The following is a 53,547-nucleotide window of genomic DNA, read 5'->3' as shown; positions in this document are numbered from 1 at the left end:
GCTGCGTCCACACCGAGCTCGGGCCCGTCCCGGCCTTCCTCTTGCCAAGGAAGCCTGGGCCCTGAGTCACCCCGGGCCGTGTGCTGGGGGTGGGGAGGGGGAAACAGGGGCCCTGAGTCACCCTGGGCCGAGGGGCGGTGTGGACAGAGGCCCTAGGTGACCCTGGGCCACGTGCTGGAGTGGGAGGGCCAGGAGGGGCCCAGGCCCAGGTGCTGGGCGGCCATGTGCAGGGGGCTGGAGCAGGGGCCCCGAGACGTTCCACCCGGGGGCAGGGGGAAGTGGGGAGAGGGTGCCAGGGGTTTGAGTTATCCAGGCCCGGCCCGGGTGCTGGGGTGGGGGGCGTGGAGGGGTGCCGGGGGCCCTGGGCCGCCCAGTCGGGTGCAGGGGCAGGAGCAGAGCTCGGAGAGGCACTGAGCCAGCCGAGAAGCCCTGTGGAAGGGACTTGCTCCCCTGCCGCCCGGAGGTGAGGGGCCTCCTGAGAAGTGGGGGTGGCCTCAGGGAGCAGACCTGGGCAGACTTGGGGTGGGGTGGCAGAGTCACCTCTCAGGACGACGGGCAGGAGGCTTCTTTCTGCAGGGGCCATTCCTGGCCTCTCGGGGAGGGGCCGGAGCTAGAGAGCTGGGCGGCGACGTGGGGGCGCAGGAGGGGCTGTGCGGCCCCCAGACCCGGCCTTGGCGCCCGCGGCCATGGGGAGCAGGGACGGGACCGACACAGAGCCCCCCTCCCCGCTGAGCACGGCGGCCCCCCCCTGACCCCCCCCTTGTCTCGCAGCGTCATGTGAGGCCGGCGGGACGGGACGCAGGCCGCCGAGACCCCCGCCATGGCCGCGCCCGCGCCGCTGCTCTGCCTGCTGGGGCTGCTGCTGGGGCTGCTGCTGGCGCCGCCGCCGGCCGCCGGGCCGGGCCCCCCGAGCGCCGCCTTCCGCGCCGAGACGCGCGAGCGGACCTTCAACCACCTGGCGGTGCACCGCGGCACGGGCGCCGTGTACGTGGGCGCCGTGAACCGCGTGTACAAGCTGGCGGGCGACCTGACGCTGCAGGTGGCGCACACCACGGGCCCCGCGGAGGACAACAAGGCCTGCTACCCGCCGCTGACCGTGCAGCCGTGCGCCGAGGCCCTGGCCCTGACCGACAACGTCAACAAGCTGCTGCTCATCGACTACGCGGCCGAGCGGCTGCTGGCCTGCGGCAGCCTGTTCCAGGGCGTGTGCAAGCTGCTGCGCCTGGCCGACCTGTTCACGCTGGGCGAGCCCTCGCACAAGAAGGAGCACTACCTGTCCAGCGACCCGCGCGCCGGCACCATGGCGGGCGTCATCGTGGGCGCCACGCTCTTCGTGGGCACGGCCGTGGACGGCAAGCAGGACTACTTCCCCACGCTGTCCAGCCGCAAGCTGCCGCGGGACCCCGAGTCGGCGGCCATGCTGGACTACGAGCTGCACAGCGACTTCGTGTCGTCGCTCATCAAGATCCCGTCCGACACGCTGGCGCTGGCGGCGCACTTCGACATCGCCTACGTGTACGGCTTCGCCAGCGGCGGCTTCGTGTACTTCCTCACCGTGCAGCCCGAGACGCCCGCGGCCGGCGGCCCGGGGCCCGCGCCCGCCGAGCTGCCCCTGACGTCGCGGGTGGTGCGGCTGTGCCGCGACGACCCCAAGTTCCACTCGTACGTGTCGCTGCCCCTGGGCTGCTCGCGCCACGGCGTGGCCTACCGCCTGCTGCAGGCCGCCTTCCTGGCCCGGCCGGGCCCCGCGCTGGCCCGCGCCCTCAACGGCAGCGCGGCGGACGATGTGCTGTTCGCCGTGTTCGCGCGCGGCCAGAAGCAGTACCTGCAGCCGCCCGACGACTCGGCCCTCTGCGTGTTCCCGCTGCGCGCCCTCAACCGGCAGATCAAGGCCCGGCTGCGCGCCTGCTACCAGGGCGAGGGCCACCTGGAGCTCAGCTGGCTGCTGGGCAAGGACGTGCAGTGTACCAAGGCCGTGAGTGCCCGGCGGGGCTGGGGGGCTGGCGGGGACTGTTGGTGCTGGGGGGCTGGCGGGGGCTGGCGGGGGACTGGGGGTGCTGAGCGGCTGGGGTGCTGGCGGGGGCTGGGGGGGCTGGGGGTGCTGAGGGGCTGGGGGGCTGGCGGGGGCTGGGGGGCTGGGGGTGCTGATGGGCTGGGGTGCTGGGGGGCTGGGGGGGCTGGCAGGGGCTGGGGGTGCTGGCAGGGGCTAGGGGTGCTGAGGGGCTGGGGTGCTGGCAGGGGCTGTTGGTGCTGGGGGCCTGGGGGGCTGGCAGGGGCTGGGGGGCTGGGGGTGCTGATGGGCTGGGGTGCTGGCGGGGGCTGTTGGTGCTGGGGGGCTGGCGGGGGCTGGCTGGGGGCTGGGGTGCTGGGGGGGTTGGTGGGGGCTGGGGGGGCTGGGGGTGCTGGCGGGGTCTGAGGAGCTGGGGGTGCTGGGAGAGGGCTGGGGAGCAGGCTGCTGGTCAGGGTCGTGCAGTGCACCAAGGCCGTGAGTGCCAAGCTGGGAACTTGGGGGATTGGGGAACCCCTGAGGACTGGAGAACCTGTGGGTTCCTGGGGGGCTCTAGGATCCGGTAGGACTTCGGGACCTGTAGCTTAAGGGCCCCGAGATAGTGGGGGTTCCAAGGGGGCTGGGAGCTGTCTTCTGGGAGGGGACCATGGGTGCCTGGGGGCGCTAGGAAGCTGCGTAGGGGGGCTCCCAGGGCCTGGTGGAGCTCGAGAGGACTGTGGAAGGGACTTGGGGAGGCGGAGGGGCCCCCGGGGCTTTGGAGGTGACTTGGTGGCCTGGGAGATTCCAGGGTGCTGAGGAGAGGGCTCGCACCCAGGTTGGTGGCTGTTCCCACAGGGTGGCCCAGCTTAATCCCCGACATAACCCCCTTAGGACTCTCTCCATCTGAAAGTAAAGTGATTTCAAGGAAAGCAAATAACTGATGGGGTACAGGCCGCCCCCAAAGCAGCTCCTGCCTGGGCGGGGACCACTGGGTGGCTCTGGAAGGTTCCGGAGTGGGGGGGAGAGCGGGTGCAGCTCCACGAGGCTGTGGAAGGAGTGAGGAGGGACCTGCAAGGAGAGAGCCCCTGGGGCCGGGCAGGGAGCCTGGGAGGGGCAGCAGTGGGGGAGTGGACGAGGCCGGAGGGGGGAGCCCAGGCCCCAGGGGCAGCCTCTGAGCACCCCAACCTGGAGAGCTGGGTCACCTGCCCGAGGCCTCACTCTGTCCCCCAGGGGTGAGTGAGTTCCGGGCCTCCATCCCCACAGCTCTGTGGAGGAAGCCACAGATTCCTGTGGCCAAGCGGCGGGAAGGGGAAGCCGCCGCCTTCCTCCCTGAAGGGCTGCCAGAGACGAGCCCGGGCCGACAGTGGCCGCAGGCAGGGAGGAGAGGGCAGGCCAGGGGCCTGCTCAGAGGCCAGTGTCCCTCCCCAGCCTCGCGTCCTTGAGCGGGGGCTGCCCAGGAGACGGAAAGTCAGGGTCCCGGGAGGACTTGGCCCACGGCAGGGCTTGGGTCTCCAGGGGCGCTGGGTGCCATGGCTGGGGGTCTCTGGAGGGACCGCCACTTCTGCACGTGGTCCTGAGGGCCACCCCCACACACACCTTGCTGACGCCCCAAAGCACAACTGGGGTCCTCATGGGGTCGGGGCTGCACCCACAGTGCGAGGGCCAGAGGGGCCCAGGGGCCAGAGTGAGGACACCAGGACTGGAGAGAGACAGTGGCTGAGAGACCGCAGGGCCTCAGCTGGGGACACGTGACGTGTGGGGACAGTGGGGAGCAGCACTGTGACTGCCCTGCGAGCAGGCCAACCCACCCTCCAGGCCCCAGGGCCCCCTGCCCTTCCCCTGGGGTCCCCGTGCTCCTGGCCCAGCCCGTCTTCAGTTTTGGGGACCAGAGGCCACAGAGGCTGATTCTGTGTGCAGTGTAGGGAGAGGGGCTGGGGGCATGGAGTGGGGCGTACAGGGTGGGGGGCATGAAGAGGGGTGGGGCTGGGCCATGGGGCGGGGTGAGGGACAAGGGTGGGCGTCATGGAGCAGGATGGGGGTGGGGAACTGGGGTGAGAAGCAGGGGAGGGGCGGGGTGAGGGAACGGGGGACAGGGTAGGGGACAGGGGAGTAGGGTGTGTGTGGGGGGGGGACCCTACTCCTGGGCTCCATCTGGACAGTCCTTCTGGGTCCTTCAAAGCCAGGACGTGAGCCCTGCCCCTGGGCTCTGGGGCTCCCTGTTGGTGACACGCTCAGGAGAGCCACCCCTGCCAGCAGGCTCCCGTGTGACCCCGGGCCACACCCCATGGCCGGGTGACCAAAAGGAAGGTGGGCCTGGGCCACGTGGCCAGAAGGTCCTGTGGCCCCAACAGGAGCCCGAGCCCCTTCCCCGGGGCCCCTCGGTACCCCCTCTAGACGGGGGGGGGGGGGGACACTGGCCTGCACAGACTCACGGCCCCCTCCCCCGCAGCCCGTCCCCATCGAGGACGATTTCTGCGGCCTGGACATCAACCAGCCTCTGGGCGGCTCCACGCCGGTGGAGGGGCTGCCGCTGTACGCCACCAGCCGCGACCGGCTGACCGCTGTGGCCGCCTACGTGTACGACGGACATAGCGTGGTCTTCCTGGGCACCAGGAGTGGTAAGCTGCAGAAGGTGAGAGGACAGCTTCCAGAAGCTTCCTCCTGGGAGCCACGCCGGGGCTCCCGGGTCCCCTAACCCCAGCTGCTGGCCCTGCTAACCATAGGGCCTGGCTGTGACCGGAGGGTCGGGGGAGGCTCTGGAGGGACATTAGGGGGTCTGGGGGCTCTGGAGGGACCCGGGGGTCTCCAGAGAAGGTCTGGGGGCTCTGAGGGGCCTGTGGAGGTCCAGGGGTGGTGCAGGGGGCCGTGTGGCCCCTGCCTGGCCTGTGGGAGAAAGGAACGCAGGATCAGACACCTACAACCCAGGACCTGTGTCTGCCACCTGGTGTAGCCACCTCTAGGTGAGGGGTCGTGCGGGGTCAGCGGTGCCAGCCCTCCAGTCCCTTCCTGAGCCCCCCACCCCACCCTGTCCCACCACCTCCCTGTCGGAGACCCCCAGTCTGTGCGAACCTGAGGGGAGAGGCCGAGGGGACGTCTAGTCTCATGTCCTGAGTCAGCACCAACGGAGGTGGGAGCGTCCATTCCTGTGGGGAGGGCCTTCCAAAAGCTTCTGTCCTGCTTGCACCCAAGCCCAGTGGACTTTCCCTGGACTTTGGGAGGCCCATGCCCTCAAGTGCCAGTCCTCCTGTCCATGTCTGTCACCTGTCTCGGTCCCTCCGTGTCCCGGTCTCCCTATGGCTCTCAGGCCTGCTTGGGGGTCTGCCTGTGGAGACGCCCTGGGAGAGTGAGACTGGACTAGCCAGCGCCCCCCACCCCAGCCTCTGCAGGTAGTGTGGCCTGATGGTTGGGTCAGGTCAAGGTGCCGCCCCTGGGTGCTGAAGTCCCAGGAGCCACCCTTGCCACCCTTCTGCCGGGGTGCACGTCCTCCCCCAAGAGGCTTTCCAGGCTGGGCCGAGCCAAGCTGAGCTGGCCTCCTCGCCATCTCTCCCTGGAGACTCAGAAGGTTCTGGTAAAGGTGGGCCCTTTACCAACTCCTCCAGCCCCTCCTTCCAAGTGCTCACACCTGGCTCAGAGAGGGTCACCCAGGACTGGGGCGAGAGGAACAGCCCACCCAGACCGGGAGCAGAAGGGACAGGTGACCACCCAGACCCCCGAGGAGACAGAAGGGCCAGTGCTCTCAGCCCTGTGGGCACCTGTACCCGCATCGTGGGTACCTCTACCCCACATCGTGCTCCGGGGCCCAGGGCGTTCCCCAGGTCAGAGGGTCGTGGTCAGGTGCCCCTCTGCTGGCCTCCTGGACGTTCCGGCCAGGCCCCTGGCACAGTTCCGGCCACCCCAGAGGAATGCTGGGAATGTCCCCAGGAAGCCTCTCAGGGCAGGAAGGAAAATGAAGATAAAGCACTTTAAGGGATGGCGTGCGTCAGCAGCCCCAGGGCCCCGTGGACTGAGCCCCCCGGGCTCCTAGAATAGGACGTCCCCCCATGGACAGGATGGCAGGAGAGGGAGGGACACGCACAGCAGAAGCCCCTGAGCTCAGTGCTGAGTCACCGACCCACCAACGAGTGGAGGTGGGAGGAGTGGAGGCGGGGGCTCCTAGAGCCCTGGGGACAGGGCCCTGGGGGGTTGCTGGGGACAATGGGCAGGGACACCGGTTTGCTGGCACCAGCCCACTGTGACAGACAGGGGAGAGCGCCTCAGGTCGGGGAGGCTTCCCCAGCATGCTCCAGGAGAGAGTGCCAGGCCCGCCCCCAGTGTCCCTGATCAGGGGGCAGCCCGGCCAGGGGTCCCCCAGCCCCCAGATTCGTACAGGCAGGCGACCTGTGGACACAGCACCACTTGTGTCTGCCCAGGGCCGTGTCCAGATGCTGGCCAAGAGCACGTGTGTGCTGTGCCCGTGTGTTTGCCGTGCCTCCTGATACATGTGTCCACCCGGGTGTCTGCAGTGTGGGGCTGCCCACTCACTCCGGGACACCGAGAGGCCGGGCAGGGTGGGGGCAGGGAGGTGGTCTGGGTCTGCCCCCTCTAGGCCTGGCCTCCAGATGTGGGAGTGCTCCTCCAGGCCTGACCTCTGCCCTGGCCCCCGTCAGTGACCCCTGCCTGGCAGTGTGGCAGGGCCTCCCCAGAGAGGGCGGGGGTCAGGGGTCTGTTCACGGTGTGTTTAGGCTCTGGAGCCTCGGGGGCAGCCCCTTTCCCGTGCTGACAGGCCATCCGTCTTCTGGGCTGGTGATCCCTCCGCACTCAGGGAGGCTGCGGGGAGTGGGAACCCTGCCCCAGGTGACTGGGACAGCCCCTCACATCCCCAGACTGTGCCCACGCCGGGGCCGCGTGGTGAGGTCTGACTCAAAGCCCCTACGTGGGGCTCACTGTGTGTCCGTGTGTCTGTCCACGCAGTGCTGGAGCCCAACTCTCCAGTGCCTGCCACCACCCCTACCAACTCCTCTAGACACTGGTGAGCCCAAGAACACCCCACAGTGCCACCCTGGCCTCCTGGGGTGGGAGCCCCAAACTGTCCAGGTGGGATAAGCCACTCAAGCCCCCAGGACGAGCCAGCCTGGGGCCCCGAGGGCCAGAGCAGAACAAGTAGGGAAGACTCGGGCTGGATGAGCGCACGTTACAAGTAGGAAAGACTCTAGGGCAGCGCAGGCCCGGCCAACCCCTGCCCAACCCCGGGCAAGACCTTCTCACGTTCCTCTGTCCCGAAGCTTGACAGCGGTGTGGACAGGCAGAAGCCCTGGGGGCAGCTTTAAACGGGGGTGTGGTCACTCCTCCTATAGCGGGCTTCCTTTGTCCTTCGACCACGATGCCTCACTCAGAGGGCATCCGGGTCCTGGCCGCCCACAGGAGACCCCAGGACAGCTGTCAGAGCTGACCCAGGCCCTGCTCACTGACCCCGCCGTCAGAGCTGACCTTACCCTGAGGCCCCGCGTGGGGGTGGGCTGTCCATTCATGCAGCTATGGGGAGTGGCCACCTTGGAGGAGCCCAGACCAGGAGGTGGCCAGCCACTTGGGGCCTGTGGCCTTAGCCTGGGGTGTCCGAGGGTTCCAGCCCCTGTGGGGCCTGCCGGCTGGGGACTACAGCCTGTACCCAGGGGTCCCCTCTGGCTTTGAGGCTGATGGCTCTGGAAGCTGCCCAGACAGGCCCTGCTAGTGAGTGTCACCCAGGGCAGGGCTGGCCTGGGGGCACGGGAGGCCGCAGAAGCTTCTGGAAGCTTCAGAGTCAGTCACCTCAGGACCAGAGGGGCCAGTGGGTCCCTGGAGGATGGCCCGGTGGTGCTCAGATGGTGGGGACACTCCACAGCCGTCCTGGCCTCATCCACAAGCCCCTGCCCACTCTCATCACAGCCCGAACCCGGCCTAGCCCGAGGGCGCCCAGTGTGAGGGCTGGGTGCTGACCAGGGCACTGAGGGTGGCCCCAGAACCCTGCAGGCACCCTCAAGTCCCAGGGTGCACAGAGCACGGGGAGTGGGGGGTGAGGGGAGGCCTGTGGGGATCCAAAGCCACAGCCCCAGGCCCTCGGGGGTCCCCTCTGGCAGCCTCCCCTTCCCCTGCCACCACAGGCTCCCGCACCCCCACCCCGGAAGCATAGCCCCCCGTCCCCAAGCCCGGGCTTTTGAGCAGTGGCCGGCCCTGGGTTCGCGTGCTGGGTTCGCACATGTGTGCGTGCGTGTGCGTGTGTGTGTTTGTGTGGCGGGCGGAGGAGCAGCCCTGAGCTGAATCCAGAGAACTCGGGTCTATAAATAGCCAGTCGTGCAGCTCTGCAGAAATAGACCAGCCCGCGCAGGAAGGGCAGGCGGCAGCCGTCCGGGGGCTCCTCCCGGGTGCAGGGTCCCCAGAGGGCACACTGGAGCCCAAGGGCGGGCACGGCACACCTGTGCACACGTAGTCACGTGCACTCACCACGCACACTCACACAGAGCCCTGCAGCGGGGCCCCTGCTCCCCGAAACCAAGGGGGTCAGTGGGCGGACACTGATGGGGGGGTGGGAAATGAGTCCCCTGAGCTTGGGCACCGCACCGCCCACAGCACCCATCTACAGGGGCCCACCCCAGTCTCCACCTCCAGGCAGCCCTCCTGGTCCAGGGTCTGGGTGGGACGAGCTCCCAGGAGCCCCAGGTCTGTGGGAGCAGCCCCCCAGCCTCCACCTCCAGATAGCCCTCCTGGTCCAGGATGCCCAGGTCTGGCGCCCGAGCTGAGCAGGTGTCCCCGCAGGTCCGAGCGGACGGGCCGCCCCACGGCGGGGTGCACTACGAGACGGTGTCGGTGCTCAGGGACGGCAGCCCCATCCTGAGAGACATGGCCTTCTCCATCGACCAGCGCTACCTCTACGTGCTGTCTGAGAGGCAGGTAGGTGCTGCCCCGGGTCCCCCTCCCCCCCCGCAGGCAGCCCACCCCACCCCACCCCCGGGACCCCAGTCTCAGCAGAGCAGCTGGGAGCAGGGCTGACTCCCTGGAAACAAGGGGTCCTGCTTGGGCAGTTGGGCCCTCAGGCAAACGACACCTCCCACCATCTGGGGCACCCCCACCCCGTGTCTGCTCTGAGTGATGGGGGGACGCCAAGACAGTAGGAGCAGAAGACAGAGCCCAGGCCAAGGAGGCTGGTGCCCTGTGGGCAGGTGGGCTCGGGCCTGGGCACTGCCTCAGCTACGGAAGGAAGAGGGAGAGTCTGCGAATGTCCTCAGACCTGCTGCAAACCCCCCCCCCCCCCGGCAGCTGAGTGAAGTGCCCCGCCAGGTGCCCGGGACCCTCTCCTGTCACCTCCTTTTCAGCCTCATTCCCGGGGCCCCGAGAGCAGGACCTCGGCTGCCAGCGCCCACAGGCATGGTGGGAGGCCGGGCGGCGTGAGGGGGCTGAGGTGTAGGCTGAGCGGTGCACCCCTCCCCAGCTCCTCCAGGCGGTGTGGATGGGGGAGGTGGGAGCCATCCCCCCTTTAGCTGTAATGAGTCTGAATTAGCACAGGGGACAGAGGCAAAAAGTGATCCAGCCATGGGTGAAATGGAGGGGGAGGCGGGAAGACTGGGCGCAGGGCTGTGCGGCGGGAGGGGGTGCAAGGTCCTTTGGGTGCATCTGAGTGGGGGCTGGGTAGGAGTGTATTGGGTGGGGATGGGTGGGGGTCTGTTGGGTGGCGTTGGGCTGAGCAAGAACACGTGGGGGTTGGGGGATGGGGGCGGGAGCTGCTCTTGTCCAGCCCTGGAGAGACACGGTGGGCTGGGCGGTGGGGGGACGGCCCTGTGCCGTGCTGGGTCAGGTCTGTCCTGGGGCCTTGGCTGTGATGGGCGGTGGGGACAGTAGCCTCCGGAGGGGGGGCAGCCACATAGCCGTCACCCTGTGTGGGGAGCCTCTCCCATCAGGCCACGGCCCCCGCGGGATTGGAGCTGCCGAGCCCTGGACAGGGAGGCCTAGACACGGGCAGTGATAGGCTGGCCAGCTGCCGCTTGGAGTGCAGCCTATGCCGCGGGATGCGGAGGGCCTGCGGTCACTGTGCCCGGTGGCCATCGTCCGGCTGTCTAGGGGTTGCTGCTGGCTGGACGGGCAGGTCAGGCCCAGGCCGCTGCCCCAGGCTCACGCAGCCCAGAGCTTGTGCCAGGCCGACACGTCCTGCTCTCACCACGTGCAGTGCCCAGAGCCCTCCCTCCACCTCTGTGGCCCCCGAGTGCCAGGGCCAGTTTCTGGAAGCTTCTGCAGTCCTGCAGCTGGACGCAGGGGCCTCTGTCAGGACCTGAGTGTCCTGGGCCGGCGCTGGCCTCCAGACAGGCTGGGCAGGGGTCACAGGACTGCCCTGTCACGGAGCTCACCGGACGTCCCCGGTCACAGGCCACCGAGGGCCCAGCCCCCAAGGCAGCTGCTCCAGATGGGGCTTCAGAGACCTCGAGGGCCAGGCTGGTGGGGGTGTCGGGCGGTTTGTTTTGACAGCTCAGCCTGCTGTTGTCTGTCTGTCCCACACTCAGGGCCCCGGGGGCTGGGAACTGCTGTGCTGTGTTTTGACAAGTGAGGAGGCTGGGGTCTCCATCCCAAGCTGGAGCAGAGCAGGGGAGCTTCAGGGCAGCTGCAGGGTCTGTGGCGAGAGAGGAGGGTGGCTCCTGCTGCCCACCGCCAGCGGCACTGGGGGGGTTGGGGGCGTGGAGGGTGGGACCACCAGCCTCATTTCTGGCTGCCATCCCATTTCTAGGGATGGGCCAGCAGACCTGGTCAGGCCATGTCCTCCCGGCCCTCCCGCCTCCCGCCCACACCCACACCCACAGCTGTTTCTGCTTCTCTCTCTCCTGCCCCCTTGACCTGAGTGTCTGCCCCCCACAGCCCGTCTGCACCAGCTGGGCGAGGTGACAGCCTGGTGGTGACAAGGTGACAAGCCGGCTAAGTGGGTGCTGACAGGAAGGCCTGGTGGCCTGGGCAGGCCCGGAGCAGATGGCTGACTGGACCGGCTGCAGGAGGGGGAGGTGTACAAGTGTGAAAGTTGGTGTATGTGAGTGTGTGTGTGTGTGTGTGTGTGTGTGTGTGTGTGTGTGTGACTGAGTGAGTGAGTGTGGGTGTGAGTGTGAGTGTGTCTGAGAGTGAGTGTGTGTCTGAGAGTGTGTGTGTGTGTGTGTGTGTGTGTGTGTGTGTGTGAGACTGTGTGTCTGAGTGTGTGTCTGAGTGTGAGTGTGTGACTGTGTGTGTGAGTTGTGCGACTGTGTGTCTGAGTGTGTGTGTGACTGTGTCTGAGTGTGTGTCTGAGTGTGAGTGTGTGACTGTGTGTCTGAGTGTGTGTGTGTGTGACTGTGTGTCTGAGTGTGTGTGTGTGACTGTGTGTCTGAGTGTGAGTGTGTGTGACTGAGTGTGTGTCTGTGTGTGTGACTGTGTGTGACTGAGTGTGTGAGTGTGTGTGTGTGACTGTGTGACTGTGTGTGTCTGAGTGTGTGTGTGACTGTGTGACTGAGTGTGTGTGTGACTGTGTGTGACTGAGTGTGTGTCTGAGTGGGCACCACGTGCCATGTTTCACACTCATGTTGGCTTCAGGCAGAGCTGAAAAGCTACCCCCTGACCAGCAGTGAAGCCCAGGTGACCACACAGGAGGTGACTGTGGTCCCAGCGAGTGCCCCTGACCCCAGAGGCCCCAGACATGTGCGGCATGCAGCGTGGGGACAGAGGCCGGCAGCCTAAGCAAACCGCCCGCCATGCTGGGTCCCGGAAACTGCTGAGCACACAGGCCCCACCTCTCATCACCTTGTGCCACCGCTGTGCCCTCCCCTGACAGTGTGGCTGGAGTCTGGGCTGTGGGCACAGCCTTGCTGCCTGGGCCCCAGAAGGCGGCCAGCCACACCAGGTGCCTCCCCCCCCCCCCCCCAGCTGCTAAGGAGCTGAAAATACCCAGCTGTGGGTGTGAGCTCTGCAGGTGTTTACAGAGCCCGCCTGCCAGGAGGCTCAGGTGGGGGCAGGGAGCTGAAGGTGGAGGCCGGCCGGCCCTGGCTTTGAAGGAGAAGAGGGTGCAGGGGTGACCAGGGAAGGCTGCCTGGAGGTGGTGGACCAAGGAGGCTGCATGGTACAGGAAGTAGCCTTGGGGAGGCTGCCTCTGCAGTGTGTGGTGGCTTCCTGGGTCCCTGTCAGAGCCCCTCAGACAAGTGACCTTCCTCCTGGCCTCTGCACGTCCGAGCACGGGGGACATGTGCCTTGCAGACAGCTCAGTGCGGCCACGGGAAGGGACCTGAATCCTGCCCAGCCCACAGCCCTGGGGCTTCCAGGAGCAGGGGTACCATGAATCCCAGCCCGGGGGCATCCTTCTCCCTGGGCCCCTCATGGGCCACGTTCTGGGTGGGGGCTGGTGTTCCAGAAGCTTCTCAGGCCCCACCCCAGGCCCCCTCCTCCCGCCCCACTACTATGCAGGCCCGTTGCCATGGAGACAAGACGGGGCCTCTCAGCTGCCAGGCTCTGAGCCCCCATGGTTCCCTGCTGGGTGGGGGCGGCCACTGGGGGGGCACTCTGCTGCTGGGCAAGCAGCAGAGGGGAGCAGACCCGCCCACACCCCATGATGAGCAGGGGTATAGCTGAGGTCAGCACCCACACCCAGAGCCCCCACACCCCAGAGCACCCACACCCCAGAGCAGCACCTTCAGCAGCAACCACACCCCAGAGCACCCACACCCCAGAATCCCCACACCCCAGAGCACCCACACCCCAGAGCACCCACACCTCAGAGCAGCACCCACACCCCAGAGGAGCACCTTCAGCAGCACCCACACCCCAGAGCACCCACACCCCAGAGCACCCACATCCCAGAGCACCCACACCCCAGAGCACCCACACCCCAGAGGAGCACCTTCAGCAGCACCCACACCCCAGAGCACCCACACCCCAGAGCAGCACCCACACCCCAGATCCCCCAGACCCCCCACACCCCAGAGCACCCACACCCCAGAGCACCCACACCCAGAGCACCCACATCCCAGAGGAGCACCTTCAGCAGCACCCACACCCCAGAGCAGCACCCACACCCCAGAGCAGCACCTTCAGCAGCACACACACCCCAGAGCAGCACCCGCACCCCAGACCCCCCACACCCCAGAGCACCCGTGGCCACCATGGCCACCCTCCCAGTAACCGTCCTGTGCTGAGGTGACCCTGGCCCTGGGGGCTGCAGTGGGGCCTGGGTGCTCACAGAGCTGGGCCACCAGTGTCACCTGCCAGGTCTCTCTGCAGGGCCCGAGCGTGCCCTGGGGCTCTGTCCCCTGGGTCCTCTGGCCTGAGCCAGCCTGTCCCCAGCCCACGTGCATCTGCCAAGCCCGGGGCAGCTCCTGAGGGTGACATCACCATCGGGGAGCAGTCCCAGACATGATCACCTGATCAGGGCAGTGCCTGGGAAGCCACGGGGACCCCTCCCAGCGAGACAGTGGCTCTCCTGGTCTGTCACCCAGAACCCCACCCCAGGGAGCCCAGGCCCTGGCAGAAGGCTGGCAGCCCCAAGCTCAGCAAACCTGGAGGGATGGTCCGCACAGGGAGGGGCTCTGGGGACCCAGCAGAGGCCACCCTGCTCCCATCGGCAGTCTGTCCCCCTTAAAGGAGATGGAGGCGGGGCAGCCGTGCTCTGCCCCAGACCTGCTCTGACCACCCCCTCCTGGGCCCCCATGATGGATAGCACACGGGTGACAGGTGTTGGGGCAGGCCCCCAGGCAGCAGGACTGGCCCCCAGACACCCAGCCTACCGAGCCCCCAGCCCTGCATCTGCTGTGGCCTCTGCCCCCAACCCCAGGTGCCCTGAGAAGAAGTGGCTAGGTTGCTCCCTGCCACCAGCTTGGTGAGGCCACCTGGGCCTCCTGCCACCAGCTTAGTGAGGCCACCTGGGCCTCCTGCCACCAGCTTAGTGAGGCTACCTGGGCCTCCTGCTCTCAAGCTTGGGCCTCAGAGCTCTGTCCCATCTCTGTCTTCCTGTCTTTCTTTCTGTCTGTCTCTGTCCCCGAGTCTCAGCCTGGACCCCTGCCCCATGGCTGTCACCCGGGGCTCTGGTCCCCCGGCCGCCGCCCCAGCTCTGAGCGGCAACGTGCAACCCGTGGGGTGGGGGTGGGGGCGCCACCCCAGAGCCCAGGGTCCCCTCCCCCAAGGTGCCCGTCTCCAGGTGCCGGGAGGAACCGGCCTGGTGCAGGCACGCCCCTCCCCCCGGCGGGCCTCCCTGAGTGGGCGACTCCGTGTCTGCACCCCAGCCCGCTCTCTTCCAGGCCCAGCGTGAGTCACCTGTAATTAAGAAGGCTTCTTCAGCAAATGACTTAATGGGACAGTTACTCTCATTAGAGACGTAATTACCAGGCAAGCCGGGGCAGACAGAACCAGCGTGGGGCAGGGATGCCCCTCTGGGCTCCCGTGGCCACACCGTGTGCCAGCCCACCACCCCCGGGCCCCGAGGGCGGGCACGGACACAGTGAACACGCAGTCAGAATAAGCAGACTCTCGCCACAGCGTCACGGGGCCATTAAGTTTGAGTCAACCCCGAGGATGCCCATGGGCACGGTCCAGGGACGCGGCTGTCCCTACCCCACCTCCAGCTCACAGGCCACAGCCAGCACCCCTTCCCACCTGCCCCCCTGCCTGCACCTGGGCTCAGTGGCCTCACTATAGGGGACCCGTCTCTGGGTACTGGTCATGGAGCCAGTGCTGAGTACTGTGTGCTGGGTACTGAGTCAGTAACTTGGGTACTGGCCGTGAGCCGTCATCACGCTGGGTTTTGCTGGTGAGACAGTCACCTTTAGGTGCTGTTCACTGAGTCCTTGATCACTCTGGTTACTGCTCACTGAGTCCATGATCACTCTGGGTACTGCTTGCTGAGTCCGGGGTGACTCTGGGTACTGCTCACTGAACCCTTGATCACTCTGGGTACTGCTCACTGAGTCAGCGCCCTCTGGGTTGGGGTTGGTGCTCATGGGCGTAGCTGCTGGGTGCTGGCTGAGCTTCACGCCAAGGACCCCTCTGATCCCAGAGTCTCCCACAGCCTGTAGAGCCTCCTGGCCTGGTCCCTGGAGCTTGGCAGCGAGAGTGTCCACGTTCTCCCCACATCCCCCAGGAGTTTCCCATCTGACCGACTTCTGGATACCGGCAACCTGGTCCCCTGGTCCTCTTAGCTCCCAGACTTCTGGGCTCCTGGCTCCTACGTTCTCAGCACCCTGGGATCCTGGCCTTCTGGGATCCTGGGCTCCCAGCCTCCTGGGCTTCTAGTCCTCTGGTCCCTGACCTCCTGGCTCTCTGGCCCCCTGGCCCCTGGCCTCCTGGCTCCCTGATCCCTGACCTCCTGGCTCCCTGGCCCCCTGGCTCCCTGGCCCCCTGGCCCCTGGCCCCCTGGCCCCCTGGTCCCTGACCTCCTGGCTCCCTGGTCTCCTGGTCCCATGGCCCCCTGGTCCCTGGCCCCCTGATCCCTGACCTCCTGGCTCCCTGGCCCCCTGGCCCCCTGGTCCCTGGCCCCCTGGTCCCTGGCCCCCTGGCCTCCTGGTCCCTGGCCTCCTGGCTCCCTGATCCCTGACCTCCTGGCTCCCTGACCTCCTGGCTCCCTGACCCCCTGGCTCCCTGGCCCCCTGGCCCCTGGCCCACTGGCTCCCTGGCCCCCTGGCTCCCTGGCCCCCTGGCCCCTGGCCCACTGGCTCCCTGGCCCCCTGGCTCCCTGGCCCCCTGGCTCCCTGGCCCCCTGGCTCCCTGGCCCCCTGGCCCCTGGCCCCCTGGTCCCTGGCCTCCTGGCTCCCTGGCCCCTGGCCCCCTGGTCCCTGGCCTCCTGGCTCCCTGGCCCCCTGGCTCCCTGACCTCCTGGCTCCCTGGCCCCCTGGCCCCTGGCCTCCTGGTCCCTGGCCTCCTGGCTCCCTGATCCCTGACCTCCTGGCTCCCTGACCTCCTGGCTCCCTGGCCCCCTGGCCCCCTGGTCCCTGGCCTCCTGGCTCCCTGGCCCCCTGGCTCCCTGACCGCCTGGCTCCCTGGCCCCCTGGCCCCTGGCCTCCTGGCTCCTGGCCCCCTGATCCCTGACCTCCTGGCTCCCTGACCTCCTGGCTCCCTGGCCCCCTGGTCCCTGGTCCCTGGCCCCCTGATCCCTGACCTCCTGGCTCCCTGGCCCCCTGACCCCCTGGCTCCCTGGCCCCCTGGCCCCTGGCCTCCTGGTCCCTGGTCTCCTGGCTCCTGGCCCCCTGATCCCTGACCTCCTGGCTCCCTGACCTCCTGGCTCCCTGGCCCCTGGTCCCTGGCCTCCTGGCTCCCTGGTCCTGGGCTCCTGGGCTTGGCGTGTCAACGACCCCACAGGAGAGCCCAGGAAGCAGGAGAGTGTCCGTCTTCTGGCCCCACGTTCCGAGAAGAACAGGGTTCTCAGTCTGCCTGTGCCTGGAGTCAAAGTGGGCTTTGTGCTTCACACACAGCACCATTCAGGCCCCGGCCCAGCTGCTGAGAGCTGGGATGTGGCGGGATGGACGGGCGGACGGACAGACGGACAAGCCCCACGCACTACGCACATCTGTTCTCACTCCGGACAGATGCTGCTCACTCGGTCCCGGAGCCAGAGATGGGGGGCCCAGGGCACCCCAAAGGCTGCAGGCCCAGAGCATGGGGACCCCAGAGGCCAAGGGGACCTAGAGCACAGGACTGGGGTCCTCAGTTTAGGACGTTGGCACCACCTGGACTAAGCCCCCACACCCCTCTGCAGGTGACCAGGGTCCCCGTGGAGTCCTGTGAGCAGTACACCACCTGTGGGCAGTGCCTGAGCTCAGGGGACCCGCACTGCGGCTGGTGCACCTTGCACAGCATGTGAGTGGAGTGGACGCGGTGGGGTAGGGGAGGGGGAGGGGCATGCCCAGGGATTGGGGGAGTGATAGTTCTGGTCTGGGTTCTCTCTGAGTTCTGGGTCCTGGCCCTGGTTCTAGGTTCCGGGCCCTGGATCTGGGTCCTAGGCCCTGGTTCTAGGTTCCGGGTCCTGGATCTGGGTCCTGGCCCTGGTTCTAGGTTCCGGGTCCTGGATCTGGGTCCTGGCCCTGGTTCTAGGTTCTGGGCCCTGGATCTGGGTCCTACGCCCTGGTTCTAGGTTCCGGGCCCTGGATCTGGGTCCTAGGCCCTGGTTCTAGGATCCGGGCCCTGGATCTGGGTCCTAAGCCCTGGTTCTAGGTTCTGGGCCCTGGATCTGGGTCCTAGGCCCTGGTTCTAGGTTCCGGGCCCTGGATCTGGGTCCTAGGCTACTTCCAGCTCCATGGTCCAGCCCAGGCAAGCTGTGGCCCCACACTTGACCCCACCCCGGGGAAGAGTCTCTGTCCAGCAGGGCCAGTGGGCCAGGAGCCAGCTGCCGTGTGAGGGACTGTCTGTGGACACTCGTCCTGTGCTGTGGCCCGGGACAGTGCGGCCCAGAGGGCCGGCCTCTGAGCTGGAGGAGACAGGAGACTGGGGTGGGGCGTCCCATGGGGCTGTGACCGGCCCTCCGGAAGATGCCAGGATCCAGAGCCAGGGTGGGGGCCGCCCAGCCCCCGCTGACCACACTCTGTGCCAGGTGCTCCCGCCGGGACAGGTGCCCAAGGGCCTGGGAGCAGCACCGCTTCACGGCCAGCCTCGAGCAGTGTGTGGATGTGCAGGTGGAGCCGGGCAGCATCTCTGTGTCAGAGCCCAGCCAGCTGGTGAGGGGCCACCTGCCGCCTGGGGTGGGTGGGGCTGTGGCCTGGCCACCTCCCACAGGCAGGTGACCGCCCCATGTCCCCTTCCCCGCCCCAGCTCAGCCTCGTGGTCAGCGGCGCCCCTGACCTGTCAGCGGGTGTCACCTGTGCCTTCGGGAACCTCACGGAGGTGGACGGCCAAGTCTCAGGTGGCCAGGTGGTCTGTGCCACCCCTGGGCCCAGAGATGTCCCCCTCATTCCTGTGGACCAAGGTGAGGTAACTGGTCATATGGCAAGTGACTGCCAGGTGGGGACACGGGGCAGGGTGGGGGGACAGGGGACAGGGTGGGAGACATGGGGCAGGGTGGGGACAGGGACTAGGTGAGGGACAGGGGCAAGGTGGGGGGACATGGGACAGGGTGGGGACAGGGACTAGGTGAGGGACAGGGGCAAGGTGGAGGGACATGGGACAGGGTGGGGACAGGGACTAGTTGGGGGACATGGGGCAGCGAGGGGGACACAGGACAGGCAGGGGAACACAGGACAGACTGGAAGACATGAGACAGGCTGGGGGACAAGGTGAGGGACTTGGAATAAAAAAGGGATTCAGGACTGGGGAGAGGCACTGAGGACAGGCTGGAGGACGTGGGCAGGCGGGGCAGGGAAGGGGGACCGGGGCAGGGGCCGCTGCCTGGGCTAACCAGCCCTGCCCCTCCCTGCAGACTGGTTCGGCCTGGAGCTGCAGCTGCGGTCCCGGGAGACTGGGAAGCTGTTCGTCAGCACCGAGTTCAAGTTCTTCAACTGCAGTGCCCACCAGCTGTACGCACGGGGCAGGGTCCCCCCTGGTCTCCCGGCCCACCACATGGGCCTTGACGCCCCAGGGGCGGGGGGCAGGGCACAGGGGTGGGGACGCGGCCGCCATCTGCCCCTCGTGCCTCCTCAGGTGCCTGTCCTGTGTGACCAGTGCCTTCCGCTGCCACTGGTGCAAGTACCGCCACATGTGCACACACCAGCCAGCCACCTGCTCCTTCCAGGAAGGTCGCATCAACTCCTCAGAGGTGGGCGCCCAGCCCTCACCTGGGCCTGGGTCTGTGCAGATCCTGCAGGGCTGGATGCCAGCCTCTGCACTGAGCCCCCGGCCCCTGTGCCTTCTGCACTTAGAAGGGGGGCAGGGAGGGTCTTCTGCCCATGGTGCTGGACATGCTGCTGGAGCTTGAACCTGGCCCCATGAGCCCCTGCCGCCTTCCTCTGGGGACCCCATGCTGGCCTGTGCCTGGCTGGCTCCAGGAGCAGAGGGCAGGCCGACGGGGCAGGCCGGGGCATCCTGTGCTCCTGGGGTCCAGGGGGGCTGCAGGGGATGCTCCAGAGCCCCCTGGGGTGATGGCCCGGCAGGTGGCTGGGGGGGCACCTGACACAGAGGTGGGGCATATACCTGGGTCTGGGGGCACCTGACGGGGGGGGCATATACCTGGGTCTGGGGGCACCTGAGAGGTGGGGCATATACCTGGGTCTGGGGGCACCTGACAGAGAGGTGGGGCATATACCTGGGTCTGGGGGCACCTGACAGAGGGGGGGCATATACCTGGGTCTGGGGGCACCTGACGGGGGGCATATACCTGGGTCTGGGGGCACCTGACAGAGAGGGGAGCATATACCTGGGTCTGGAGGCACCTGACAGAGAGGGGGGCATATACCTGGGTCTGGGGGCACCTGACAGAGAGGTGGGGCATATACCTGGGTCTGGGGGCACCTGACAGAGAGGTGGGGCATATACCTGGGTCTGGGGGCACCTGACAGAGGGGGGGCATATACCTGGGTCTGGGGGCACCTGACAGAGGGGGTGCATATACCTGGGTCTGGGGGCACCTGACGGGGGGGGCATATACCTGGGTCTGGGGGCACCTGACAGAGAGGGGGCATATACCTGGGTCTGGGGGCACCTGACAGAGAGGTGGGGCATATACCTGGGTCTGGGGGCACCTGAGGGGGGCATATACCTGGGTCTGGGGGGCACCTGACAGAGAGGGGGGCATATACCTGGGTCTGGGGGGCATAGTCAGGATCACAGGAGACGCACAGGGGCCCGGGATCCACAAAGCCCCCGGCCGCCCACAGGACTGTCCCCAGCTGGTGCCCACGGCCGAGATCCTGATCCCAGTGGGGGAGGTGAAGCCCATCACGCTCCGGGCCCGCAACCTCCCTCAGCCGCAGTCCGGGCAGCGTGGGTATGAGTGTGTGCTCAGTGTCCAGGGCGCCCTGCACCGTGTGCCCGCCCTGCGTTTCAACAGCTCCAGCGTGCAGTGCCAGAACAGCTCGGTGAGCTGGTGGGGGCTGACCGGGGGGCTGACCAGGGGCTGACCGGGGGATGACTGGGGGCGCTGACCAGGGGGACTGACCGGGGGCTGACCGGGGGGCTGACCAGGGGCGCTGAGCCTATGGGAGGTTCCAGTGTGCAGAGCCAGAACAGCTGGTGAGCTGATGGAGGGGAGGGCTGGGGACACTACTGACCAGGGGCCCTGTCTGACCCGGGAGGACCCTGTCTGATCTGAGGGCCCTGTCTGGTGGGGGTGGGTGGGCTCAGCTGACCCAGAGAGACCCTGTCTGACCTGGGGGCCCTGGCCCCCACAAGGCGGTAGAGGGACACGGGAGGAGGCCCGCGGGACCTGCACTACATGAGGAGGGGCAGGGTCACAGGAGGGGCTGAGGCGTTGGGCGAGGAGGCCGGGCTGGCCCCGGGGCTTGGGCAGGGGCCCCGCTGAGTGTCCCCTCCCCCAGTACCAGTATGATGGGACAGACACCAGCAACTTGGCGGTGGACTTCGCTGTGGTCTGGAACGGCAACTTCATCATCGACAACCCGCAGGGCCTGAGAGGTCAGTGCCTCGGCCCTCAGCTGGGGGGGGGCGGGGGTGCCAGCCGCGGTCCCTGACGACCCTCCCCGCCCGCAGTGCACCTGTACAAGTGTGCGGCCCAGCGGGACAGCTGCGGGCAGTGTCTGAAGGCCGAGCGCAAGTTCCAGTGCGGCTGGTGCAGCGGAGAACGTAGATGCAGCCTGAGGCGGCACTGCCCCACGCCTGCGGGGCCCTGGCTCGACTGGTCCAGCACCAACGTCAAGTGCTCCCACCCGCAGATCACCGAGGTGCGCGCTGCAGCCCGAGGGGAGGCCAGGGAGACGGCCTGGGGCCCGGGGTGGGCAGAGCCTGGGCCTGAGCCTGGGGTGGGCAGAGCCTGGGCCTGGTGCCTGGGTGCCCAGGAGTGGGCAGAACCTGGGCTTGGGCCTGAGCCTGGGAGTGGATGGACAAAGCCTGGGCCTGGTGCCTGGGAGTGGACAGAGGCTGGGCCTGGTGCCTGGGAGTGGACAGAGCCTGGGCCTGGTGCCTGAGGTGGGCAGAGCCTGGGAGTGGATGGACAGAGCCTGGGCCTGGTGCCCGGGGTGGGCAGAGCCCTGACTGTAGGTGCCCATGTGCGGGCAGAGCCCTGGGTTGGACCCACTCTGAACCCGTTTGTGATCTGGGGAGGAAGCGGGGACCCCTGCTTCCTTGTGCTGAGGGCACTGCTCCCACTGTCCTGGGAGTGTCCTTGACTGTGACACACCTCTGCCCCTCTGGCTCCCCCTCTCAGTGGGGCACCCGCCAGCCTGGACTCCACTCTGGCTGCTGCCCAGACACCAGGAGGGGCTGTTGTGCAGGTCAGGCCCCAGACCGCTGGGCCCGTCAGACGCCATGCTGGTGGCGACATGAATCAGGTCTCCTGCAAGCTCAGCTGCCCCTTTCCCAGCTACCCTGGGCACACTCAGTGTAGGACACCCTCCTTGGGGACAGAGGACCTACTAGTGGCGTCTCAATGCCGGAAGAGGACCCTATACCCCAGCCCTGGCCCCGCTGAGCCCCTTACCTGAGGACAGACCGTCTGTGCCCAGGAAAGGGCCTGGATCAGGGCATGAGGGAGCCCTGAGGCTACACCCTCAGGGCTCCCTCATGGTGAGGGTCTCTGGGTGGCTCTGGGTAGGAAGTGGGCACAGGGGCTCAGCCAGCAGTGCAGCTGTGACCCTGTGCCCAGATCCTGACAGTGTCGGGGCCCCCGGAAGGAGGGACCCGAGTGACCATCCGTGGTGTGAACCTCGGTCTGGACTTCAGAGACATCGCCAGGCACGTGCGGGTGGCCGGAGTGCCCTGCTCACCCCTGATCCAGGACTACATAGTTGCTGAGCAGTGAGTGCCCTCCTTCCCCGGGCCGCAGACCGCTGGTGGAGTGCTGGTTCCCAGGCTCCGGGCCCAGTACACGTGTCCCCATCAGGCTGTGCCCTTAGGGGCGCCCACGCGGGAGGGGGCAGCTCTCTGCCCAGCTAGGCTGGGAGGACAGGCCTTGCTCTGCCCTGTGCTCTGGCCGTCCATCCTTCCCAGACAGATGGCTCCCACCTGCCCCAGGGCTGCCCTGCTGGAGGGCTCTGTAGTCAAGGCCGCCTTGGGGTTAAGCGCCCTCCTGGGACTTCTGGCACATGGCCAGGGGTCAGTGGGTCAGCAGAGACCCCTGGCCAGCCACACCCCCAGTGTGCTGCCCTGCTGTGCAGTGTTGGGCACGCCGCCCCTCCCTCACTGGGTGGTCGTCATCTCCCTGTGGTGTGGCCGTCTGTCCACTCCCCCTGTGGACACCGGGCTGTCCCTCTGACCCCGCAGCCCTGCTCCCCCATCCTGTTTCTCCTGGCCGCCCCAGGGTGGCCCCCAGGGGAGGGTGCCAGCCCCCACACAGCCTCTCCCTGCAGGATCGTCTGCGAGATGGGCCAGGCCCAGGAGGGGGCGTCCTCGGGGCCCGTGCACTTATGCGTGGGCGAGTGCCAGCCTCAGTTCACCGCCAGGTCCCAGCAGCACTACACTTTTGTGGTGAGCCGCCCCGGGTGCTGCGGTGCCCCCCAGGCCTACCCCCGGGCCCCTCTCCTCTCTGGGCCCCCCCAGGCCTACCCTCCCCCCACCTGCACCCCAAAGCAGGCCCTCCCACCCAGGGCCTCCTGGGCACTCAGGATGACCATCTCTGTGTCCCCAGGACCCCTCCGTGCTGTCCCTCAGCCCCATCCGGGGCCCTGAGTCAGGGGGCACCAAGGTCACCATCACTGGTCACCACTTGGGGGCCGGGAGCAGCGTGGCCGTGCACCTGGGCAACCAGACCTGCAAATTCTATGGGTGAGTGGCCCAGGGCGGCACAGAGAGCAGTGTCCAGTGTATATGCAGTGCCCAGGGAGCTGTGTCCAGTGTACATGCAGTGTCCAGTGAGCAGTGCCCAGTGAGCATGATGTCCAGATAGCACAGTGTCCAATGAGAGCAGTGTCTAATGTGAGTGTGGTATCCAGTGAGAGCAATGTCCAATGTGAGTGCCATGTCCAACAAAGTGTCCAGTGTGAGCAGTGTCCACTGTGAGCACAGTGCCCAGTGTGAGTGCAGTCTCCAGTATGAGCGCAGTGTCCACTGTGAGCACAGTGCCCAGTGTGAGCACAGTGTCCAGTGTGAGCGCAGTGTCCAGTGTGAGCGCAGTGTCCAGTGTGAGCACAGTGCCCAGTGTGAGTGCAGTGTCCAGTGTGAGCGCAGTCTCCAGTGTAAGCACAGTCTCCAGTGTGAGCGCAGTGTCCAGTGTGAGCGCAGTGTCCAGTGTGAGCACAGTGTCCAGTGTGAGCGCAGTGTCCAGTGTGAGCGCAGTGTCCAGTGTGAGCGCAGTGTCCAGTGTGAGCACAGTGCCCAGTGTGAGTGCAGTGTCCAGTGTGAGCGCAGTCTCCAGTGTAAGCACAGTCTCCAGTGTGAGCGCAGTGTCCAGTGTGAGCGCAGTGTCCAGTGTGAGCGCAGTGTCCAGTGTGAGCACAGTCTCCAGTGTGAGCGCAGTGTCCAGTGTGAGCGCAGTCTCCAGTGTAAGCACAGTCTCCAGTGTGAGCGCAGTGTCCAGTGTGAGCGCAGTGTCCAGTGTGAGCGCAGTGTCCAGTGTGAGCGCAGTCTCCAGTGTGAGCGCAGTGTCCAGTGTGAGCACAGTGTCCAGTGTGAGCGCAGTGTCCAGTGTGAGCGCAGTGTCCAGTGTGAGCACATTGTCCTGTGTGAGCGCAGTGTCCAGTGTGAGCGCAGTGTCCAGTGTGAGTGCAGTGTCCAGTGTGAGCGCAGTGTCCTGTGTGAGCACAGTGTCCTGTGTGAGTCTAATGTCCAGTGTGAGTGCAGTGTCCAGTGAGCACTGTCCGGGGAGCACCCCCTCGTGAGCCCGCCCTCACCGCCGCCTCTCCCAGGCGCTCCATGAACGAGATCGTGTGCGTGTCCGCCGCCTCGTCCGCCGGCCTGGGCGTGGTGCCTGTGTCCGTGAGTGTGGACCGTGCTCAGGTGGACAGTGACCTGCAGTTTGAGTACATTGACGACCCGCGGGTGCAGCACATTGAGCCCGAGTGGAGCATCGCCAGGTGGGGCTGGGGGGCTGGGGGGGCTTGTGGAACAGGGAGGGGCCCTGAGGGGCCCAGGGGTGCCAGAGAACTGGGGAGGGGGCGTGGGGAAATGGAGGAGGGCGGAGGGGGCCTGCGGAGCCCAGGGGGTAGTCTGGGGGATGGGGCAGGGCGGGGATGGGGTCTTAAGGAAGGCCCTGAGGGGTGGGGAGGGGAGCGTGTAGGGGCCGCGGGAGGGCCGGGGAAACGGCCGGCTGGCCCCCTGACCGCCCCCGTCCCCAGCGGCCACACCCCGCTGACGGTGACAGGCTTCAACCTGGACGTGATCCAGGAGCCGCGAGTGCGCGTCAAGTTCAACGGCAAGGAGTCCCTGAACGTGAGTGTGGGGTCCCCGGGGGCACCTGGCCCGGCCTGGCCGGGAGGCGACACGCTGTCCCCGCCGCAGGTCTGCTCCGTGGTCAACGCCACCACGCTCGCCTGCCTGGCGCCCTCGCTGACGGCCGAGTACCGGCCCGGCCTGGACGCCGTGGAGCGGCCTGACGAGTTCGGCTTCGTGTTCAACGGCGTGCGCTCGCTGCTGGTCTACAACGCCACCCGCTTCACCTACTACCCCAACCCCACCTTCGAGCTGCTCAGCCCCTCGGGCCTGCTCCACCAGAAGCCGGGCGCCCCCATCATCCTCAAGGTGGGCGGCTCCGGCCGGGGACCCCACAGCTCTGCCCGCTGCCCCTCTGCCTCGCCTCCAAAGGCCGTGGGGGCTGAGGGCTGAGAGGCTGCAGCTGAGGGGGTGAGAGCTGAGGGGGTGAGAGCTGAGAGGTGAGGGGCTGCAGCTGAGGGGGTGAGAGCTGAGGGGGTGAGAGCTGAGAGGTGAGGGGCTGCAGCTGAGGGGGTGAGGGCTGAGGGGGTGAGAGCTGAGAGGTGAGGGGCTGCAGCTGAGGGGGTGAGGGCTGAGGGGGTGAGAGCTGAGAGGTGAGGGGCTGCAGCTGAGGGGGTGAGGGCTGAGGGCTAAGCGGTGAGAGCTGAGGGCTTCACGTCCTGCCGAGGTTGCCTCTGAGGACACTGTGTCCGCAGGGCAGGAACTTGTGCCCTCCTGCCTCTGGGGGTGCCCGGCTCAACTACACTGTGCTCATCGGGGACACGCCCTGCGCCATCACTGTGTCCGAGACACAGCTGCTCTGTGAGCCCCCACCACTGACTGGGCAGCACAGGGTCACGGTGAGTCCCCCGGGTCACGGTGAGCCCCCACTGGGTCACGGTGACCCCCCCACTGACCAGGCAGCACAGGGTCACGGTGAGTCATGGTGAGCCCCCCGGGTCACGGTGAGCCCCGCGGGTCATGCTGAGCCCCCCGGCTCATGCTGAGCCCCCACTGGGTCACGGTGACCCCCCCCCCACTGACCAGGCAGCACAGGGTCATGGTGAGCCCCCCCGGTAATGGTGAGCCGCCCGGGTCATGGTGAGTGAGGACCCACTAGGGGGAATGAGGACCCCCACCTGGCCCCCTCACCCGCGGCCCCCTCTGCAGGTACACGTGGGTGGCGTGGTCTTCTCGCCCGGTTCAGTGAGCGTGGCAGCCGACAGCCTGCTGACCCTGCCCGCCGTGGTCAGCATTGCGGCTGGGGGCAGCCTGCTGCTGCTGGTGGTGGTCACGGTGCTGGTGGCCTACAGGCGCAAGTCCCGCGAGAATGACCTCACGCTCAAGAGGCTGCAGATGCAGATGGACAGCCTGGAGTCCCGTGTGGCGCTGGAGTGCAAGGAGGGTGAGGCTCCCACCACTCTGCAGGGACACTGTGCAGGGACACCACTGCCACACAGGGGACACTGTGCAGGGACCCCACTGCCACACAGGGACACTGTGCAGGGACCCCACTGCCACGCAGGGACACTGTGCAGGGACCCCACTGCCACGCAGGGACACTGTGCAGGGACCCCACTGCCACGCAGGGACACTGTGCAGGGACCCCACTGCCACGCAGGGACACTGTGCAGGGACCCCACTGCCACGCAGGGACACTGTGCAGGGACCCCACTGCCACACAGGGGACACTGTGCCAGGGACCCCACTGCCACACAGGGGACACTGTGCAGGGACCCCACTGCCACACAGGGGACACAATGCAGGGACTCCACTGCCACACAGGGGACACAGTGCAGGGACCCCACTGCCACACAGGGGACACAGTGCAGGGACCCCACTGCCACACAGGGACACTGTGCAGGGACCCCACTGCCACACAGGGAGACTGTGCAGGGACCCCACTGCCACACAGGGAGACTGTGCAGGGACCCCACTGCCACACAGCCTGTCCCCCAGGCTGCGGCCTGGCTCCCTGGGCCATGCCTACTCCAGAACCACAGCTGTCTGCTTTTGCTGCACCATCAGGAGGGGAGGCCTGTGCTGAAGGGGGCTGGGCCTAGGGGGGTCCTTAGTCAGGCCTCTGGGACACCAGCATCCGGCTGAATCTCAGGGACGTGTGTACGTGCGTGTGGACACGTGTGTGTGCTCACTGGTGGCTGCCCTCAGCATGCACCTTCATCTCGGCCGGAGAGCACACTCATGCTGTGGTGCAGCTGACGCCGTCCTTCCTAGGACCCTCTCTCCCCATCAAGCACTGTGCCCCCAGCCCCCAGCCCCTTCCTGTCCGGTGTCAGCCTGTCCCTCTGTAACGGCAGCTCATGGGCTGAGGTCACCCCACACGGACACCGGGGCAGGCCCTCCGGTTTCAGGCTGGGCGTGGCCCTCGGGTGCATGGCTGCTCCCCCCCCCCCCCCCCGCGTCGGTGTGCGACTGGGCCCGTGCTGGCGTGTGGGACACAGTGTGGACGTTCCCACCGCACCGTCCCCCCACCCCGCACGGGTCTGTGCCCGAGGCTGTGCGTCTCGTTCTTCCTTGTAGGGATTTTACCTGAGAGGGAGCGGAGGAACCACTCAGCCAGGCCTGTGCTGGGGCCTGTGCTGTGATCTTCACTGAAGCGGTGTGCTCACATGCCACATCACACCTGTGGACACCTGTGGAGCCCCTGACCCTTGACCCCGCCACCCCTGACCTCTGTGTCCCTCCCGTCCACAGCGTTTGCAGAGCTGCAGACGGACATCAACGAGCTGACCAGCGACCTGGACCGCTCAGGCATCCCCTACCTGGACTACCGCACCTACGCCATGCGGGTGCTCTTCCCAGGCATCGAGGACCACCCCGTGCTGCGGGAGCTGGAGGTGAGGCGGGGTGGGCGCCCGTGCTGCGGCCTGTGGTCAGTGTGATGGGCCTAGGTCGTGCTGTGTGGCGCAGGTGCCCCCAGGGGCAGGGAAAGGGGCAGGTGCGTGCCCCGGGTGACGCGGGGTGAGGCTGGGTGCTGCCCCCAGGTGCCAGGGCAGGAGTGCGCCCCGGGTGACGCGGGGTGAGGCTGGGTGCTGCCCCCAGGTGCCAGGGCAGGAGTGTGCCCCAGGTGACGTGGCGTGAGGCTGGGTGCTGCCCCCAGGTGCCAGGGCAGGAGTGCGCCCCGGGTGACGCGGGGTGAGGCTGGGTGCTGCCCCCAGGTGCCAGGGCAGGAGTGAGCCCCGGGTGACGCGGGGTGAGGCTGGGTGCTGCCCCCAGGTGCCAGGGCAGGAGTGCGCCCCGGGTGACGCGGGGTGAGGCTGGGTGCTGCCCCCAGGTGCCAGGGCAGGAGTGCGCCCCGGGTGACGCGGGGTGAGGCTGGGTGCTGCCCCCAGGTGCCAGGGCAGGAGTGCGCCCCGGGTGACGCGGGGTGAGGCTGGGTGCTGCCCCCAGGTGCCAGGGCAGGAGTGCGCCCCGGGTGACGCGGGGTGAGGCTGGGTGCTGCCCCCAGGTGCCAGGGCAGGAGTGCGCCCCGGGTGACGTGGCGTGAGGCTGGGTGCTGCCCCCAGGTGCCAGGGCAGGTGCGCGCCCCGGGTGACGCGGGGTGAGGCTGGGTGCTGCCCCCAGGTGCCAGGGCAGGTGCGCGCCCCGGGTGACGCGGGGTGAGGCTGGGTGCTGCCCCCAGGTGCCAGGGCAGGAGTGCGCCCCGGGTGACGCGGGGTGAGGCTGGGTGCTGCCCCCAGGTGCCAGGGCAGGTGCGCGCCCCGGGTGACGCGGGGTGAGGCTGGGTGCTGCCCCCAGGTGCCAGGGCAGGAGTGCGCCCCGGGTGACGCGGGGTGAGGCTGGGTGCTGCCCCCAGGTGCCAGGGCAGGAGTGCGCCCCGGGTGACGCGGGGTGAGGCTGGGTGCTGCCCCCAGGTGCCAGGGCAGGAGTGTGCCCCAGGTGACGTGGCGTGAGGCTGGGTGCTGCCCCCAGGTGCCAGGGCAGGAGTGCGCCCCGGGTGACGCGGGGTGAGGCTGGGTGCTGCCCCCAGGTGCCAGGGCAGGAGTGAGCCCCGGGTGACGCGGGGTGAAGCTGGGTGCTGCCCCCAGGTGCCAGGGCAGGAGTGCGCCCCGGGTGACGCGGGGTGAGGCTGGGTGCTGCCCCCAGGTGCCAGGGCAGGAGTGAGCCCCGGGTGACGCGGGGTGAGGCTGGGTGCTGCCCCCAGGTGCCAGGGCAGGAGTGTGCCCCAGGTGACGTGGCGTGAGGCTGGGTGCTGCCCCCAGGTGCCAGGGCAGGAGTGCGCCCCGGGTGACGCGGGGTGAGGCTGGGTGCTGCCCCCAGGTGCCAGGGCAGGAGTGAGCCCCGGGTGACGCGGGGTGAGGCTGGGTGCTGCCCCCAGGTGCCAGGGCAGGAGTGTGCCCCGGGTGACGCGGGGTGAGGCTGGGTGCTGCCCCCAGGTGCCAGGGCAGGAGTGTGCCCCAGGTGACGTGGCGTGAGGCTGGGTGCTGCCCCCAGGTGCCAGGGCAGGAGTGCGCCCCGGGTGACGCGGGGTGAGGCTGGGTGCTGCCCCCAGGTGCCAGGGCAGGAGTGAGCCCCGGGTGACGCGGGGTGAGGCTGGGTGCTGCCCCCAGGTGCCAGGGCAGGTGCGCGCCCCGGGTGACGCGGGGTGAGGCTGGGTGCTGCCCCCAGGTGCCAGGGCAGGAGTGCGCCCTGGGTGACGCGGGGTGAGGCTGGGTGCTGCCCCCAGGTGCCAGGGCAGGAGTGCGCCCCGGGTGACGCGGGGTGAGGCTGGGTGCTGCCCCCAGGTGCCAGGGCAGGAGTGCGCCCCGGGTGACGCGGGGTGAGGCTGGGTGCCGGCCGGGGTCGGGGCCGGGCGGCGCGGGCTGACCCTCCGGCCCGCAGGTGCAGGGCCACGCGCAGCAGCAGGTGGAGAAGGCGCTGCGGCTGTTCGCGCAGCTGCTGCACAGTAAGGTGTTCCTGCTCACCTTCGTGCGCACCCTCGAGGCCCAGCGCGGCTTCTCCATGCGCGACCGAGGCAACGTGGCCTCGCTCATCATGACGGCGCTGCAGGCCCGCCTCGAGTTCGCCACCGACGTGCTCAAGCAGCTGCTGGCCGACCTCATCGCGAAGAACCTGGAGAACAAGAACCACCCCAAGCTGCTGCTGCGCAGGTGGGGCGCGGGGCGGGGCCTGCGGGAGGGCGGGGCCGAGGGCGGGAGCCCCCGCGGGGGGGGCGTGGTGTGCAGGAGGGGCGGGGCCTAGATGGTGAGGCCTGCGAAAGGGGCGTGGTGTGCAGGAGGGGCGGGGCCTAGATGGTGAGGCCTGCGAAAGGGGCGTGGTGTGCAGGAGGGGCGGGGCCTAGATGGTGAGGCCTGCGAAAGGGGCGTGGTGTGCAGGAGGGGCGGGGCAAGGCCTGGGCCTGGGAGGGGATAAGGCTGGTGGAAGGACGCAGGAGGGGGGGTAGAGGAGTGGGGCCTGGGGCAGCTCTGGTGGGGGTTGGAGAGGTCCATGGGCAGACAGCCCCCCAGCCTCATGGGCAGACAGCCCCCCAGCCCCCAGCCTCATGGGCAGACAGCCCCCCAGCCCCCAGCCTCATGGGCAGACAGCCCCCCAGCCCCCAGCCTCATGGGCAGACAGCCCCACAGCCCCCTCAGTGCAGGTGTGAGGTCACTGCGCCCTCTGGGTGTGAGGTCACTGCGCCCTCTGGGTGTGAGGTCACTGCGCCCTCTGGGTGTGAGGTCACTGCGCCCTCTGGGTGTGAGGTCACTGCGCCCTCTGGGTGTGAGGTCACTGCGCCCTCTGGGTGTGTGGTCACTGCGCCCTCTGGGTGTGAGGTCACTGCACCCTCTGGGTGTGTGGTCACTGCGCCCTCTGGGTGTGTGGTCACTGCGCCCTCTGGGTGTGTGGTCACTGCGCCCTCTGGGTGTGAGGTCACTGCGCCCTCTGGGTGTGTGGTCACTGCGCCCTCTGGGTGTGAGGTCACTGCGCCCTCTGGGTGTGTGGTCACTGCGCCCTCTGGGTGTGTGGTCACTGCGCCCTCTGGGTGTGAGGTCACTGCGCCCTCTGGGTGTGTGGTCACTGCGCCCTCTGGGTGTGAGGTCACTGCGCCCTCTGGGTGTGTGGTCACTGCGCCCTCTGGGTGTGAGGTCACTGCGCCCTCTGGGTGTGAGGTCACTGCGCCCTCTGGGTGTGAGGTCACTGCGCCCTCTGGGTGTGTGGTCACTGCGCCCTCTGGGTGTGTGGTCACTGCGCCCTCTGGGTGAGGTCACTGCGCCCTCTGGGTGTGAGGTCACTGCGCCCTCTGGGTGTGAGGTCACTGCGCCCTCTGGGTGTGTGGTCACTGCGCCCTCTGGGTGTGTGGTCACTGCGCCCTCTGGGTGTGAGGTCACTGCGCCCTCTGGGTGTGTGGTCACTGCGCCCTCTGGGTGTGTGGTCACTGCGCCCTCTGGGTGTGTGGTCACTGCGCCCTCTGGGTGTGTGGTCACTGCGCCCTCTGGGTGTGTGGTCACTGCGCCCTCTGGGTGTGTGGTCACTGCGCCCTCTGGGTGTGTGGTCACTGCGCCCTCTGGGTGTGAGGTCACTGCGCCCTCTGGGTGTGAGGTCACTGCGCCCTCTGGGTGTGAGGTCACTGCGCCCTCTGGGTGTGAGGTCACTGCGCCCTCTGGGTGTGAGGTCACTGCGCCCTCTGGGTGTGTGGTCACTGCGCCCTCTGGGTGTGAGGTCACTGAGCCCTCTGGGTGTGAGGTCACTGCGCCCTCTGGGTGTGAGGTCACTGCGCCCTCTGGGTGTGTGGTCACTGCGCCCTCTGGGTGTGTGGTCACTGCGCCCTCTGGGTGTGTGGTCACTGCGCCCTCTGGGTGTGAGGTCACTGCGCCCTCTGGGTGTGTGGTCACTGCGCCCTCTGGGTGTGTGGTCACTGCGCCCTCTGGGTGTGTGGTCACTGCGCCCTCTGGGTGTGAGGTCACTGCGCCCTCTGGGTGTGTGGTCACTGCGCCCTCTGGGTGTGAGGTCACTGCGCCCTCTGGGTGTGTGGTCACTGCGCCCTCTGGGTGTGTGGTCACTGCGCCCTCTGGGTGTGAGGTCACTGCGCCCTCTGGCTGCCCGACACCCTCGCCCCCAGGACGGAGTCTGTGGCTGAGAAGATGCTCACCAATTGGTTTGCCTTTCTGCTGCACAAGTTCCTGAAGGTGAGGGCGCGGGCGGGCGAGGAAGGGCGGGCGCGGGCGGGCGGGGCGGGGCGCGGGCGGGCGGGCGGGCGGGCGCGGGCACGGGGCGCCCCACTCAGACCCGACCCGGCCGCAGGAGTGCGCGGGGGAGCCTCTCTTCATGCTGTTCTGCGCCATCAAGCAGCAGGTGGAGAAGGGGCCCATCGACGCCGTGACCGGGGAGGCGCGCTACTCACTGAGCGAGGACAAGCTCATCCGCCAGCAGATCGACTACAAGACGCTGGTGGGGGGGGGTCGGAGCTGGGGGGTGGGGGCCACGGAGCGGGGGCTGGGTGCTGTGAGGGCCGGGGGCTGTGAGGGCCGGGGGCCAGGTGCTGTGAGGGCCGGGGGCTGGGTGCTGTAAGGGGCTGGGTGCTGTGAGGGCCGGGGGCTGTGAGGGCCGGGGGCCAGGTGCTGTGAGGGCCGGGGGCTGGGTGCTGTGAGGGCCGGGGGCTGGGTGCTGTGAGGGCCGGGGGCTGGGTGCTGTGAGGGCCGGGGGCAGGGTGAGTGGCAGTGCCAGCAGAGAGGAGGCACCAACCACTCAGTGCCCTGGCCCTGCCGCCCGCAGACCCTGAACTGCGTGAACCCCGACAACGAGAACAGCCCCGAGATTCCCATGAAGGCGCTCAACTGCGACACCATCACGCAGGCCAAGGAGAAGATCCTGGACGCTGTCTACAAGAATGCGCCTTACTCACAGCGGCCGCGGGCAGTGGACATGGACCTGGGTCTGTGCTGAGGGGCCCAGGGCAGGAGCCGTGGGCACAGGGAAGGAGCCGTGGCACAGGGCAGGAGCCGTGGGCACAGGGCAGGAGCCGTGGCACAGGGCAGGAGCCGTGGCACAGGGCAGGGAGCCATGGGCACAGGGCAGGAGCCGTGGGCACAGGGAAGGAGCCGTGGCACAGGGCAGGAGCAGTGGGCACAGGGCAGGGAGCCGTGGCACAGGGCAGGAGCCGTGGGCACAGGGAAGGAGCCGTGGGCACAGGGCAGGAACCGTGGGCACAGGGCAGGAGCCGTGGGCACAGGGCAGGAACCGTGGGCACAGGGCAGGAGCCGTGGGCACAGGGCAGGAGCCGTGGGCACAGGGCAGGAACCGTGGGCACAGGGCAGGAGCCGTGGGCACAGGGCAGGAGCCGTGGGCACAGGGAAGGAGCCGTGGGCACAGGGAAGGAGCCGTGGGCACAGGGCAGGAGCCGTGGGCACAGGGAAGGAGCCGTGGGCACAGGGCAGGAGCCGTGGGCACAGGGCAGGAGCCGTGGGCACAGGGCAGGAGCCGTGGGCACAGGGCAGGAGCCGTGGCACAGGGCAGGAGCCGTGGGCACAGGGCAGGGAGCCGTGGGCACAGGGAAGGAGCCGTGGGCACAGGGCAGGGAGCCGTGGGCACAGGGCAGGGAGCAGTGGGCACAGGGCAGGAGCAGTGGCACAGGGCAGGAGCCGTGGGCACAGGGCAGGGAGCAGTGGGCACAGGGCAGGGAGCCGTGGGCACAGGACAGGAGCAGTGGCACAGGGCAGGAGCCGTGGGCACAGGGCAGGAGCCGTGGGCACAGGGCAGGAGCAGTGGCACAGGGCAGGAGCCGTGGGCACAGGGCACAGAGCAGGCCTTGCAGAAGGTCTGCCCCCCTCACTAGCCTCCTGCCCACCCAGAGTGGCGCCAGGGCCGCCTGGCACGTGTGGTGCTGCAGGATGAAGACATCACCACCAAGATCGAGGGCGACTGGAAGAGGCTGAACACGCTGGGGCATTACCAGGTCCGAGCAGCCAGCTCTAGACTGTCCCCCTCCCTGCCTGGGGACCTGGGGCGCTGTGCCCAGCTGCCCTGTGCGCCCGCTCCCCATGCCGGAAAGTTCTCTGAGGGGACGCAGGGCCTGTGTGACCCAGGACTGAGGCTCCCGGTCTGGGCTGCACAGGGTCACAGCTCCAGCCCCCCAGCCCCCAGCCCTGGGCACAGCAACACTCCTGGAGTCCCTAGGGCGAGCTAATATAGGCAGAAGGGGTGGGGCTAGGGTTCCATATGCAGATGAGCTTCAGCCAGCACAGTGCTCATTGGCGGGATCTCCCAATGATGCCCAATTCCTGGTGGTCTGGGAGTTATGGGCGTGACTCCATCCGCCCATTGGCTGGACCTGAGTGGGTTGGAAGCCCTATCACCTGGCCAATGTGATCCCTTCACGAGGGGCGGGACCAAGAATTGAGGGGGGCTGCCCTGGGGCTCACCTGGGAGCATGGTCCAGGGGTGCAGGGCTTGGGGGGCTCACCCAGGGGACATGTTCCAGGGGTGCAGGACTGTCCTGGGGTTCACCGGGGGAATGGTCCTGGGGTGCAGGGCTTGGGGGGCTGCCCTGGGGCTCACCCTGGGGTCATGGTCCAGGGGTGCAGGGCTTAGGGGCTGTCCTGGGGCTCACCCTGGGGTCATGGTCCAGGGGTGCAGGGCTGTCCTGGGGTTCACCAGGGGCATGGTCCTGGGGTGCAGGACTGTCCTGGGGTTCACTGGGGGCATGGTCCAGGGGTGCAGGACTGTCCTGGGGTTCACCGGGGGCATGGTCCTGGGGTGCAGGACTGTCCTGGGGCTCACCGGGGGCATGGTCCTGGGGTGCAGGACTGTCCTGGGGTTCACTGGGGGCATGGTCCTGGGGTGCAGAGCTGGCAGGAGGTTGACTCAGGGCTTCAGTAGGACGCTGTGCAGAGGTTCACCCTGGGGTCTGTCTGGGACTTGTGCCTTAGTGTTGGTTCACCAGGATAGAGACCTCTGGCCTTGCACCCTGTGCTACCATTGGGCATGCCCTCCCCACCTGGCAGGCCCCCAGTCTTTACTTAGAGAATGGCTCAGAGAGTCAGTCTGTGCTGTGCACTCCTGGGCATGCCCTCCTCACCAGGCAGGCCCCCAGTCTTTACTTAGAGAATGGCTCAGAGAATCAGTCTGTGCACTCCTGGGCTACCCACCCAACTCTCACTCCTGGGGTCACCACACCTGGGGTCACCCACCTTGCCCACATCCCAGCCCATCCTCTGAGCCATGGGGTGAACCACTGCACACCTCTCTCAGGGGATGCAGCCCCTCTGTGCTCATAGCAGCCAGACTCCTGTCTCCGGGCTCTGGGCACTGGGGGGCTCTCGGACCTTGTGTCGGAGTCCTCCCAGTCCCCAAAAAGCCAGACCTGGCCGTCACCCCAGGACTGAGGCCACAGGCCGGCCCCTGGATGTCCTGCAGCCTAAGTGGCCGTGCCGGGGGCCGACTGCCCAGCTCCCCAAAGGCCGCAGTCCACAGCCTGGTGTCCAGGGCTGAACGGAGCCCAGGGTCAGCAGGCAGGTCACCCTGCAGATTCCCCGTGACACCCCATAAGTGGGGCTCAGCCTCTCTCTCCTGGGGTGTCAGACAGCCCTCGGGTGCTCAGCCACCAAAGGTCCCATCAAGGGCATGCTGCTGTGACCTTGCCACACCAGAGGGTCACCGGGTCACCTGGCCCTTGTCCACTGTCCCCTGGAGTCAGAGTCCCCTGGATCTTCAACACTGAGATATTCAAACCCAGCTCCTGGATTCACAGGGAGGTGCCATCAAACAGCCTCAAGCCCAAGAACCTCTTTAGAGCTCAGTTACGCTTTCACGGCCCAGTGCTGAGTTCTTTTTTTTTTTTCTTCACTAGGAAGGAGAGAGAGACTGACAATTTAAAACCCAGAAAGATGGTTCTCTGCCCGCTGCACCTATAAATCAAACATATAAAGTTCATAAAAGTTGTTAAAATAAAAAATGGCTTAATAGGAATGTTTTATGGCCCATAACATTATTATAGCTGTTTTATTCCCTCCGAGTTGGGGTTTAATCGGATCACCGCGTGCCAGTGCCTTGATTGTGGGGCTCATCCTAAATCAGAGAGACCCCAGCATGTGAGCAGCTTGCCCCCAGGGCTGGCACAGCGCCCGGTGCAGACACCCCGCAGTGCTGTCCCTGCCGGAGCCCAGGGCACAGGCTCCAGACAGCGGCAGAGCCAATCCCGCCGCGGGCTCTGCTGGCCCCACCGGCTGGCGCTGTGGCCGGGACACCGCCACCCCCTCATGTCCGGGGTCCCCTCCTGGCACAGAGTTGAGTGCGGGTGCCCCCAGGTGGGAGGGGGCCATGTCTTTGTGTCAGCTTCGCCCCTGTAAGAGCAAAGAGTGAGCTCGGTGAAAACGGGTCATGTTGCTGGACCTGGCCGATGTAGCTCGGCCCCCGTGTGCCCGCCCACCCGCGTCAGACACGGACAGCACGGGGCCTGCTGCCAGAAACGGTCACCCACAGCACTGCCCCCACCCTCTCAGGTGTCAGACCGCTCAGTGGTAGCCCTGGTGCCCAAGCAGACCTCCTCCTACAACATCCCCGCGTCGGCCAGCATCTCCCGGACGTCCATCAGCAGATACGGTGAGGAGGGAGAGGGGCGCAGGGCGCGGCTGGGGCCCTTCACGGGCCTGTCGGAGCCCTCCTGGCCTGGGACCCTTCCTCCGGCCGGCACCTCCAGAGGCTCTGAGCCAACCACCATACGGCGTCCCCGTGGGCAAGCCGGCCCCTGCCCTGCCCCCTGCCCGGGGTGAGAGGGCACCAGGCCTCTGGATTTCAGCTCCAGGCGCCAGACTTCGGGCAGACACGCCCTCAAAGCTGCAGGCCCAAGTCAGACTGGACCCCTTCCCTGGAGAGCTGTGAGGGCCCCTCCGAGCCCGGGTTTGAGCCTGTGCCGCCTTCCCCGGGCCCCGGGTGGTTCTGTGCCGCGAGTCCGGGCCTCTCGGAACCCGAAGGCCTCCCCCCAAAAGGTTCTGGAATGGTGTCCCACAGGGCGGACGCCCCCTGAGCCCTCCGCACCCCCAGACTCCTCCTGCAGGTACACGGGCAGCCCAGACAGCCTGCGCTCCCGCGCCCCCATGATCACGCCTGACCTGGAGAGCGGGGTCAAGCTGTGGCACCTGGTGAAGAACCACGACCATGGCGATCACAGGGAGGGCGACCGCGGCAGCAAGATGGTGTCTGAGATCTACCTGACGCGGCTGCTGGCCACCAAGGTGGGGTGGGCCCGTGCGCAGGGTCCCCGCGGGGTGGGCGCTGGGCAGAGGCTGGGGGGCTCAGCCACATGGGGAGGGACTTTCCCCTCAGGGTGCTCACGCCGCCCCCGGGGAGGGCGGCAGCTGCAGGGGCTCACGGGAGCCGTCCCCCAGGGCACGCTGCAGAAATTCGTGGACGACTTGCTGGAGACGCTGTTCAGCACCGTGCACAGGGGCAGCGCCCTGCCGGTCCCCATCAAGTACATGTTTGACTTCCTGGACGAGCAGGCCGACAAGCACGGCATCCACGACACAGACGTGCGCCACACCTGGAAAAGCAACTGGTACGGGGCACGGGGGCAGGGGCACAGGGGCAGGGGCACAGGGTGCATCGGGGGACATGAGGGCATTGGGACACGGGGGAACGGGGGGCATGGGGACATTGGGGGACACGGCACAGGGGACATGGGGGCACGGTGGTGGGACACGGGGGGCATGGGGAGATATGAGGACACGGGACATGGGGGCACAGGGGTATGTAGGGGCATGGGGACACGGGGGACATGGGGACACAGGGCCTGGGGGACACAAGGTGACAGTATGACAAGGCCAGCAGCAGCAGAGCCCCTGTGTCCAGCCCCGGCCGGGTCCCTGAGCAGAGAGGGGAGGGGCTGCTGCAGGGCTGCAAAGTCACCTCAGGCCACAGGTCACTCTCGCCCTGCGGGACAGGGAGCAGAGCCCCGGGGTAGCAGGCAGGGTCCCGGCCTCAGTGAGGCTGCGTCCTATGTGGGTGGCCAGTACCGTCCTCCAGCGGGGACCCTGCGGCCAGGGCTCCCCGGGCCTGACCAGCCTCTGCGGGGAGATTAGAGAGAGGGAAGCCCCCCCTCCGCAGGCAGGGAGCATGATGGGCGTGAGCAGGTGCCGGCCCTGCAGAGCCGCCGGACAGAGAGCCTAGTGGGCAGGGCGCACGCTAGCCCGTCTCCTGGGGGACAGGTGAGGAGCACCCCACTTGGAGCTCAGGGTCAGTGTCCCCAAGGTCCAGGCACCACCCCACCCCCACAGCTCTGGCCTCTGGAGCCCTGCGTGGGCAGCTTGTGGTGACCACGACCCCTGGACGTGAGGGAAGGGCTGGGCGGTTGGCCATGGCCCGGGGGGCTGGGAGCAGAGGGGACGAGCATGGGGGTACTGGGCAAGCAGGACTGGGCCTGGACGTGGGGGTGGGTGGACTCAGGAGGAAACAGCCTTGGAGGGGTGGGATGGGAGGGGGCCAGGGGCCTCAGGAAGGGGCAGGGAGGTTGGCCTTAGAAGGGCCCAGGCAGAAGGGGTCTGGGGGGCTTGGGGAAGCCAGGGGGCTGGCTTTGGAGGGGGACCTGGGGCCAGTGAGGGGTGGGGGGTGCTGGGCCCTGGGAAAGGAGGGCTGGCCTTGGCGTACGAGGGGCAGAATGGGGACCCGGGGGTTGCTGCAGGGGTGACCATGGAATTAGGGAGGGCAGAGGGCTGTCGGGGGGCCTGGGCCTGGGGTCTGCGGGGTGGCCATGGGAGGGTGGGGTCTGGCCCTGTGGGGCTGGGGTAGCAGAGGCCTGGAGAGGCCGCCTGCGGGTGGCCGAGGACCTTGGGGAGAGCAGGGGCAGCCCTGTGGGTTGGGGCCCAGCAAGCGCCCTGTCCCCGCAGCCTGCCCCTGCGCTTCTGGGTGAACGTCATCAAGAACCCGCAGTTCGTCTTCGACATCCACAAGAGCAGCGTGACGGATGCCTGCCTGTCGGTGGTGGCGCAGACCTTCATGGACTCCTGCTCCACGTCCGAGCACCGGCTGGGCAAGGACTCGCCCTCCAACAAGCTGCTCTACGCCAAGGACATCCCCAGCTACAAGAGCTGGGTGGAGAGGTGGGCGCCCCCGTGGGCTCCGCGCCCAGAGGAGGGGGTGACCGTCTCAGTGCCCCGCACTCCCGCCCGGGGGCGTCGCTGTTCCTCTTGGAGAGGAGACCCGGGAGGCACCACTGAGCCCGCCTCCCCGCAGGTACTATGCCGACATCGCCAAGCTGCCGGCCGTCAGCGACCAGGACATGAACGCCTACCTGGCGGAGCAGTCGCGGCTGCACGCGGCCGAGTTCCACATGCTGAGCGCCCTGAGCGAGCTCTACTCCTACGTCAGCAAGTACAGCGAGGAGGTGAGGCGGCCCGGCCAGTCTGGCGCGTCTGTGTGCACGTGTCCCGTGTGGCTGTGTGTCGCCGCGTCTGCGTGCCTGAGCGTGTGCTTGCGTGTCTGTGCTGTCCACACGTGTGTGCACAGGTGTGCTGCGTGTCATGGCTGGGTGTGTTTCACGCGTGTCTTGTGTGCATGCATGTTACGTATGTCTGTGTCTACTCATGTCACGTGTCCATCCGTGTGTGCCACGGGACTGCACTGTGTAGACACGTGTCATATCTGCGCACGTGAGCTTGCGTGTGCATGCACACGTGTCCGCATACGTGCGGTTTGCCATGCATTCGTGGCCGCCCGTGTGTCGCGTGACTTGCACACGTGTATCGCATGCAGAGTGCGTGTGCGGGTATGCGGCACCGGGGAGGGGGAGGCCGCGGGGCTGACGCGCCTCCTCCGCAGCTCGTGGGGGCCCTGCAGCAGGACGAGCAGGCCCAGCGCCAGCGTCTGGCCTTCAAGGTGGAGCAGCTGATCTCGGCCATGGCCATCGAGAGCTGAGGGCCGCCTGCACGGAGGACCCCACACGGCCGGCGGTGGAGCCCGGGGCCCGGGGCTGGGCCCGGCCAGGTGGCAGAGCAAGGAGGCCCCCGGGCAGGGTGCCAGGCAGGGGTCGCGGCTTTGCATGAGAAAACTGATGTATCGGAAATGCTGAGAAATCTATTTAAGTTTTTTAAGAAAAAGGGGGAAATGGGAATAAAAGAAAGGAAAGCCCGTGGACGCCGCCTCCTGGTTGCTTCTGAGTCCCCCACCCCGTCCATCCTCGTCCAGCTCCCGCTGTCCACCCTGCAGACACCGGCAGGGGTCACCTAGAGAGACAGACAGAGAGACAGAGCGAGAGAGGACGGGGCAGCCCCCCATGGGGGCTGGAGCAGACTGTGTCCGGTGCCCTCCGCCACCCTCTGACCTCTCACCTCCGACCCTGGCCAGCCCGCCCGTGCGTGGCCTGCTGCTTTTTGCCTTCTCTTTGCTCTGTGAAGCCACCGGAAGGGACCGCGGTGGCCGACGGCAGGCAGACCCGGGTGGGTGCAGCCCAGGGGCGTCATCCCCAAGGGCCGTCCCGACCGCCCCCGGCCGCAGCAAGGGCCCCGGAGGCCTGGAGAGCGGCCGTTGGCCGCAGCAACGCCTGAAGGGCCGGTGAAGGCACCCGGCCTGGTGGGCCACCTCCCTGCCCGCAGCTGCCGCGCCCACGGCCCAGGGCCTCCTGTGCGTGGCCTCTCTCCATCTGCCGGGGACCGGCCGCCAAGGGCCAAGCTCTGAGGGTCTCGGCCCACAGCCTCACCCGGAGAGGCAGCTGCGGCCATGGTGGCCGTGCCCGGTTTGCAAGGACACACAGCCGGCCTGGGGACAAGAGGACAGAGAGGACCAGGCCCCCTCTGCCTGAGGGAGAATGGATGGTCCCCACAGCCCACCCAGCGCCTCCCCCAGGCGGCCCACCAGCTCCCACCCGCCCTCCCGCCAGGCACCAGGCATGCATCACCGGCAGGTCCAGAGGGCCTGGCTGACCCGTGTCAGGACGCGCTGTCTCCAGCCCCCTCGCACTCGGTCGCACAGGCCCCTGGAGCTACCCGCTGACCCTCTGTGCCCGGTGGCCGCCTGTGGGACCCCAAGCCCCTCTCCCCACACTCTTGCCGCTGGGTTCGGCGGCTCTCAGCACGGCTGGGGCGGGACCCCTCCACCCAACCCCCAGCGTTCCTGTCTTCCTGACACGGGGGGGGGGGGACACTGGGGGGGAGCTCAGCACTGGGGTGAGGCTGGGGGGGCAGAGGGAACCAGGCATGTTTCTGGGGTGAGGCTGGGGGGGCAGAGCGAACCAGCCAGGACCCAGCCCAGGGAGCCAGGGAGCCCCCTCCACAAGATGGGGAGCAGCCCTATGTTCAGCTGCCAAGGAGAACAGGCACCAACCAAGGAGGCCTGCCTGGAGGTGGCAGCCCCACCTTCTGAACCTGTGGAGGAAGGGCAGGACAACTGCTCCTGGGTACTCCCTCCAGGGAGAGAGCAGTCGCTGCTTCCAGAATCTCCCAGCCTGCTGTTACTTGGACAGGAGGAGCCGAGGGTTGGGGGGTTGGGCAGCACCGAGCAGACAGGGCTCCCAGCACACCCCCCAGAGTGAGCGCAGGGCTGCAGGAAGGGAGGCAGCCCCCCCACCTCACTGGGACCCAACTTCTGCAGAGCCAAGCAGGCCGCCAGCCCTCAGGAGACTGGGCTCTGCTGCAGGGAGAGGCTGGGCGCTCTGGAGGTGGCCCCGCAAGTCCCCCCCCCCCCCCGTACCTACCCTGCACAGCCCCCCTCCCACCCCAGAAAGTGAGTCATCGGGCGCCCTGACCCCCGGGTAAGGGGCCGGGTCTCAGGGGACCCTGGGAGCCCCTACCCTCTCTGGCTCCCAGAGAGAGTCTCCCCCGGAGGGTGTCAGAGCCCGGGCTCCCCACAGGCCCCGGCCTGGCCCTGCCCTCTGAGCGACACTGGAGGGGCACCGGGACGCGGCCCCCAAAGCAGAGGCTCTGGGGCCGGCGGGAGGGGCAGCCCTCGCGGGACGCCGGGCGGGCGGAGTCAGTCGCCTGTTTCCAGCAGAGGACCGTCCGTCCGGCGTGAAGACTCCAGACGTGCAGTGGACGGGGCTTCTGCTCCGCGTATCACTGTGCACCTACTGTAAATACCAGACGCTCCTATTTTGCAAGCCGAGGACGCAATTTGTACTGTTGTCATATCTGAATAAAGTTTACTGGATAAAAAAGGGGCGGCACGGAGGGCTTGGCAGAAACTGGGTTTGCTCAGTGGAGCTAGGACACACGTGTGCGTGCACACAGACACGCCTGTGACTCGGGCCTGTGCCCGCAGTGACCCCAAGGCTGCTGCGTGCGGCTGGGTCAGGTCCCTGAGGCTGAGGACACAGGCTGCGTCATCCCTAGTTTCACCCTGATTGAGGTGAGGCCGGGCAGACACCCACCGTGGACGGGCAGAGCGGCGGGTGGGAGCGTCCTTCACGGAGTTCCGTCCCTGCAGAGACGTAGCTAGACCCTGGGGCACCCGGGCGGGGGCAGACAGGGAGAGGCCCCCCCAAAAAAAAAATGGAGCCGGGTCAGCAGGTCTGTCAGGTCCCAAAGACGTGCCACGGACTGGCAGGGTCCCGCACGCAGCCCTCTCCACCTGCGTCTCCGCGGGTGCTCTGCGGGGACCCGCCACGGCCGCGTGGCAGCCCTGACCATTGGGGGGGAGCAGCCCCGTGCCCAGCTCTACAAAGAACGGACAGGGGGACAGGCCCAGGTCTCCATGGGGGCGACTGTGCAGACAGGCGGGTGGCGCTCGGTCCCCAGAGCCCCCTGAGCCCCGAGAGATGTGGGCAGGGTGGGGACAGGGCTGGGGCAGGGTGCTCTGCTGAGGGGTCTGGTCTCGGCTGTGACAGGGAGTGAGTGTCCGGGGCCAGCCCCCCACCCAGTTCAGGCTGTTGAGGGAGGGTGTGGTGACCCCCAGGTGGGTGACCCCCGCCCCACCCCAGCCCTGGCCTCTGCAGCCACGCAAACCACAGGGCAGCACTGGGCCTCGCTCCCACCCTGCCCAGGGCCACTCCCCTTCAGTGTCAAGGTCACAGCATGGGGGGGGGCAGACCCACTCAAGGATCCGGGTTCGAGTCCCCGCTCCTGACCTGCATGGAGGACGCTTCACAAGCGGTGAAGCAGGTCTGCGGGTGTCTCTCCCCCCACACACCTCCCCCTCCTCTCTCACTTTCTCTGTCCTGTCCAATTAAATGGGAAAAACGGCCTCTGGGAGCAGTGGATTCGTAGTGCTGGCACTGAGCCCCGGCGACAACCCTGGAGGCAAGGTGGGGAGAGAGAGAGAGAGAGGGAGGGAGGGAGGGAGGGAGGGAGGTGGAAGGAGGGAGGGAGGGAGGGAGGGAGGGAGGGTGGAGGGAGGAGGAAGGCAGAAAGGAAGGCTCCAGACACACACACCCCAGTCCTCCTGCGGCCACAGGCAATTCCGGATGCAGCCAGCAGAGGGCAGCAGAGCTGCAGCCCCAAGAGCCGCGGACTCAGGAGCCAGGGACCCCGCCCCACCCTCCCTCTCCCGCGGTCAGCACCCCTGCCCGCTGCGGGACTCTGTCTGCTGACCCCGGTCCCTGGACCCTGTCTAGTGGAAACCCCGTCTGCAGGACACCCACCACCTGCAGGACCCCCGACTGCAGGATCCCGTCTGCAGGACCCCCACCACCTGCAGGACCCCAGCCACCTGCAGGACCCTCGTCTGCAGGACCCCCGCCACCTGCAGGACCACCTGCAGGACCCCAGCCACCTGCAGGACCCTCGTCTGCAGGACCCCCGCCACCTGCAGGACCCCCGCCACCAGCAGGACCCCTGCCACCTGCAGGACCCCCATCTGCAGAACCCCACCACCTGCAGGACCCCCGTCTGCTAGACCCCCGCCAACTGCAGGACCCATGTCTGCTGGACCCCCGTCTGCAGGACCCCCGTCTGCAAGAACCCCGCCACCTGCAGGACCCCCGTCTGCTGGACCCCCCGCCACCTGCAGGACCCCCGCCACCTGCAGGACCTCCGCCACCTGCAGGACCCCCGTCTGCAGGACCCCCGTCTGCAGGACCTCCGCCACCTGCAGTGTGTCTTAAGGTTGGACATGACCTCCGGACTCGGCCGCCTGCAGGGCCTGCTGTGGCCACCAGAGGGCAGGCGTGGGACACACAAGCCCACAGGACAAAGCCTCCAGTCTCCCCCTTCCCCCCTCCCGCCTCCCTCCTCCCTCCAGCCTCCACCCTCTAGCTTCCCCCTCCCCCCGCCAGCCTCCCCATCCCCCCTCTAGCCTCTCCCCACCCCCTCCTGTCTCCAGCCTCCAGCCAGGACATCCCCGGCCTGGACACCTCGGCCTGGTCACCCCCGCCTGGACACCCCCGGCCTGGTCACCCCCGCCTGGTCACCCCCAGCCTGGTCACCCCCCGACCTGGACACCCCCAACCTGATCAGCCCCGACCTGGACACCCCCGGCTTAGACACCCCCGACCTGGACACCCCCGGCCTGGACACCCCCGACCTGGACACCCCCGGCCTGGACACCCCCGGCCTGGTCACCTCGGCCTGGTCACCCCCGGCCTGGTCACCCCCGGCCTGGACACCCCCGGTCTGGACACCCCTGACCTGGACACCCCCAGCCTGGACACCCCCGGCCTGGATACCCCCGACCTGGACATCCCCAGCCTGGACATCCCCGGCCTGGACACCCCTGACCTGGACACCCCCAGCCTAGACACCCCCTGACCTGGACACCCCCGGTCTGGACACCCCCAGCCTGGACATCCCCGGCCTGGACACCCCCAGCCTAGACACCCCCAGCCTGGACATCCCCGGCCTGGACACCCCCAGCCTAGACACCCCCTGACCTGGACACCCCCGGCCTGGACACCCCCAGCCTAGACACCCCTGACCTGGACACCCCCGGCCTGGACACCCCCAGCCTGGACACCCCCGGCCTGGACACCCCCAGCCTGGACACCCCCGGCCTGGACACCCCCGGCCTGGTCACCCCCAGCCTGGACACCCCCGGCCTGGTCACCTCGGCCTGGTCACCCCTGGCCTGGACACCCCCAAACTGGACACCCCCGGCCTGGTCACCCCCAGCCTGGACACCCCCGGCCTGGTCACCTCGGCCTGGTCACCCCTGGCCTGGACACCCCCAAACTGGACACACCCAGCCTGGTTATCCCCGGCCTGGTCACCCCCAGCCTGGACACCCCCGGCCTGGTCACCTCGGCCTGGTCACCCCTGGCCTGGACACCCCCAAACTGGACACCCCCGGCCTGGACACCCCCAGCTGGTCACCCCACCACCCTGGCCTTCCCACCTGTGTGGAGCGAGCCCCCCAGCCCCACCCCCAGGGTGGGTCCCATGTGGCAGGAGGCCCCACATGCTGGACGTCCCACAGTTGTGGGGTCCGCTGGTCAGGGCCTTGTGGTCAGGAATGGCCAGTGCTGTCATCTGGAGGGGGAGGGGAGGGGTCAGCCCCCAGCATGGTACCCCAATCTCCCCAAGGCCCCCGCCTGGCACCAGCAGGAAGCAGAGCACACAGGCAACCCACCTACCACCCCTGGGTGCCCCCAGTCCCCTGGGCCCGCAGCCCGCAGAGGTCAGGCCGGGCTGAGCCGGGAGCCTGCCAGCCGCCCAGCACGGGCCAAGGCTGCGGAATTGCCCCTGGACGCGCCCCAGGCAGGAGGGTGGGGTGCCGGGCCGTAGGCACCGCCCAAGTGGTGGCCCTCTGTCCTGTGCAGGGTACTGTCTGTCTGTCTGTCTGGAGCAGGAAAGGAGCAGCAGCCCCTACTCTCGGGCAGGGGAGAGACCACCCAACTGTCCGGCTGAGGGCGGATATGGAGACCCTGGGAGGCCTCGGGGTCCCTTTCCTGGGGGTCCTCGCCCTCACGCACTCCAGGTGTGTCTGTGGCCTCTCCAGGGTCAGAGGACACTGGGGCTGCACGCCAAGGCTGCCCCACCAAGGGGAGCCTGTCCCTGGCCAGAGCATCTGCGAGCATCTGTTTCCCAAGCTCCCCGGAAGCCCTCTGTAATCCTCAGACTGTGGAGGGCTTCCTTCCCCTCTAGAGCTGCCTGGCAGGAAGTTGACCCAGCCCCCCCCCCAGGTCTGTGAGGCTTTGGGGGAGGCTCCTGGTTCTCCAGGCAAAGAGGGGTCCAGGCCTGTGTTTCTGTCCCATCTGGGTCACACCTGGGGGCCCACGGGGGCCTCGTGCTGTAGCCACTGGGTACACACAGGCAGGAGAGCCCAGGGCCGGGGGACAGGCCAGGGATGGGGGACAGACCACGGGGGACAGGCCAGGGACGGGGGACAGACCAGAGACAGCGGACAGACTACAGAGGACAGACCAGGGCCGGGGTACAGACCAGGGACAGGGGACAGATCAGGGACGGGACAGCCCAGGGACAGGGGACAGACCACAGGGGACAGACCAGGGACGGGGGACAGACCAGGGAGGAGGGGATAGACCAGGGACAGGGGACAGACCAGGGACAAGGGACAGACCAGGGACGGGGGACAGACCAGGGAGGAGGGGACAGACCAGGGACGGGGGACAGACCAGGGACAGGGGACAGACCAGGGACAGGGGACAGACCAGGGACGGGGGACAGACCAGAGACAGGGGACAGATCAGGGACGGGACAGCCCAGGGCCGGGGGACAGACCAGGGACAGGGGACAGACCAGGGAGGAGGGGACTGCCCATCCCAGCCTTGGGTGGGATCAGGCACCTCTGTAGATGGGAGGCCGCCGTGGGGTCTGGGTCCCCTGAGAAGTGGGGGCAGCCCCGGGGACGCTTGTTCTCCACAAGGACATTGGGGCTCCCTGTAGCACCAAGGATGGGCCTAAGGTCCTAGGTGGGGAGATGTAACAGGACCCCCAAACCGGCCAGCTCCATGGTTTAGAGAAAGGAGCCCCGGGGCCCGGAGGTGGCACCCCTGGCAGTGCACACACACTACAGTGCACAAGGACCCGGGTTCGAGTCCCCGCACCCCACCTGCAGATGAATAAAAGAAAAAACAATAGCAGCAGAAACACTGGGCTTTGCCACTCGTGGTGAATTTGGTTGAACACTGAGAAAAATATATTAATCTGTCTTTAAAAGCTCTGCTTGATAGTCGGGCGGTGGCGCAGCGGGTTAAGCGCAGGTGGCGCAAAGCACAGGGACCGGCGTAAGGATCTCGGTTCGAGCCCCCGGCTCCCCACCTGCGGGGGAGTCGATTCACAGGCGGTGAAGCAGGTCTGCAGGTGTCTGTCTGTCTCTCCCCCTCTCTGTCTTCCCCTCCTCTCTCCATGTCTCTCTGTCCTGTCCAACAATGATGACATCATCAACAACAACGGTAACCACAACAATAAAACAACAAGAGCAACAAAAAGGAAAATAAATAAACATTTAAAAAGTTCTGCTTTGGGGGGCAAGGCAGGGGCACACCAGGTCAAACCACACAGAACAAAGTGCAAGCACCGGCACAAGGATCCGGGTTCGAGCCCCCGGCTCCCCACCTGCAGGGGAGTCGCTTCCCAGGCGGTGAAGCAGGTCTGCAGGTGTCTGTCTTTCTCTCTCCATCTCCATGTCCCCATTTCTCTCCATTTCTCTCTGTTCTGGTTCAATAATTGGGGGAAAAAATGGCCACCAGAAGCAGTGGGTTCATAGTGTTGGGACTGAGCCCCAGCGATAACTCTAGAGGCAATAAGTAGGAAAAAGAAAAAGAAATCTCACAAAAACAGAGCATTTCACTCAGGACACCCCCAGGAGCACGAGTCACCTGGCAGTCACAAACGCAGGAGCCCCTCGGACCGCGGTGGGAGGCGTCTGCTTGCTGCTTGTTGTTTCCTGGTGGCAGATGAGTCAGCGCATGAAAGGCACCGCCCAGCGGGCGCTCCCATCCCCGTCTCCAAGGACGTCTTCACTTAGGAAGAAATATTGTCCGTTCAGGGCCCAAAAGCTCTAACTCAGGGCGTAGGCATTTCTAACATTTCATATCTATCAGGGAAGAATGTGGCCAGATAGTTTAAACGGAGTTCCTAATACAAAAATTGTTTTCCGGTGACGTCAGCTCCAGAGCCCAGCTTTACTGAAAATAAGTCTTTGAATGCTTTCTCTTCAGAGTGGGAGGCGGCCCACAGATGTTCGTGCTCTGCTCTCCAAGCCGTCCCAAGGTGGTCGTCCCCGTCCCCCCCCTGCACCTGTCCCGATCACGGGTCCCATCAGTGCCCACGGCCTGCGGGGCAAGGGGCCCAGGTTCAATCCCCAGCTCTAGCTTGTTCTAGACCTGAGTGCTGCTCTGGGATGCCTCTCTCATGCAGACAGATAAATGAAAGGGCCGGGTGGTGGCGCACCTGGTTGAGTGCACACGTCACCATGAACAAGGACCCAGGTTCAAGCCCCTGGTCCCCGCCTGCCAGGGGCAGGGGTGAGCCTTCATGAGCAGAGAAGCAGGGCTGCAGGTGTCTCTCCCTTCTCATTCAGGATTTCTGTTTCTGTCCATTAATTACATAAAATATTTTTTAAAACAAATAGCGAGAAGGAGAGGGTAGATAGCATAATGGCTATGTAAAGAGACTCTCATGCCTGAGGCTCCAGGCCCAGGTTCAACCTCCTACACCACCATAAGCCAGGGCTGAGCAGGGCTCTGATTTTTAAAAAGTAAATAAAAAATTTAAAAGAAAAGAAATGGCAGGCTTGCCAGCACTCTTTGGCTGAGTCGTGAAGCTTCTCAGATTCTCTGTGTGTCTCCTTCAGTTCCGGGGCTGCCTGAGAACAGCAGAGAGTGTGTTCAGTGATCAAAGGAAATGGCAGCAGGGCACCATCACAGTGACCAGCACGGCGGACTGACGAGCTTCTCTGAGGAAGGAAACACCCGCCAACCCAGGCAGACAGAAACCAGATTTTAAGTTCAAATGGACATTTTTGTAGTATGAACAGCAGTCATGGTTGCAGCCCGCTTAACTCAGTCAGCATGCGGAAGATTCGCTTATAATTGATACCATCGTGTCAACAGCTCGCAAACCCATGAGGAGGACAGGAAGTTTCAGGCCGGCCCTGAGCCGGGAGCTGTTCCCATCACCCAAACTTGGGTACTCGGCAGGTTCTCACAGATGGCAAAGATGCACCTACTGCTGGATGTACAGGCGGGTATTTTCGAGAGAGTGAAAGAGAGAGAGGGGGACAGAGAGAAAGGATGGGAGGAGAGAGAGTGGGAGAAGAGAGAGATAGAATGAAGGAGAGAGGGAGTTGAGTGGTAACGCAGCGGGTTAAGCACAGGTGGCGCAAAGCGCAGGGACCGGCGTAAGGATCCCAGTTCGAGCCCCCGGCTCCCCACCTGCAGGGGAGTCGCTTCACAGGCGGTGAAGCAGGGCTGCAGGTGTCTGTCTTTCTCTCCCCCTCTCTGTCTTCCCCTCCTCTCTCTATTTCTCTCTGTCCTAGCCAACAATCATGACAACAATAATAATTACAACAATAAAGCAACAAGGAAACAAAAGGGAATAAATAAATAGATATATTTTTTTTAATTTTTTAAAAAAAATGGAGGAGAGAGAAAGGGGGGGGGAGAGAGAGACCCCTCAGTGTGGCTCCCTGCCCTGGGAGGTCAGCTCACCTGCTGGGAGCTCCCATATGGTGTTGGGGACCCAGGCACCCCCCACACCTGCCACCACCCCGCAGTCAAGCTGGGGAGATGGCGTCCCATCAGGCAGTGCCATGTGGGAGGATGGTGCAGTGAGCAGACGCTGCAGAGCCTGAGCAGGTCAGATCCATTCGTGAGCTTCCCAGCTGTGGACGTCAGGCCCCCGGGCACCCCGACCCCCCAGCCGCCCGGGCCCCCAGCAGTTCCCCAGGGCACCCGTGCCCCCCAAGCCCCCAAGGCACACCCAGCGCCCCAGCCCCCAGGCCCCAGGCCAGCAGGCCCCCAGTCCCCCAGCCCCCAGGCCCCCAGGCCGCCAGCCCACAGGCCCCCCAGGCCCCCAACCCCTAGGCCCCCAGGCCCCAAGCCCCCAGTCCCCAGGCCCCCAGGCCACCAGCCCCCAGTCCCCAGCCCCCAGGCCCCCAGCCCCCAGTCCCCCAGGCCCCCAGCCCCCAGTCCCCCAGCCCCCAGCCCCCAGGCCCCCAGGCCCCCAGCCCTAAGACCCCCAGGCCACCAGTCCCTCAGTCCCCCAGCCCCCAGGACCCCAGTCCCCCAGCCCCCAGACCCCCAGTCCCCAGCCCCCAGGCCCCCAGCCCCCAGGCCCCCAATCCCCAGCCCCCCAGCTCCCAGGCCCCCAGTTCCCCAGCCCCCAGGCCCCCAGCCCCTAGGCTCCCAGGCCCCCAGCCCCCCAGCCCCCAGCCCACAGGCCCCCAGGCCCCCAGTTCCCCAGCCCCCAAGCCCCCAGCCCCTAGGCCCCCAGCCCCCAGAACCCCAGTCCCCAGGCCCACAACCCCCAGGCCCCCAGCCCCCCAGCCCCCCAGCCCCCAGCCTCCAGGCCCCCAATCCCCAGGCCCCCAGCTCCCAGGCCCCCAGACCCCCAGTTCCCCAGCCCCCCAGCCCCCCAGCCCCCAGGCCCCCAGGCCCCCAGCCCCTAGGCCCCCAGGCCCCCAGCACCCCAGCCCCCAGCCCCCAGCCTCCAGGCCCCCAATCCCCAGCCCCCCAGCTCCCAGGCCCCCAGGCCCCCAGTTCCCCAGCCCCCCAGCCCCCAGGCCCCCAGCCCCTAGGCCCCCAGGTCCCTAGCCCCCCAGCCCCCAGTCCCCCAGCCCCCAGCACCCCAGGCCCCCAGTTCCCCAGCCCCCAGGCCCCCAGTCCCCCAGCCCCCCAGCCCCCCAGGACCCCATGTGCTTTGTACTCTGCTTTCTGCCCAGGGTTGGGGGAGGGTTTTTCTGAGGTGGTGGGGAGGCAGAAGTAAAGCCCCTGGCTCCTGCTGCAGGAACCAGCATCTCCTGGGAGCTGGGAGGCCAGGCGGGCCTGAGGGAGGGGTGTCAGGGGAGCTGGGTGTGGGGGTGTGGGTTCTCCCCCACTTGACTCAGGCGACCTGCCTGCAGACGGCAGTCATTGGCTGGACGCTGGCAAGATGAGGTCATTTCCACAGAGCTCTGCTTCTGACTGGAGGACAGACAGACGGAGAGAATCAGCGCCGACTCCTGCCTTTTATTCAGGGCCCCCGAACACCTCTCCTGGGTGTGTGTGGGAAAGGCGACTGAGTGGTCGGACATCATGGGCCCTGGGCCACAGTCCACGCGGCCCTGGAGGCCGGGGAACCGCTGTTCTGAGCTGAGGAGCCTCTGGAAGGTGTCTGGGTTCGAGTGCGGGCAGGGCAGGGCAGGGCCGGGCCTGATGCGGGGAGGTGGCCGCCCTCGGCCAGGCTCAGGTTGGGTGCCCTCTGGACGTGTGCCCCGCCTGCCCCGCCACTGTGAGGGAGGCGGACAGGGAACCCCACCAGAGGCTTTAGGAGACCGCAGAAGAGCGGGCATGGCGCCCACACGCTTGGGGGCTGTGCTGCCCGCTGGACATGGGGACACGGCTGTGTGTCCGTCCCCTGCAGTTGTGTTTCCAGTCCTGTCGCCAACCCGGAACCCTCCCCAGAGCCGCCCGGAGGTGCTCAGAGGGTCGTGCACCGGACTTGCGTTGGAGTCAGACCTCGTCCCTGAGCGATGCTCTGGTTCTCTCTCCCTCTTACCCATAATTAAATCTTCTAAAAAGAAGGAAAGGGGGACCCGGGTGGTGGTGCACCCAGTTAAATGCACATAGTTCTAAACGCAAGGACCCGGGCTGGAGCCCCTGGTCCCCACCTTCGAGGGGAAGCTTCCCGAGTGGAGAAGCAGGGCCGCAGGTGTCTCTCTGTCTCTCACCCTCTCTATCTCCTCTTCCCCACTCAATTTCTGACAGTTTCTATCCAATAAATAAAGGTAATAAAATTAAATAAATACATAAGTTTTAAAAAATACAAAAGAGACAAACCCCCTCTGCAGGTTGTTGACCTTTGTGAGAGAACTGGAGGGGATTTTAAGAAATGCTCTTTTCTCATGCAAAATAGTGAAATATGGGCTGTGGCCATTTGAAATTTCAGGGGCTATTTCCAGAATAAATGGGGTCTGCAGAGGGTTGGGGCCTGGCTGCGGGGTGGAGGGGCCGGGGTCCTGGGTGTCTGGGTGAGGGGCTGTCCTTTGCAGAGAGCTCGCTTCGCTTCCTGTAGCCTGGACAGGGCTCCGCTGGAGTCCCCAGTAAGTGTGACCAGCACTCCAGAAATGCAGGGTCCTTACAAAGCCTCCTCTCCCCACCCACCCCCCTAAAAAGAGAGCAAGTGGGTGGAAGCCACAGAGGACGGGGTGGGGGGGGTCTCCCTGCACCGTGACCCCTGAGCCCCGTGCCCCAGCCTCTCCATCCCTGAGGACACTGACCCCCAAGCGTCTGGAGCAGCACCCATCACAGACATGAGCCATCACAGACATGAGCCCAGAGACACCAGCTCCTTCCTCACAGTGGCCTCAGTGGTGGCCGCCCGCCTCCTGACACCCCAGCCAGTGCCAGCCCCCCTCTGGGCCCAGGGCAGAGATGCTTCTCCCATCTGGCCACTCCTCACACAGCTGACCGGCAGAAACACCAGGGCAGGGTGGGGGGCTGTTCTGTCTGCCTGGGGGTGGGGGCTGATCTGTCTGCCTGGGGGGTGGGGGCCGTTCTGTCTGCCTGGGGTGGGGGCTGACCTGTCTGCCTGGGGGTGGGGGGCTGATCTGTCTGCCTGGGGGTGGGGGGGCTGTTCTGTCTGCCTGAGGTGGGGGCTGACCTGTCTGCCTGGGGGTGGGGGGGCTGTTCTGTCTGCCTGGGGTGGGGGCTGACCTGTCTGCCTGGGGGTGGGGGGCTGATCTGTCTGCCTGGGGGTGGGGGGCTGTTCTGTCTGCCTGGGGTGGGGGCTGACCTGTCTGCCTAGGGGTGGGGGCCTGTTCTGTCTGCCTGGGGGTGGGGGGCTGTTCTGTCTGCCTGGGGGTGGGGGCTGATCTGTCTGCCTGGGGGTGGGGGGCCGTTCTGTCTGCCCTGGGGGTGGGGGCTGTTCTGTCTGCCTGGGGGTGGGGGCTGACCTGTCTGCCTGGGGGTGGGGTGCTGTTCTGTCTGCCTGGGGGTGGGGGCTGACCTGTCTGCCTGGGGGGTGGGGGGCTGTTCTGTCTGCCTGGGGGTGGGGGCTGACCTGTCTGCCTGGGGGTGGGGGGGCTGTTCTGTCTGCCTGGGGGTGGGGGCTGTTCTGTCTGCCTGGGGGTGGGGCTGTTCTGTCTGCCTGGGGTGGGGGCGTTCTGTCTGCCTGGGGGTGGGGGGCTGTTCTGTCTGCCTGGGGGTGGGGGCTGACCTGTCTGCCTGGGGGTGTGGGGGCTGACCTGTCTGCCTGGGGGTGGGGGCTGTTCTGTCTGCCTGGGGGTGGGGCCATTCTGTCTGCCTGGGGTTGGGGGGCTGTTTTTTCTGCCTGGGGTTGGGGGCTGTTCTGTCTGCCTGGGGGTGGGGGTCTGATCTGTCTGCCTGGGGGTGGGGGCTGTTTTTCTGCCTTGGGTTGGGGGCTGTTCTGTCTGCCGGGGGGTGGGGACTCTTCTGTCTGCCTGGACTTTGGAATGTGGGGCTGGGGGGGCCGTGTCCCTGAAAAGCTCACTAGAGGGTGCTGGCCAGCCCTATCAGGTGTGACAAGGCAGGTCTGGAGGGCTCTGTGGTCGGCAGACCCCACGTGACTCAGGGGACCGTGGCTTTTGACAGACCCCAAGTGGGTGCGGGACTGAAGAGAGAGCCAGATCTCTGGGTGACAGACAGCCGGGGAGGAGAGGTCTGGTCCTGTGTGTCGGGGAGGAATCTCAGGTCTTCCCATCCCTGTGCTGATTCCACTTTAAGGTTAAAAATCAGGGGAGTCAAATGTAAAGACCCCAAGTTGTAATACAAGAAAAAAGAAAAATTAACAAAATGACCCTCGGGAGTCGGGCGGTAGCGCAGCGGGTTAAGCGCAGGTGGCGCAAAGCGCAGGGACCGGCATAAGGATCCCGGTCCGAGCCCCCAGCTCCCCACCTGCAGGGGAGTCGCTTCCCAGGCGGTGACGCAGGTCTGCAGGTGTCCTCTCCCTCTCCCCCTCCTCTCTCCATTTCTCTCTGTCCTATCCAATAAGAAGGGAAAAATGGCTGCCAGGAGCAGTGGATTCGTAATGCCGGCCCCGAGCCCCAGTGATAATCCTGGAGGCAAAACCAGATACAAAATAAACCACCACGAAGACGCAGAAATGAGTCTGAGTCCGAGGGACAGGTCTTCACAAAGGTGGGCGGACGGGCTGGGAACTCAGCAAGGACAGAGATGATGTGAAACAGGCTTCAGAGAGCCC

At 66.9% G+C, this 53,547-nt stretch overlaps 1 protein-coding gene across 1 annotated transcript; it reads left to right on the top strand.

Annotated features, from left to right (window-relative positions):
* Nucleotides 1-805: 805 nt before the first annotated feature.
* On the top strand, nucleotides 806-41,449 carry PLXNA2 (plexin A2). Its single transcript, XM_060184723.1, has 31 exons — nucleotides 806-1,975; nucleotides 4,437-4,619; nucleotides 8,756-8,890; nucleotides 16,680-16,780; nucleotides 17,511-17,634; nucleotides 17,729-17,882; nucleotides 18,333-18,429; nucleotides 18,554-18,668; nucleotides 19,726-19,926; nucleotides 20,386-20,482; nucleotides 20,558-20,748; nucleotides 21,669-21,820; nucleotides 22,372-22,489; nucleotides 22,650-22,786; nucleotides 23,866-24,033; nucleotides 24,295-24,388; nucleotides 24,458-24,697; nucleotides 25,084-25,227; nucleotides 25,538-25,772; nucleotides 27,083-27,225; nucleotides 29,210-29,478; nucleotides 31,428-31,494; nucleotides 31,610-31,756; nucleotides 32,081-32,240; nucleotides 33,157-33,260; nucleotides 35,806-35,905; nucleotides 36,347-36,537; nucleotides 36,691-36,860; nucleotides 38,188-38,400; nucleotides 38,534-38,684; nucleotides 39,119-41,449. Exons 1-31 carry the CDS (start codon nucleotides 821-823, stop codon nucleotides 39,212-39,214), a joined length of 5,652 nt encoding a protein of 1,883 aa, XP_060040706.1. The 5' UTR covers nucleotides 806-820; the 3' UTR covers nucleotides 39,215-41,449.
* The last annotated feature ends 12,098 nt before the right edge of the window (nucleotides 41,450-53,547 follow it).

The sequence above is a fragment of the Erinaceus europaeus genome, unplaced genomic scaffold, assembly GCF_950295315.1.
Source record: "Erinaceus europaeus unplaced genomic scaffold, mEriEur2.1 scaffold_865, whole genome shotgun sequence".
In the NCBI taxonomy this organism is placed as follows: Eukaryota; Metazoa; Chordata; class Mammalia; order Eulipotyphla; family Erinaceidae; genus Erinaceus; species Erinaceus europaeus.
This window is presented reverse-complemented; position numbering and strand designations above follow the sequence as displayed.

What these genes read in the sequence shown, in the direction of transcription:
- PLXNA2 (XM_060184723.1), top strand. Translation starts at nt 821, where the DNA reads ATGGCCGCGCCCGCGCCGCTGCTCTGCCTGCTGGGGCTGCTGCTGGGG. An exon ending in CCGTGCTGCGGGAGCTGGAG is followed by an intron (nt 27,226 to 29,209) that starts GTGAGGCGGGGT and finishes TCCGGCCCGCAG; the next exon opens with GTGCAGGGCCACGCGCAGCA. An exon ending in GGCAGTGGACATGGACCTGG is followed by an intron (nt 32,241 to 33,156) that starts GTCTGTGCTGAG and finishes CTGCCCACCCAG; the next exon opens with AGTGGCGCCAGGGCCGCCTG.